Below are 67982 nucleotides of genomic sequence, written 5' to 3' on the forward strand. Positions count from 1 at the left end.
ATCTTTCCCTCTCACCAGGGAGTCGAGCCCGTGGTCACCGACGGACGTGACGGATGTGTTCGGTGCGATACTTTGCAACTACACGCGCTGTAATACTTCCCTGGTAGGTTCTTTGTCCTTTTATTTTTGCTGTTTTTCTTAAGAGATTTGTATGTTTCGCCTCGTGATTCCCTCCGTTTTTACCCTTTTAAAAGCTCCTATTTCCGCCTTCCCCGTTCTCTTCGTTAACATTTCGGCGTGGGCCGGCTTTCGGTGGAAACGAGCTCCTGCCGACGGCCTTTCCGGCTTCTCTGCTTCGGACGCGTCTCCCCCGGATGCCAGTAGGTTAGTGTCCCCTCCACCCCTCACTGTTCTGCTACAGTCTTTCCAGATGGATGGAGTTCGTCTGCTGTGCGTCCTCAGGAAGGGCTCGCGGCGCGGAGTTTCCCGAGTTCCTGTGTGTTTGGAGCTGCTGGCTGTGGCCCGGCGCTTGGGGGACACCGCGGTGGGACACGGGTGCTTTCTTGCCCCGCTGATCTCCATCCTGAAAGTAAGCGCGAGGTGTCCGGGTTAGAGGAGGCCCTGCCCGTGATTTCGTCACTGAAGGCCTCTGTGTCGGTCCCTACGGCCCATGTCCACACGAGCAACGTGGTGCAAAATTCCTGTGAAAAGGGGGTTTTGCGGTGCTGGAGGGCCCTGGGCTCCTCTAGGAGCTGCTGCCCCGCCCCGCCCCACCCGGCCAGGGGAGGTCGTTCTAGAACAAACGCAGTCCCTCTGGGAGGTTGGAGGGCTCTGGCTTCCGCCCTTCCGGATGTGAGGCAGGGGCTCTGGCATCTGAGTGCGTCAAAGGGAGACCGGGTGGGGGTCCCCGGGCCTGGGTGCTTCACCGTCTTGGACTCCAAGGCTTGTCTGCTCTCAGGTGCCCTAACGCGGGCGGCAGGCACGGCTGCTCCGAAAGCCACGGGGCCGGAGACACAGACGTGTTCTCCGCCGATGCACACGCGCTCCGTGCGGACTCCGTCCCCGACACCCCGGTGGGGCCACACGGCCGCTTCGCTCTGTGGTTATTTTCGAGACGTCGCCAGCTCGTTCCTTTCCTCGTGGGACCTGTGTGTGCTTCGTCTTGGAGACCCAGGAGAGTCCTTGGGGGGTGTCTCAGGCTGGATCATCTCAGGGCAACCAGAGGTCCACGGGGACGGGTGTTCCCAGCGCGGGCTCACGTCTCTCCTTTCTGGGTGACGCGTGGGCCTGCGTCCGGCTGTGCGTCGGCTCTCCGTCGCCCGGGGCTGCCGCTGGGCGCTTCCTCCGGGGCTCTCCACCTGTCTCTCTGGCTCTGTTCGCTTCCATCATGGTCTCTTTTTCATGCTCGTGGGGGTTTTCCTACGTTGTGTTAAGGCCATTATTCAGTTGTTTTTATATATAGAGAGAGAGAGAGCAGGAGAGTGGGGGGGCAGCAGAGAGAGGGGCTCTGGGACTGGCCGCTCAGCGCGGAGCCTGCCGCAGGGCTCGACCCCATGACCCGGAGATCGTGGCCTGACGAGAGTTGGACGCTCAGGGAGGGGGTCCCCCAGGGGCCCCTCCTTCAACCTGGACGTCTGCTCCTTCCTGGGCGTCCGGAGATCAGTCTGCACGGCAGACGGGGCTGTTCCTGCCCTTCCTCTGTGGGCGGATTTCAGATCACAGCCGCCTCAGGGAGGGCATGGAGCCCGGTTCGGGGCAGGAGCTCAAGGTCTTTGTGCCTCATGGCTGCTGTCGCCGAGGAAGGGGCTTGCTGTCCGTGTGCTGGTTCACGGTCTGGGCTTTGTGTTGACTTAGAAGAGGCGTCATTTCCTTCTGTTCCTTCCGTGGCTCTGGGGGACCTGGCGGGACCCGGGGTTCGGCGGCGGCTCTCCCATCGCCGCGACCCAGTCCCGTTCCTTCGGTGGATCTTTGCTCGGGCGGCGGGAGCGGGAGGAGCTGCTCCTCCAAACCCGGGGTTCCTCGTGTTCTGACTGGACCCGAAGCTTCCCTCTGCTCCGTCCTGCCCCTGCCGCCCGTCCCCGCAGCCTTCTAGCTCCTCGCGTCTCTGGAAGCGTCGCCTTTCACAGACCCCGGAGCCCTCCAGGAGCCCTGAAGCCCGGCATGCTGGGCCCTGCTCCGAGGCCGGTCGCTGCGGACGGGGGCACAGGGTGGGGGGCTGCGGTCCTGTCCCTGCACCCAGCCCGCGCCCTCGTCTTCCCCTTCCTGGGGATTCGTGATTCGTGGTTCGCGATTATTCCCGGGCTCTTCTCTGCGGAGAGCGAGTGAAGGCCCCGCTGGGACCCCTTCTTTCTTTTTCTGCTTCACTTGTCTGCCGTTCTGCAGTCGGGCGCTCCCCGTGCTCCGATCAAGCCGCCCGGGGAGGGGCTGCCACGCGGTTCTGCTTGTTCCCCCCGGGTTCCCGCGGCCGCACATGGTGACGCAGGCCCGGGCAGATTGCATTCTCTCTGGTGCCCGACGTCTGTGGGACGGTGAGGGCCTGCAGGGTCTTTCTCACACGCTGGAGGACCAGTCCGTTTCATTTTCTGGGATCGCTCGTCTTGCTTGTGAATTCTCCTCCACTGTGGGCCCTTCCCTCGCGGATCCCCGGGAAGTCTCTCCACGTCCGAGGAATCGGGACGTGCCGCCCCGTCCCCACGTTCGCAGGCTGTCTGCCGAGCATGCTGATGGAGGACACGTCGCGCACTTGAAGTGCAGGGAGGGTGGTGAGGCCTTACTGTGCTCTTGGGAATGGGGGCCTTCGGAGCGGAAGGCGGGACTCAGGGACACTGGGCTCTCTGCCCGGGGTGTGCGGGGCCTGCGGGGACACAGGGAGGCAGGAAGCCTGAGGGTGTGCAGTGGGGGCTCTCGGATAAAAGGAGGCTGATGACAAACGTCAATGTGAAGGCATAATCTGCCCGTTTGCAGAATGTGGGGCCATTTGCATAAATATTGTTTGAGAAAAGCAATTAGCGATTCATTTACATGCAGCCAAGTAGCAATTTGCACTTTTTTCCCCTGAAACGAGTTCTTTGCCTGTGTGCACAAATCTGATGCCTTGCAACTGGCCTGCTAATAGTGGGGCGTGATAATGTTGTATTTTTGGTTCTTCTCTCGGTTTCCTGAAATAATACAATTTTGCATTTTCAAAAGGAAGTTGCTCCATTAAAGGCAGCAGCCTGCGAACCTGCATCCCCTGCCCACCCTTCCCCACCCCCGGCCAGATGGCCCCGTTGGAGAAGCTTCCACATTCCCACTCCCCGTGGGGGCAGAGAGGGGAGTGAGCAGGTCGTCTGGCCCCGGGGTCTGGGCGAGAGTGCTCCCTGGGGGGCCGGGCTCTTGGGACCCAGTGACCCATCCCGTGGTGCAGGGCACGTGGGGCAGCCTCTGCACACCAGCCTGCCCCTGGCTCTCCCAGCGAGCAGCGCCTCCTGACCCCGCTCGGGCTTCCACACCTCCCCGGAGGCCTCCCCCTGGGCGCACCGTGCTCTTGACTTCTCGAATCGGTGCGCGCCGCCCAGGGAGCTCTCTTGCCTGTGCAGCGATGGGGACCCCCATCTCGGGTCAGGCGCAGCGCGGGTCGGTCTGCCTGAACCGGCATCCCCAGTGGTGAGGTCTTTGTTCAGAGAGACGGGGCACGTCCTGGCATCTGGAGGCTCCGGGGGCATGGGGAGCCCCCGTGCCCAGCCTGTAGCCGAGAACGCCAGCCAGGCCTGGCCTGCCCCCCTGCGCTTACCGAGGAAGGACTTGAAGAAGAGAAGTCTTAGCCAAAGTCTTGGCCTCCCCTTGTAAAAGAAGAAAATGTTGCCCTGGACTCTCTTAAAAACGGCGAGGAGGACTTCATGCAAGGCCATTGCAGTAGAGGGAAGAGGGGCTTGACTCGGCGACGGATGGTGCTGGGTGCCCACTTGTCGCCAGTGTGCAGGGGGAGCAGGTGACCGGAGTGTCACCAGCGGGAAGAAGCGCGGACTGTCCGTGGAGGGTGAGGGACCTTGAGAAATGGGCTTAGCCGGATTCTTTGCTCACACTGGACTCAGCTGGCCAAGGCTGAGGCTGACGGAGGTTTGGTCAAGGAGGGGTCCTTGTCATCGCCAAGGGTCGTGGCAAACAGTTACAGCAGGTGCCCTCCCTGGGGAAGCGCCCCTGCAAGCCTGGGGTCACAGCCAAGCGTCCCCCGGTTTCCAGGGAGTCCCACCGTGAGCAACGTGAGGCCCCGAGAAGAGAAGATCCACCGGAACCAGAGGTCCTGCAGGAAGGACCCGGTGGCACGGCGCTGGCCCCCTGACTGGAGAGAGACGCCCGGCATCTCAGAGAAACAAGGAGACGCCTTCCTGGAAAGAAAACAAACGGACACAAAGAGCAGATCAAACACGTCTCCCGAGACGGGCTTGCGGACGAGGGACGTGCCGTCGGGGAGGGCACGGGGAGGTGTGAGGACAGACCCCCAGCCTGCACCCCTGTGCTGGGATGATTGGGGGAGTCCCTAGGGGGAAGGCAGGGCGTGACGGGCCAGCAGGCTTTATGGGCCTTTCCAGAGCCGAAGGCAGACGCGGCCCCTCCAGGAGCCGATAGGATACACTTAAACAAGCAAACCCCGGCCTTGCCCCCTGACCCGCAGAGCACGCGTGTCATTCCCGATACAGAGAAAACCCCGAGGGCTTCTGAGGTTGGGTGGGTGGCAAGGGGACGCCCAGTCTGTGGAAAAGGAACAGGGGCCAGACTGACCGAGGCCTGCCTTCTCCGCGTCGGGGTGACCCACGAGGACCGCAGGGTTGTCTCGGTTCAGAGACCACCTCCTCGGACGGCCCGTAACCAGGGTGTGAGCGGGAAATGCGGACATTCAGCTACCGCAGGCCCCGGTGGGCAGCAGCGGCCCGGGGGTTGTTCTAGGCTCGGAAGAAAGTGACGTACGGGATTGTCGAGGTGAACGGACACTGGGACCCTGCCTAATGCTTGATGCTCTCGGCAAAACTCGAGCTTCGGACCGCGTTTGGTGGGTCGGTAGGCAGCCAAGAGCCGACTGGAGACGGGCTGTGAGTGTTTCAGAGCCGGGTAAGCCAGGGATGGAGCAAGATAAACCTTTTCTCTAAACTAAGGCAGACAGGGGGGAAGGGAACAGGTGCAAAATGAAGAGGAAGGTGTCATTTTACCAGGAGCGGTGCCGTGTGCCGGGGGGACTTCCAGACTGAACAGAAATACCAAGTTCTAACTAAAACGTTGCTTACGAAACACATGCTTAATGTACACTAGGACACTAAAGCTGAGAACACTGAAGAAAATCTGTTGAAAATGCCAACACAGGGATGCCGGGACGGCTCAGGCGTTAAGCCTCTGCCTGCAGCTCAGGTCATGATCCCGGGGTCCTGGGATCGAGCCCCGCATCAGGCTCCCTGCTCGGCGTGGAGCCTGCTTCTCCCTCTCCCGCTGCCCCTGCTTGTGCTCCTTCTCTCTCGCTGTCTCTGTCAAATAAACAAATAAAAATCTTTAAAAAAATGCCAAAACAAAGTCAGCAGTCCCTGTACTATTTACATCATATGGAATAAAGTTCAAGGCAAAGTATTAAGAAGGGACAGAAAGGGGCCATTTCGACTTGGCAAACGAACAGCTCCTAGAGAAGACCGGAGGGCCGTCCGCTGACGTCGGGGGTGGGGCAAGGGGTCCTGGCAGGACACGGCGCCGCACTCCAAGCGGAGAACGGACTGTGGAAGTGATCGCAGGAGGTGAACGGACAGACACGTCATTTACTAAAATTGGAAGTTGACAGATGACGATGTTCAGCTCAAGAAGCAAGAACAGGAACAGGCTCAGAGACGGGAAGTGTCGTCTCACGGCCGCTGTGGAGCCACAGGGACGGACCCAGAGGTCCGCGTCGGCGGTGCCCTTCCCGGCACGGTCGAGGAGGGGGAGGGCCCCCATGTTCCCAGGTGGGGCCCACATGCTTCCCGACAGTCATCTGGGCAGGGGATGCTCCGGGGAGACGCAGGCACCCGCTCCCTCAGCTGGAGCCCCTTACCACGCCCGTGACCTCCCACGTTCCGCACGACGCCGTGCGAGGACGCCTTCCCCCGGGGCTGCTGACGGGAGCCGCCGCACCGGGCGGGCGGACGCGGCTCTTGTCATCCTGCCGCCGGCCGCCTGTCCGGGTCTGTCTGCGCCTGACGCTGGAGCGTGCTTACGGGGTCCATCCGTGGTGGGCCCAGAAATAACGTGTTTCTGCGCTGGCGGCGCTGACGTCCGCAAATAGCTCAAACGGCGTCCTTCTGGTTCTGTGAGAACCCACCAGCACCAACGTGGGCCCACAACAAGCTTTCACTCGTTCCTCGTCTGCAGTCTCGTCCCCAGCCGTTGTTACAGGCTCCGCACACGTCCCTCCCCGTCCGCTGCTGCTGCCCCTTCCTGACGCTCGTTCGTCCGTCCTTCCTGCCGTCCACCCATCAGCCACCCGCGTCCGCCGTCCGCCCACCCATTCTCCAACCATCGATGGATCGATGGGTGCGTCTGTCCCCCCGAGTCATCTACCCACCGGCCGTCCGTCATCCACTGACCGGCCCACCCACCCTCTGATGCGTTTGTCAAATCGCCCCACGGACGCACCTGTCCATTCCCTCACCCACGTGTCTCCCCTCCCCCAGCCGCTTCCCCCAGCCGCGTCTCCAGGGCTCCCCTCCCCCAGCCGCGTCTCCGTCCATCCTCCATCCTCGCTCTCAGCGGCCCTCCCTTTCTTTGGCAAGGGTTGGTTCCTTTGTCCCTGGGCCCAGTCCTGTTGCTCTTGGTCACTTCACGGGTATTGTTCCCAGGAGGACCCTCCCCGCCGCCTTCCAAATCCTCCTGCCACAGAGCTCAAAGCCCAGTGTGTCTGTTTCCCAGGAACCTGACCTGGAGGCGGTCTCAGGAAGCAGTTGCTAACGCAGTGTCCTCCACCTTGGTGGCTGGTGGAGAGGTGACAGCCCTGGCCACATCAGGGACACCTCGCCTGGGGGGGCACCAGGGGAAGGAAACACACTGCTTGGTGGCCCACCTCGAGAGCGGGACAGGTGGGGGGAAGGTGTGGCCACGTGGGGTCAGACGCCGGCATGGGCGCAGGTGCTGCCAGAGAAAGACTTGCACGACTCCCTCCACTTTAGGTCCGGGTGTGACAGGCAGAGGGCCTCCTTGGAGCCTACGAGCGGATGGCAGACAGCAGGATGCAGACCCAGGCCTTGGTTTTGAGGGCAGCCGAGCTCTGGAGGAGACGGCGCTCTCGACCTTAGCAAGTTTACCCTCCAGCATTCGGTTCCATGGCGGCTCTGCCTCAGAGGGGAAGCACCTGCTCCCCCAGCAGCCACGGGGCGCTGTCCTCTTCCCAGGCTCCGTGCTGAGGTCAAGTCCCTGTCCCAAGGCAGCTGTTTCCATGACTGGTCAGCCTGTGGCTATGAAGGCCGGAGGCCCACGGGGCCGGTGGAGGCCATCCCCGAGACTGCACGCTGACCCGCTACCCCATCTGGCTCTCCTATTTTCCTTCAACTGCGGTTGCAACGCCCCTCCCAGGAGCCCTCCCCGTGGGGGCTGGGCTCACACTGCTTTCCAGGGAGCCAGACCTAGGGGCGGCTCAGAAATCGCGGTCACAGTTCTTCGTGACCCCCGGGCCCACAGAAGTGGCCCACTCTCCCCCACCCCACGCGAAGGCAGGTGCTCCCTTGGGGATCAGTGTGCTGGGGCTGCCCAAACAAACCCCCACACTGGGGAGGGGGGAATGACAGACGCTCCCTCGCCCCCTCTTCCGGACGCTGGACGCCTGAGGTCAGGGTGTGGGCAGCGCTGGCTCCTTCTGAGTCTGTGAGGGAGACTCGCAGACTCTCATAGGCCCTGGGGCTCTGGTGGGCCTCAGTGACCCCCACCCATCTTCCCAGAGCGTGCTCTGTGCATGCAGTCTGCCTGTTGTCCCTCCCTTGGATGAGGACGCCCGTGTGTTTGGTTCGGGCCCGCCCTCAGGACCTCTGCGAAGGCCATCCCTGTCTCCACATGAGGCCACAGCCGGAGGTGCCAGGGGCTATGACCACAACATACATACATACATACATATATATACACATATATATTTTTTTTTTTGGTTCAATCCTTAACATCTCGCTTGGATGTGATGCAGGGGTCCCTGCCTTGAGAGACAACACATCCTCTGGGAAGGGTCCCTGCTGGCAGTGGGACCGACATGTCACGTCACAGTCGGGCAACTGCTGACAGGAGTGAGTGTGCCCTGGGGGCCTGCAGCCGCCCCCCCCCCCCCGCATGACACAGGTGATGGGCTTGTGTTCCAGGGGACAGACATCTGCGTTACCCACTCCACACCCCAGAGCACCGAAGGAGGCGAGCAGTGGATGAGCCCGAGGGCACGTGATGTCACGGTCCCTTTTCCAGACCCGAGCCAGGTTACAGACTCAGAACCCGCTGGCTGTAGGGCAGGCCCGGCGGAAAGAGGAAAGCTGGCCCCACGGAGGAGCGTGTTGGGCTCGGACCCCTGCCCTTCCCTGACAGGATCTCGGCCCTTTGTCCAGGCACCTTCATGGGGGAAGGGAGATGCCCACACAGCTCAAGGATGGTTGGGCACAGGGTTTGAGTCGAAAGGAATACCCCGGGGGCACAGGGTCACCTTGGCCCCCTCGCTCAGGTAATAAACAGAGTTCCGGGCTCCCCGTGGTCACCTGTTGTCATTTACTGGCTTCTTGAGTGTATAAACTGTTGGAAACATATACACACGGCTGGAAGAATCTGTACTTTGTTTCCATGGGGGGGGCGGCCAGTCAAAGCCTCTGGAAGGGACCCCCACATCCGCATCCGCCAGGAGAGTAAACCAAAGCCAGTCTCCCATCCTGGAGGACGTGGCAGGGACGAGAGCCATTTGAAGACTTAGAGGGTGTAGAGGGTGGTCTCCACCATCGCCACCTGAGTCACCAGCCTGGCGCCTATGTGACCTGGATGCGTCCTACAGGGTGACCGGGAGTGTCCACAAACACTACCAAGTAGAAGCCTGAACCGCAGTGCCCTTCCGAGATCCGCTGTCTTTGCCGAGCCGAGGAACGTGTCCCTCCAGCACACGACACACAGCTGTCGGTCTGGCAAATGCCCTTGCCCACCCCCTCCGAAACGGTTTGCATTCCTGCGGGAGGAACAGCCGTGTTCACTCTCTTGTCCTCTGTCGTAATGTAGCTCAGAGGACCGAGCCATCTGGACACACTTCGTGCTGTCACACGGGCCCACTGTATCAGTGACATCATGCTAATCTGATTCGAAGGAACAAGAAGTGGCAAGTATGTGGGGGCCTCGTCAAGGTGCGTGAGCTCTGCAGGGCTCAGGAGCCCCCGCACTGGCATCTGCTTAGGGGCTCGGTGGTCTGGAGCGAGCTGGGACATCCTTTGTGAAGGAAAGAACAGATTGCTGCATTCTGCACCTCCCATCACCGCGAAGGAAGTCCAACCTGGGAGGCCTCTTGGGTTCTGAAGCTCACTTACCCCACACGGGAGCCTCCGCGTGACACACATGCTGAGTTTTGGAAGGCTGCCATCTCTGACTGGGTCCCAGAGCCGGGAAAGGCCTGGGAAAGCATTAGAGACGCTACGAGCGGTACGGACAGCCCTTGGGACGCGCACACGGGCCGATCTTATGCTGGTGGTGTCAGAGGCATTGAGGGGCGGCGGGCGGAGAAGCCGTGTGGAGCTCATGGGAAAGCCCGATGGGGCCACGCAGGTCGACATGGAGGCTCCGGAGCAAGGCCCTGCCGCCTACCGAGGAGAAGTGAAGCCACGTACGCGACAGCTCCTGCGGGCGTTAGTTGACTCCGCGGGCAGAACTGACCCACAGGAGCTGGATTCTCTCTGACCCCTGAGGTCAGAAGGTCCTGCCCCTGCAGCAGCCGTCCACCAGAGCAGGGGGGTGGTCTGTCTAGATCAGGCCAGTCACAGCCAGTCACAGGTAAGCGGCAGGAGCGGGACTCTGCGGGACTTCAGCTGAGAACACCCACAAAGGCAAGGTCTGTGGGGCAGCGTAGAGTTTTAGAGCCCCACCGCGGATTCTGGCCCTGAGGGGAGCGGTGACAGGAAATCTTCCCAGAGAGTAGAGCGTGAGAGAAGCTGTTCCCAAGCCGGGGGACTTCTGTCTTCTGTCTATCCCACGACCCTGGGATCATGACCTGAGCTGAAGGCAGAGGCTTTAACCCACTGAGCCCCCCAGGCGCCCCTGCTCATGTTTTTGATCACCCTTTACATGGGGCTGTACCCACGTGTCAGCATGTAAAAATTCCTTCCTACTTTCTTTGCCTCATTCTTCTAATGAGGGATTAGCATTAATGTGATGCTGACTTTTAAAAAAGGAATTTTAGAGTTTTAGTGTTTTTTTTAATAAATCAGAGTGATTTCAATAACAAAGAAATTCCCTGACTTATGGAGGTTAAATAGAACTCATCTTTAAAAATTCCAGGGTCTTGTGCCTTTTAAGATGGGAGACATTTAATAATCTTTCCGGCTTATCCTGTAGTTTTCCTGTTGGTCACTTCCTTCTTCACTGACATGGTCTCTATAGTTTTGGCCAAACCCTGAAGTTAACACCTCCAGACGTGTTCTAACTTGTCAGCCCCCTGGATCACGGATGGATGGGGTGCCCACTCTTGCCCAAGATGTGTGGAGGGGTGTGGATGCTGAAGCCTACGTGGGCTTCCTTTGGTTGGACTGGGGTCCTCAGTAGAAGGAGAAACTCCAAGTGAACTATCCGAGAAAAGGGCTGCTGTCCCAGACCTGTGTGGGTGGTCTTTAGTGTATGCTTTGAAGTGACTACGAGCTGTGATGTAAGTCACAGAGACTCAGCACGTGGCATCAAGCACAGGAAAGGACGTTGGAACTCAGGGTGGTAAGGAGAATCCTTACGATCAATGAGATATTGTCTTCCATGCAAGACTGACAGAACTGTAAAACGGACCTGTCTCAGTTTAGGAGACGGTGTCTGTGACACGCATATGGGAGTGAGTTTGTGCAACACGGTTAGACACCAGTCTGGCGCCTTCTGTCAACACTTCCCGTGTGTATAAACCTGGGATGTAGAAATCCCTCTTCTAAGAAGCACCACACAGGTGGGCAAGCAGACAGACATAAGATGTTCACTCCACGATACTTGAAACCGCAAATATTGAAGAATTAACCAAAGAGGAAGAGTTAAGCAAACGCGGCACCATGGTTATTACGAAGCTTATGCAATTATTAAGGAGAATAAAATAGATCTGAGTGCGCAGGCAGGGAGTAACCCCGTTGCGTGTTGCTGAATACGAGGATCAGCGTGCGGAGGGTACCTGTAGTAGGGAGCCTTTGTGTCCATTTGTGAGAGTGTTGAGGTGCTTAGCACAATGTCTAGAAACGTGGTTACCCCGATAGTGAGACAGGGTGGTGTGGGGAATGAGGAGGCCCCGTTATCTGTTCACTTAATGTGTATCTGTACTGCTTGACTTAAGAAAAAGCATATATTACTTTGGCAATAAAACGAAAAGGTCTTTCAGTGCTTGCAACAGAAATGCTGATGTAATTTGAAACCAGTGGGCAATTTCTTCTAGAAGGAGCAGGGCTAGAGCTTCCTCACGGGGAATTGGACTAAACGTGACTTAGTCTTTAAGGGAACCAGACAAGGCATTAATTCTATTAATTAATGCATCAGCAGATTCCGTCTCCGCGAAGGCTGTCTTAATGAGGTGCTCGGGGCATCCATTATTTATCTTACAAATACCGACTCAGGGCCCTGCTCGGTCAGGCCGGATAACGGATGTGCCCGCTGAGGGAGCGGCGCTGGACAGAAGCGCACGGAGCTCGCAGGCCGCTCCCTCCTCCCTGCGCGCACCCCTCCCCCCCATGACCCCCGGGTTCCCACGGACCCCGGAACCGACGCCCCCAGTCTCCGTCCTTCCCCCCTACCCGACGCGCCCCAGAGCCTCGGAAGAGTCCCCGCGGCCCGGCCCGCAACCTCCCTCCCGCCCAGCACTCTGGGCCTCCTGGACACGTCGCCCCTGGACCGCTCAGTCTCCTTTCCTTCCGGGGCACGGGGGGCTGGGGCGGAGGCCGCCCCCGTAAAGCCGCGCGGGTCGCCCCCGCGGCCGCGAACGGCAGAGTCGCTCTCCCGCGCCGACCTCGCCACACCGCCCTTCCCGGGGCCTTCCCATCCCGCGTCCCCCGGGGCGCGTCCCTGCCCCCCGCGGCCCGGCCCGGCCCCCGGGAGCTGTCCGCGGTGCTGACCGCAGGCGCCGCCCGCGCTCGGCCGCTGCGCACGCGTCCCGGGCGGGGCGCGCAGGACCCGCCCGCGCCGCCACTGCGCAGCCTCCCGCGCGGCCCCGGCCCGGCCCGCGCCCCGCGCCCCGCGCCTCCTCCGCCGCCCCGCGGCCTCCGCCGGCCTCTTCCCGGCGCGCCCCGGCCGGCCATGGCGCTCAACCACTTCCTCTTCGCGCAGTGCGTCTGCTACTTCCTGGCCTTCGTCTTCAGCTTCGTGGTGGTGGTGCCGCTGTCCGAGAACGGCCACGACTTCCGCGGCCGCTGCCTGCTCTTCGCCGAGGGCATGTGGCTGAGCGCCAACCTGACGGTGCAGGCGCGCGAGCGCTTCACGGTGCAGGAGTGGGGCCCGCCGGCCGCCTGCCGCTTCAGCCTGCTCGCCAGCCTCCTCTCGCTGCTGCTCGCCGCCGCGCACGCCTGGCGCACGCTCTTCTTCCTCTGCAAGGGACACGAGGGGTAAGTGGGGGCCCGGCGGCCGCCCTGCCCCGTCAGACGCAGCCAGCGGGCCGGACGCCGCGCCCCTTCCGAGCCCAGAGCGGAGGGGGCGCTCGGAGGCCCCAGAAAATCAGCCCTGGGCGCTCACGGCCTCCGTGCAAACTGCCCTTTGTCTGCGCGGAACCCGGGGACCATGAGAGGCCAGTACGTGCAACACCCCCCCCCCCCCCCCGCCCCGCTTTGGGCATTAACCAGGCGGCCCAGGAGGCAAATGTTGCATTGTCATCTCTGAGGGGCCCTGGGCCCTCCCTGGCTTGCGGGCGCAGCGCAGGCCTCCGGGCTGTGGACAGCTCCGCGGAGCTCCTCCGGGCGCAGGGGAGGGACCAGGGCGGGCAGCCGGCTGACAAGCAAACTCCTCATCCCCACGTCCTTCCTCGGGCTAAGAAGGATGATGATGCGATGAAGGCCAGAGGGCACATCTCTAGGCCAACAGGCCTGCCTAGGGACGCAAGACAGGGAGCAGCTGACCACGAGGCCTTCCCGCCTCCTGGTCTCCGTGTTCCTCTTCACCTCTCCCCACCCTGGCACCATGCTGTGAGGGAGGGATGCGGCCGACCCCGGGTCCTCAGCCCATAGCCTCCCTTGTGCCTCCACCGCTGGGGCCTCCCGGGAACCCAGCCACACCCAGCCCTGCCCCTCATGGGCCTCACATCCACAGGGGAAACCCGGGCTCCCAAACCCCGCCCCACCCTGGCCCCATCGAGCCCTGGTTGACAGTTCTTAGGGGGTTTTCTTCTGGGGACACGAGAGACAAGCTACAGCTCTGAGGGTCTCAGTGAGTCAGAGGGTCAGGTGGGCACTGTTGAGGGCTCTCCGCTTGGCTTGGGCACGGACAGAGGGGCTGGAGAGGATTCACAGGAGTGGTGGGTGAAGAGGCCTGGAACAGCCCAGCGTGGGGACAGAAGCACCCAGAGGGGCAAAGCCCAGCAACCCACGCGTGTGAGTTTCAGGGCAGCTCTCACTACACACCACCAACAATTTGTTCTGCTGCAGCCCTGGAGGCCAGAGGCCGGGGGTCAAGGTGCTGGCAGGGTGGGTTCCCTCAGGAGGGAGAATCCTTTCTAGGCTCGCTTCTGGTGGCTGCCTGCAACCCTGAACCTTCCCTGGCTTGGGCTTTGTGTGTCCGATCACAGCCTCTGTCTTCACGGGGCCTCTCCTCTCTCCGTTTCTTCCCGTCTTCTTATAAAGACACTCACCGTTGGACTTAAGGCCCAGCCTCAATCCAGGACGACCTCATCCCGAGATCGTTAGCTGAATGACGCCTGCAGAGACCCCACCCCCAGTTAAGGTCACACACACCGGTACTGGGGTACGAGACACATGTTGTTAGGGTCACAGTTCAGCACACTACACGGAGGTTCTGGATTGAGGGTCTACAGGAAGCCACGTGTCAGTCTGGGGGGGGCCTCCAGGTGCTGTGGGGCTGGGGCTCAGCCTAGGGTGAGCCTGGGCCGGTCAGGGGGCCACCCTGCCCTGCCACGGGCCTCCTTCTTCCACAGCGGTGGCTGGTGGCCCCAGGAGGCGTTTGAGATGCCATCTGCCTGCACGTTGTCACGCTGGGTGTTACCCTAGTCAGTGTCTCTGTGCAGATCAGGGTGGGGAAGCCCCTTCGACATGAGACAGGGTCTGCGGAAGAGGACGGACAGCAGTCGGAGAGAGTAGCTGGGCTCCTTTCCACCTGGGAAGCCGAGAGCAGTGGGCACAGCCATGCGGGGGCTGTGCTTGGGCCTCAGCTCATGCCCACCACCCCCCCGCCCTTGTCCCTGTAAGACCAGTGGCCTCAAGAGACCCCATTTTACAACTGTGAGATAAGACCACTGTTACCTTGCTCTCCAGCTTTGAGGCCCGATTTGTGGGAAATGACCAGGACTCCCTTTCTCGAAGGCTCTGGGCCCTTAGCTCTCCCCTCCCTGTTCACAGTCTCTGGGGGTCCCTCTGGGCTCCAGAATCTTGCACCACTGAGCCGCAGAGGCTGGGCCCTACCTTCCAGGTCCCCACCAGCTAGACCCTGAGCACCTGGAGGCCAGCTGTCTCACAGGGACAAGGGGCATGTGGCAGCCAGCCAGCCATGCTCTCTGTCGAGGTGCCGACAGAGCCAGAGCCCCCCTGGACATCCGGGGATGGCCCTCCATCTGGGGGGGCCCTGGGCTGGATGAGCCCAAGGCAGGCGTGCACCTCATTTCTGTCTGCGTGCTTAGGGCTGAGCTTGCGAGTCACAAATTAGTGTTTGTTGAATGAAGACAGAAACATGCCTGCCTGTGAGTCGGCTGCCCCACAGCCCACCCTCCCTGGTCCCCCCATCCCTCCCCAGCATGGAGGTCTGCAGGCCCACAGTCTGGCTGAGGGGTCAGCCCTGCAGGCTGCCTGTGTCGGCAAGTCCTGGGCCCCTGGGAAGGTTGGGCCTCCTGAGGCCACAGGCAAGGTGGGAACCCAGAGAAGCCAATCCCAGCTCAGCTGCTGGGCAGGCCTCCTAAAGCAGGCAGACAAGTGCTGGGTCAGTGGGACTCGGGGCGGAGAGGAGGCTCGGAAAGGCCATTAGAGCGAGCTCGTGGGATGGCAGGGCCCATCAGGGACCTCAGCGCCGCTATCCTGCTCGTAGGCCTAGAGGGCCTGCCCGCTAATTCTCCAGAGTCCGGCTGCAGAGACCATCCAGGAGCCCCACCGAGAGCAAGGGTAGAACCCTACACTTTGGTCTGTGGGGCGGGCTCACAGCTGGGACCCCGGAGCCTGGGTGACCTCGTAGGGTGTGTCCCTGGGCAAATGGGGACCCAGACAGCTTGTGTCCAGGAGCGGACAGGGTGAAAGGAACGGGTGCGTGACTCAGTGGCACCCGTGGCTTCCCGGGGTGCTTCCGGCTGGGGGCGCAGGGGTGACCTGAGGGTGGGATGCAGGCCTGGCGGTCTGGGGCAGCTTTGTCCGAGTGTGCTGAGCCCTCGAAGTGTGCAGGTGGCAGCAGTCTGTGATTGACGGCTGGGGAGCACTCCGGGTCAAAACCACCCATCTGCTGGCCCACACATGTCCCCCAGCCCGCAGACGCTCCCAGGGTTCCCGGGATCCGGTCACCATGGAGACGGCACATCCAGGCCGGCACCCTGAGAGGCAGTGAGGAAGAAGAAGTTAACCCAGGCTGTGCCGGCCCTCCTGGTTGTTTGGCTGCTGTCCTGTGGGTCCTTGGGGACTGGAGCGGGGTTACGTTGTGAAATCTGCGGGGCTGGGCCCAGGTAGGCTCTGGACACACCCAGTTCTTCAAAGCTCTGGGAAGCCCAGGCAGGCTCCATGGAAACAGACCAGAAATGGACACAGCAGGAGGCTCTTGGGGGGATGACCGCAGCCGCCCCTTCCCTGTCTCATGGGATGGGGATGCCGTGTTCCTGTCGTCGGAGAACTCCAAGTCATACCTGTGCAATAGGCATATGGCTGAAATCTGCAGACAGTCGGGGTTTCTGGCTCTGGGAGGCTGTGGTGGAAACCCCGCTGAGGGGGTGGTGGGGCAGGTCTCCGATGGGAGTGGGGTTGTGTGTCTCAGGCTGTGCTGGGGGCTCCCCAAGGGGTGTTCTGGCCACACAGGGAACAGCAAGCTGCTGGTATGCATCTCTAGGATTCGGCACAGAACGTGGGGCCTGCTTCCCCCTCCTATGACAGGGAGCAGGATTTGAGGTCAGGTGGTGACCTGGCCAGCATGTCCTCTGCACCCTGGCCATTCTTCCTCTAGCTAGGAGGGCCTCCTGGGGGCAGAGGCTTCTCATCCAGGATGCTGGGCACCTGCTGGGCAGGACACCTGGTGGGATGGCAGAAGGCTGTTGGCAGGTGGAGGGCACCTAGGAGACTGCCATCTGGGGGTCTGGCCTTCTGTACTGAGGACAGGCAGCTTCTTTGCTCCCCCTGGGACCACCGTGTTCTCCTCAGCTGGAGTGGCGGGCCATCCAAAGTCAGGGTGTATGTTCTGAAGAACCTCTGCTTTCCTTAGAGCATTAGCTCTGGGAGTGGATTCCCTGAGCCCTGCCTGGGCCCACACTAACCGCAGGGGGCATGGCTGGCCCCCAGCCACCATCTGCAGGGATCTGGCTGCTGACCATGCCCCCACGCATCCATCCCCTGTGGCTACGGCCCGGCCCCACGCACGCAGCTCCGGGCAGCAGGTCCGGGTTCCGGTGACGGCTGGAGCCCGTCCGGGGAGGGAGCACGTGCTCTGGAGCACACCCTGCGGTTGTCACTCTATCTCTTGCCCACAGAAGCTCCCTCAGTTTCCACAGTGACTGGGTGGGGGCTCTGGCTGCCTGATTTACAGAGGGAGAAATTGAGACCCAGAGAGTAACTTGCTGAAGGTCACACAGTTGACCTGAGGTGGGCCGGATTTGACAATGCCTGGTGACAAGCCTGGAGGTGGGGTGGGCCACCATGTACCCCTCTTTATGACCTTAGGCCCCGATGCCGTATTCAGAGCACCCAGGGCCCACCGGATTGTGTCATTCAGGGTTGGCCGTCGGGGTCCCCGCCAGAAACGTGTGGTTCACCCAAGCGTGGCTAGCCTGAGGGGAGCGGTTGGCAGAGACGAGGATGTGGGCCAGGCGTGGACGCTGCAGTGGCCCAGTCACCCACTCTGGCCATGGGGACCACGGAGCGGAGGGTTGGTGGCCGCCTGGAGGGGGCACTGACCTTTGGTAGAGGGACAGCCCACCAGGGACGTCCCCTAGCAGCCCGCGGAGATGAGCTTCCACCAGCCCCGGTCCCCTGCCAGGTCTGCGCTGGCTCAGCTCGGCCAGGAGCCCGGGAGAGGGGTCACTGCTGTGGTCCCCTTGCATGGCCCCTCAGGCAGAGGATGGAAGAGCCCCTAGGGAGGCCGTGTCGGTGTGGCCCTGCCTCCCGTGATCCCCCACACCTCCTCCCTGGTCGCAGCTGGGCCTTTCAGGCTTCCGTCACACTGCAGCTCCCGGCAGCCAGTGTGGGCGACCATGTGGGCACAGGGCCTCAGGGCTGCTGAGCAGGGGAGTGGCCTGGAGAGGTGCTGGTCCTAATGGGCTTGGATCTCCAAACCCAAATGGGTTTGGATCTTGGTTCTGCGTCTTGTGGAAGGCCGTGCTGGCAAGCGCTGCCACTCCAGGCCGTTGGGAGGCTGGCATGGGACTTTGTGCTGGGGACAGCGAGGGGGACAGCGCGGGAGAGGCAAGTGTCCCCTGGTGGCCCTGCATGGCCCCCTTGCCCCAGCCGGGCCCAGCCCCCAGCTGTTTCCTGGCACTGGCACACAATGACCTTCCTCTCCTGTCCTTTGCTGAAGCTCCTTCCTCTACGCCTTCCTGAACCTCCTGGTCAGTGCGTTTGTGGTCTTCCTCGTCTTCATCGCCAGCACCATCGTGAGTGTGGGCTTCAGCATGTGGTGTGACGCCATCACGGAAAAGGGCACTGTGCCCCACAGGTGGGCCTGAGCCCTGCCCCTCCCTGCTGCCCCCAGTGACGTCCTGAGGCATGAATCCTATTCTGAGCACGAGGTTTTGCTCAACCTGTCCAGGGCTCCCACCTGTGCACACCTGGCCAGCACCTTCCCTGGACCTGCCCCCTTGATGTGGGTGCCCTCTTCACATGAGAGTAAGGCTCCTGCACCCCCGGGCATGGGTCCGGGCTGGGACACAGAGGCCCAGTGTGCTCAGGGTCCTGGAGACCAGACAGGACCACACGGCGAGGCCCCGTAGATCCCACCCTGTGCCGCCTTCGGAGGTGGGCTGCGGAGAACCGAGCTGGCCTTCTCCTGGGGGTTTGGAAGAGACAGCCTTAGGGATGGGGAGGAGCGCGAGCAGAAGCTTTTGGTTGGAAGGGGTCAGGGATGAGGTCTTTGGGGTCGGGATAGCTGCCTCACTGTTTAGGGGTGCTGCGTGCCGCTCCCTGTGCCCGGTGTCCAACGTCACCTGCCACCCCGTGTCTGGCTGTTTCAGCTGCGAGCAGCTCCAGGACATCGATCTGGAGCTGAGCGTGGACAACTCGGCCTTCTATGACCAGTTCGCCATCGCGCAGGTAGGCGGGGCTGTCCTGGTGGGAGGGGCTGTTGGGTAGGCGGGGCTGTCCTGGTGGGAGGGGCTGTTGGGTAGGCGGGGCTGTCCTGGTGGGAGGGGCTGTTGGGTAGGCGGGGCTGTCCTGGTGGGAGGGGCTGTTGGGTAGGCGGGGCTGTCCTGGTGGGAGGGGCTGTTGGGTAGGCGGGGCTGTCCTGGTGGGAGGGGCTGTTGGGTAGGCGGCAGTCTACCCGGTGGGAGGGGCTGCCAGGCAGGCCAGAGGCATGCATTGTTGGGGAGGGGGTCCGTTCACTGCGTGCACCGCCTGCCTCCCAACGCCCTCCTCCAGGGGAGGTTGAGGATGGCGCCAGGCCGAGCTGAGTGAGTGATATTCCTGGATTTCCGGGGCTGAGGGGGGGCTCTTGCAGCTGGAGGTGGAGAGGGGTGAGGCCTGGGGGATCCTGGGAGGAGGAGACAGGTGAGCTAAGTGCAGAAGTGAGGTCCAGGGGCCGAGGGAGTGGAAAGGAAACTAGGCATCCCATCCTGGGTCTGCAGTGCCAGGGCCGGGACCTTGGGTTCTGGTCCTGGTGCCAAGTGGGCACGCTCAGACAAATGCTGGGAGCTCATGGCTATTCCCTGGCCAGGGGAAGCCGATGTGGTGTCCGAGGAAGGGTGTGGGGGGATCTAGCCTGTGAATTTGGAGGAGCCCACCCCTGATTGCTGTGGGGGGACAGCCCTGTCCCGGCCCTGCCCTTGCGTGAGCTTCGTTCCCTGCCCTGCAGGTGCATTTCAGGGGAGCCCTTTAGCGAGGATGCTGGCATGTCAGGATTTGCTAGTGGTCAGTAGGGGCTTTTTCTCAAAACTTGCATCTGTGTTCAGGCAGGTGCTGTCGGCAAGGGGTGCCCAGGTGGGGCTGGCTCCTTCCAGCTCTGAGCAGGGCTTGCTGGCACTCAGGTCCACTTCTGGACCCCAGGCCCGTGTCTCAGGGCTCACGCTGGCCAGGGGCTGCTCTGAGGACCCTTCCCAAGGAGAGGCGCCCTCCAGGGGCTGGGCGTCCAGTGTGTCTGGAGGGTCTCTGCTGACGTGTGCAGAGACCGCCAAAGACACCCGCACGACATCTCAGTGGCAAATGCTTCAGCCCTAATTTGCGCTAATTAGATTAGAAAGGCGAGAGCCGGGTCTGGTGACAAGTAACGCCCAGTGAGAGTCTGGTTGCTGTGGCTCAGGCCTGGTTCTGATGAAATGGTTTCTTTTTCTGCTGTTTGGGAACCGCAGCTAAAGGTCGATTTGTTCCAGCAGCTGGAGAAGGCGGTGTTACGGAGGGGCTCTCCGCGGAGCGGGGCGGGCCTGGCTGCCGGGGGGCCTGGGTGGCCAGAGACCCCGGATGCGTTGTACCACCTGAGTTCGGGGGGGGTGTTGGTGGGTGAGTGAGGAGGCGCTGCGACCCCGTGGGCCCCACCTTGCTCTGGGGCAGGTGGAGGGTGGGTCTGGCTGGCCTCCTGACCCTGCCTCTGCCCTCCCGCTGTGCAGTTCGGCCTCTGGGCCTCGTGGCTGGCCTGGCTGGCCATCGCCACCCTGGCGTTCCTGAAAGTCTACCACAACTACCGCCAGGAGGACCTGCTGGACAGCCTGGTGCACGAGAAGGAGCTGCTCCTGGCCAGGCCGACACCCCGCGCCTCCTTTCAGGAGGAGAAGAGCGCCGTCATCTAGGGGTGGGCAGGGGAGCCGGCCCCCGACGCCCCCCACCCCTGCCCGGGGCTCATGGCCCGACCCAGGGGATCGGCTGGGGACCCTGTCCAGCCCCACCTACCCCTCGCCTTGCATGTCTCCCCTCGGCACTGCGTGACGGGAGTGGCCGCGCTCACCCAGCCCCCCATCCCACCGCGAGGGTGGTTGTGGGTGGGGGGGGGCGGGCGCCAGCCCTCAGACAGGGACACACAGGCCCCGGGGTGTCGTCCGGGCCCCACGTGCGTGCAGCACACCTGTCTCGGGGCACTGGCCTGGCGAGCCTGGGCGGGGCGTGTCCACCCTCTCGGGCGCCTCTGGCCCTCCTGCAGGTCGCGCCTCAGCGGCACGGCGTCTCCACCTGCTTGCCCAGGTGTCATTCCGTGCCAACCCTGTGGCAGTGGCCGGTGTCCCCAGAGTGACCCCAACCCATGCTGACCACCCATCCCTCCTTCTTGCTCCTGAGCCGTGTGTGGGACCTGGGAGCAGGGGGGCCAACGGCAGGAAGGAGCTCCCCGGCCGTGTGTTCCCGCCTCCGGCCCTGCGCTTGGCCCACCCCACTGCAGGGCTGAGTTCCCTGTGCTCCTGCTCCGCGGCCCCCGGCGGCCAGGCCAGTCTCAGGAGCGAAAGCACAGGGGCAGCGGTGTTGCTCGCCGTCCGGTGGTGGCTCTGTGCATGTCCTGGCAAGCCGCCGTGGTGTCAGAGCGGGAAGCCTGCGCCTGGTGCCCCAGGACTGGCTGGGGGAGCCCCGTGGCCTTGCCAGGGGAGGCCCTGGACCCCCATGTTCGTCTCACAGTGTGGGGAGGTGGGGACATGGGCTGGGGGGCGCCCCACCTCCTGGGGACGGGGGGATGGGGCAGCAGCCACTGTGGGCGTCTGCAGGTGCCTGTGAGTGCCGGTATGTTCACGTGCGTGTAAGTCTGCGTGGGGCGGGGTGTGAGCTGGGGCGTGTGTTGGCCGCACACGTGCGTGTGTTGTGTGTGAGCGCACGCACTAGCCTGGGGGTGCGAGTGTGTGTATGTGCGAGTGTGTGAGCGCGAGTGGGATGTGTGCCTGCACACGTGTGATTGTGAGTGTGTGTGTGTGTGTGTGTGTGCACCAGAAGGCATGTGCAGAGATCGGGGTGGGTGAGGACCCAGCAGCTCCTCTGTACCTTCTCCCACTGGGACCCCCCGCCCCGTGCCCTGGACGCCCCGTGGACGGTCTGCCTTCCCATCCGATGGCGTCCAAAGCACCGAGGCCCCTAGAGGACACGACTGTCCACACAGAGGCAGGAAGAGGAGTTGGGGGCCCTGGGACCCCAGGGCTCCGTGACCTCCCGAACTGGGGGCTGCTGGGCTAGGGGTCTCCTCCTCCCAGGGCTCCCGGCTTCTGCACCTGCACGCGGCCCTCTGAGTCCTGTCCAGGACTGGGGCAACCCTTTCCCAGGGCTGGCCCTCCTGCTGCTCACCACACTCCCCGTGTCTGTGCCTTGTGCCGCCGGAGGCTGGTTTGGTCTCCAGAGGCCGTGGGTCTGGGTCTGTGTGGAGGTGTCTAGTGGGGCGGGCAGCCAGGCTCTGGGAAGGAGGAGCAGCGCCGGGCCGTGGGCTCCCGCAACCTGAGGGCCCACTGCAGGTTCGGGTCTCAGGCCGGCAGGGACGTGCGCCCACACTCACCTGTGTCACCCACACAGCTGGACGGTCGTCACGGACCTGCTCGGGCCGGTGGAACCCGGCACCTCCCGATGTCCGTGTGTGGGGTCTTAGGGACAGCTGGGCCCTGGGAGCGGGTGGTGGGACCACGCTGTGTGCCCTGCAGGGGACAGGGGTTGGGGGGCCCTGGGGCAGGCAGGACGGGCAGGGCCCAGGCTTCCTGAGACGGGACCCCAGGATCGCGTCTGCGGCGGTGCCTTGCTTGTCCCAGCTGCTGTCGGACGACTCGTCTTTGTTTTAATTCTGCTTCTGACGAAATTGAAAGTCATGGTTCTTCCAGCTCAGTGTATGTATTGCTCGAAGTCAGAATAAACACCAGAGTTCCTGAGCCTCGCCGGTCCCCGCCCTGCCCCCTCCGCGCTTCCTGGCTTCGGGACTCGCCTGCCGCTACCACTTAGAAACCTGCGGGCGCGTCCCTGTAGCTTCAGGAACTGACGGGGTCAGCGCCGTCCCTCCTGCGGCCGGACCCTCACGCGTGCGCACATCCCGGGGGCTCTCCTCGCCGCGACGCCCCAGGGGCAAGGGCGGCTGTCTCAGGGTCGTCTTCTCCGGAGCCCCAGCTCATGCTGTGCGGACCCTCTGGAGACCGGCCCTTGGCTGAGAGCCCCGGCGGCAGGGTTTCCCCAAAATGCGACCGGGACTAGACCGGGCTGAGCCCGAGGCCTGTGCCTGCCCCATGGGTTCAGGCACGTGACCCAACCTCTCCGAGCCTCAGTTTCCCTGCCTGGAATATGGGGCAGTAACCTGCCTGTCTCTTCAGGGGTGGGGGTGAGAGAGGGTGGGGGCTGGGGGGGGGCTGGGCAGTGCCGGCGTTGGCGGCAATCACCCTGGTTCCCCTAGAACCAGCTGGAGGGTCTGCGAGGGCTGGGGTTTGGGCCCCCCCACTGCGGCCCTCTGGAGGCTACGGCTCCTGGAGACAGGCCCACTGGGCTCCCTGCTCTGGGCTCCCCAAACCCCGACCCTGGAAAACACCACCCCTGCCCTTGAGGCCTGGAAGGGAAGGCTCCCTGGTGCCCCCACCTCTGCTTTAGCCAAGGAAATCGTCCCCATGCCCCTCCTTTGGGTAAAAACCCCCAGACTGATAAAAGGGGTGACAGTGTGTTTTAATAGAAAATCCGTGTGTCCCTGCTTAGCCGGTGGGGCTGGACACTGAGGTCCTAACTCCGGGAAGGGGCAGCACCGCACTGGCTGTCCGGTGGACCCCTGTCTGAAGGTGGCTGGGGGAGACGGCGTCTTCCTAGCAGTCCCTCTGGGTGTCTGGCCACAGGCCTCCCTGCTTTGTTCAGGCACACCCCCCCCCCCCCCGCCGAGTCTGGAGGGACCCTTGGAGTCTGTCGCACTGTCTCCCCACGGCCTCACAATGCCCGCAGTGGCGTGCTGTGTGCACAGTCACGGGACGCCGAGCTTCAGTGGCGGCACAGCCTGGGGGCCCCGCACAGGGGGCCGTGCTCTGACGGTGGCGGGTCCGGGCGGAGCTCGCTCGCTCTCAGCCACCACCAGGCAGACCGCTGAGGAGGGGGAGAGCACGTATGTCTCCCTGGAACACGAGGGGTTCCTGAGGTCTCGGGGCCCCCGAGGAGCGGTCAGGCCGGCTCAGAGGTTGGCGCCCCAACGGCACCAACAAGAGGAGACCCCAGGCCCCCGCCCCGTGTGCAGCGTCAAGAGGGAAGACACATCCAGCAGCCAAACCCACCTGTCTCCACGGGGTCTTGAGGTCCAGGCCCCGCAAGCCCCAAGCAGCCAAGGCCAGTGTCCTCTCTGAGGGACCCCACGGATACAGGGCCGGTGTCCCTATCGACGGGTTCTGCGTGGCCACATCCGGGCCTGGCCCAAGGGTGCGGAGAGCTCCCACCGGGGGGAGGGAGGGCCTGGGGAGCTCTCGGAGGCCAAAGCATGTGTGGATTCTCTTTACAATAAAACTGCGCAGTGGAGCCCAACGTGGAGCCCAACATGGGCATCAAGAGGGACTGCCTGTCGGGGCTCCTGCCCCCCCCCCCCCCACTCGGCCAGTTGCAGGCCTGGAGGGGAGCCCGCCCCTGTCAGAGCTGCAGCAGGCCGCGCCAGCAGGAGAGGGCTGTGTGCCTCAGGTACAGGAGCCGGGCCCGCAGGTCGTCAAGGGCCAGCGCCACGGGCTTGGCTCGGCCCCAGCACAGACCCAGCACCAGCATCAGCAGGATGCACACGGACAGCCGAAGGAGCAGGGAGCCGCCTCGGGGCTGCAGCCGGCTGGGCGCTGGGGTGGGGGTGGAGGGGGACCCGATGAGCCCCTGCCCGCAGGCCTGGCCCCACCGTGAGGACCCTGCGGGGCTCCCGGCTCCCTGCAGGCCTGGTGGGCAGGCTGCAGACAGAGCACACTTCACCCCAAGTGGGCTCCCTTGGCGCGGGGATCCCTGGGGTGTCTCGCATGGATCCCACGGGAAGTGGGACACCCCCATCCTCGCCTGGGGCCTCTGCCAGTGTCGGGCGGGTTCCGAAGAGCCTCCCGTCGGCTCTGCCCCGGCACCCTCTCTGGGGGAAAAGGGTACGGGGGAGTGACCACAGAGGGGCACAGTGTGTCAGGGTCCTGGCTAAGAGAGTGACCTTGCCAGGGTGGGGCGGGGGGCCCTGCTGGAGGCCCTGGGGGTGTGCGAGGGTTTAGACTCACCCCTGGCAGTGGTGGTGGCCGTGGTGGTCTCCCTGCCGGCGATGTCTGGGAAGGAGAACCGAGGGTGGGCTCGGGCAGGGAGGGCCCCCCCGGGGGGTGCATGCTGCCTCCGCCTGCCCAGTGTCCTCAGGACCCCGCATCTCACGGCCACCCCGCAAAGCTCCCGGAGATGGGCCGAATCAGGTACACCCACCCCGTTTCACAGGTGGAAGGTCCATGCACCCCCGTCCAGCTCCCCCCCACGTCACCCAGGGGTCCCCCCGGCCTCCCGGCTTCAGGCTCAGGCTGCCAGAACTCGGGGAGCCCGAGAGGCTAGATGCTGCTCTCAGAGCCTGTGGGAGTGTGGAGTGCGGTGACCCCGTGGTGGCTCGGGGGGGCCTGCAGGGGTCCTGGGGCGGGACTGGAGGGGCTGGCACTGGGAGAGGGCCGGGCAGGACTCTCCCTCCTGTCCATCCCCCACAGTGCACTGGGGAGGCCCAGGCCAACCCCTGGACCACCTGGGCCCCGATTCCCCGCCCGCTGCATCTCTGTCTGCAGGGCTGCTGGGAAGCTCCCGGGGGAGTGCGGAGCTGAGCTTGTGGGGGCGAGTGCTGGACCCAGGAGGGACGGGCGCAGAGAGCAGGTGTGAGGAGTCCCATGAGTGACGCAGGGCCCTTGGGAGGCAAGCTGAGACCTGGATGGGATGTTTAGGGTGGGCATCCGGGGAGACATCAGCACGTGCCGCCTGTGAGTTTTACCCACCACTCGGCAGGTCTCAAGAAGCACTTGCTTGGGGGCAGTGTCAGGCCGGATCTAGGCTGCCCCCGCGATTCCGGGCCTTCTAGTGTGTCCTCCCCTGGCTCCTGCTCAGCAGAATAAGGCAAAGTGGAAGGGATTCTGCAGCCGAGGGGCAAACCCCAATCAGCTGACTTTGAGTCCATCTAAAGGGAGAGCATCTTGGGTGGGCCTGGCCTCATCAGGGAAACGTGTAAACAAGAGGGAGTGTCCGTCCGCTCCTGGTCTCGGAGGCACAGCGCTGTGGGTTCTGTAGCTGCAAGGAAGCGAAATCCGCAAACAGCTCTGTGAGCTTGGACCAGGGCCCCGGGCCTCCGCTGGGAGGTGGTCCCGGCCCACACCTGGATGGCCACCTTGAGACCAGCTACACCAAGCCTAGACCCCTGACCCATGGGGTCACTGTGATAATAAACGTGGGCCGCTCGAAGCTTCTGAGTCTGCGGTGACTTGTTCTGCGGTGGAGCCAGCTGATACAGGGGCCGGTCCCACGGGCAGGCCTGCAGCAGGGCCAAAGGGGCCGGGGGAGGAGAGGGCCGGTGGCGGGGAGGGGCTCTGGGGCTGGGGGAATCCAGGAGGTGGGCAGTGAAGGACGCAGGCATGGGGGCTGCTGCGGGGCAGCGGGAGGCGCCCAGCGCTGGCGGGGGGAGCGGGCGGGGCACTGTCCACTGCCCTCGCTGTACGGGCCCTCCACAGGCGGCTCAGATTTGTTTTTTCCTGCCGGTTCCTGTTTTCGCAACGGTTAGTCTGTGTCTAGCCTGAGCCGTGGGCCTGGGTTTTACTGGGGTTCTGTCTGTGGAGACAGGACAGGGGGCAGTGGTCCCTCCCGATGGCCCCCGTGAGGTCCTGGGCCGTCTGGCTCCCCGCCCCCCGCGCCATGCCTGCTCGCCACGCTCTGTCCTTACAGTGGACGGCCGCCTCCGGGGGCTCCCGGAACCGCACCCGCCTCGAGGTCCTCTGTGGCTCGGCCCCGTGGCCGCGGCGCTGTGGCCGGCTCCGCCTCAGGATGGAGGGGGGGCACTGCCTGTCGCCCTCCTGGGAACAGGGGTGGGAGGCAGAGGGAAGCAGGCAGAAGTGAGCCCCTGGGGGCTGGAGACAAGGTGCCCTGGCCAGGATCCCTGCTGTCACTGCCAGGTTTGTATAGACGCCCCGGGGGGTGGGGGGGCCCGCTGGGGGGTGCGTGCAGACCCCGTGGACGGGTCCCACCTGCTGCTCCTGCCTGGTGGCTGGTACCAACCCCGACAGGGCGCTTAGTGATGCCAGGGACCATGACCGTAACTGTGATTGTCCACCAAGGGCCGTCTTCCTGCCCGAGCTGCTACACGAAACCTCGCTGAGTCCTGAAACGCTGGGTCTCCTCTGTGCCCGGGCACCACAGGGGAGGCCGGGCCCTGAGTTGGGTCTGTCTGAGCTCTGTGCCTGGCTTGTGTCACACCGCGGGCCTCTCACTCACCCGTGGCCACCGGGAGGGGTCTGGGCGTGAGACCCGGGCTGGAGAGGGATAGAGCCTGGACCCAGGTGCCCCCAGGTGCCTGCGCGGGGCTGCCCTCCCACCCACGCTGAGTTTGGAATGTAGAGTTGCTAGACTGCTCTGAGCCTCAGTGTTCCCACCTATAAAATGGGGACAACAGACTGTTCTGAGCTGAGTACACCCGTTTTGAATGGCTCCTGGCTGGGAGGTCCCAGCCACACAGAGCTTGCTGCTGGCCTTCTGGGGGACATGGGCCTTCCTAGTCCTGGGGTTGGGCCCAGCTCATGGCTGTCCCCTCCCCTCGGCTGGAGCTCCTGTGCCCGTGGTCTGCCGCCAGCCTGGCCATGAGCACAGAGGCTAGGTGGGGACTCAGGTCTGAAGTTGGTCCCATTTTGCCCTGGCCTGGGCCTGTCGCAGCGGCACCCTCACGGACCGTCCTGGTCCTCCTCTGTCTCCCCTCCCCCACTCGCAGGCCCTCCTCCCCGAGCTGCAAGGTGACCTCACTGGGGAAGCCTCTGGACTTGTTGCTGCCTTTCTCCAGAGCCTGCCATGGCTCCTGCTTCCTCTGCCTCGCCGGCACTCTCTCCCGGCCCATTCTGCCTGCCTGGGCCGTGGCCTTGCTCCTCTGGGTATGACAAGTGTCCCCCACTAGGGGCCTCTAACCTCCTCTGCCAAACGGAATCTTTAAAGAGCCACCAGCCCCCCCCCCCCCAGTGATTTCCTCTCCTGGGAGTCCTGGGGCCAGGACAGCTCAGGCAAGGACAGGGACTGTGCCTCCTGCCTCTGCTCCCCCTTCCTCAGCCCCAGCGGGAGCCCTGAGGGCTGACCCTGGTGCACTTGGCCTTGGGGTCCTGGCATCAGGGCTTGTCCAGGACCCAGCCTTACCCTCGCTGCCCTGGGCATTGGCCAGCCTGGAGCAGCCTCTTCATTCTTCCTGGTGTGATGTCGCGTCTCTGGCCGGGAGCTGGGGCTCAAGGCTTGCCCTGCAGGCTTCATTTACTGGAACATGGCCCTGAGAGAAGCAGAGACACTATCACTGTCTGAGCGGCACTGGTAGGAGTAGACGGAGGGCCCAGCAGCAGGTGTGGCTCTCCTGCCAGTGCTCCCAGCACCCTCGCCCCCATCCGCTCTGGGGGCCGCGCTGGGCTCCACGCGGCTGCCGGCCGTGACTTAGAGCCAGCCGCCGGCACGGGGCGCTCCAAACGTGTGCACTGACCACGGCACGTGCCGCGTGTGGAGGCGTGTCGGGGAGACCCTGGGGTGGAGGGAAGGGGTCCAGGGCCAGGCGTTGTTGGCTGCGAGGGGCTGGGAAGGCTGCCCCAGAGGGTCTCCTGCTCCGGGAGGGGCTGGAGCTGGTGGGGCCCCCGCAGAGTCTGGTCTCTGTCTCTCCGTCCGTCCGTCCCTCCCCAGCCCAGGTCTAACTTCCTTACTAGCTGTAAGGAGGCGCCTCCCCAAGTCCACCGTGAGCATCGTCCTTCCCAGCTGTGGCCCCTCGGGGGGATTCTCTTTCCCCTGACGGTTCCTGACTACTGAGACCTGCCCTGCCCCTGCTGTGGGCACAGACCACGCCCGGGGCCCGTGCAGGTGAGGCCGGGCCCTGAGCCCGAGTCCTTCGAGGGCCCCGAGGTTCGGCCCCCCCTTCGGCGTACATGTGGGGAAATTGAGGCCACGTGGACACGAGGGAGTCTCTGTCCCCGGAGAAGGAGAGGAGTTGGGGCTGGCACAGGGCCCCTGCTCCCCTTTATCCCCGGCCCAGGCTTCTCTCTGGCTCCCTGGTCTGGGTCCCTGGAGGACAGCCCTGCCCCCTCTGCACACGGCGAACGGCGGGTTTTGTGAGGCGCGTCCCTGTCTTCTGCCGTCCAAGGACCCCACTACGTGTCCAGGGCTGAGAGCGAGGTTGAAGCAGAGGGTCCCACACGGTCCCCACATAGGCCGTCAGGGTGCCCCAAAGGCGGGCAGCCTCAAGGGGGTCGCGGGCCGCGCGCGGCCTTCCCCGGGGAGACGGCGGGGCATTGCGTGCCTCCCCCGGCAGCGTTGGTGCCGCAGCTATGCAGAGCCCGGTGACGGCGGCGGCGGCCCGTACTGGGCAGCTTCGGTTACTCTAAAGCGAGCTGTTTTCTCCTCCTCAGCGTCAGGTTATTATTGCAAATGGAATCCGGGAAGGAGCCTGGAGCCCAGGGAGGGGGACAGGGCCGAGAGCGCGGCCTCCCAGGAACGTGTGCGGGTCCGTCAGGTGAGGAGACAGGCCTGGAGAGGCGCGCGGAGGGCCCCTGCTCAGAGCCCTGCAGCGCCCGGCCCCCTCCTGGGACCGGGATGGCGTCGCGCGTGCGCGTGTGTGAGTGTGTGAGCCGTGTGCGTGCGCGGGCGTGTGGCTGTGAGCGGGGCTCCGCGGCTTGTGTGAGCATGTCTGTGTGTGCGTGAGTGCTTGTGTCTGCGTGTGTGCGCGTCTGTCCGTGTGTCCGCGTGCGTACACACAGGTGCCATCTGTACATATGAGCGTGAGTGGGCACGTGCAGCACCTCCGCGTGTGTAAGGCGAGGGCTTGTGATCACACAAGCATGTGAGTGCGTGCGTGTGCATGAGTGTGTCTGAGTGTGAACAGGCTGTGTGCATGCGTGTGTGTGGCGTGTGAGTGTGTCCGTGGGTTTCTCTGAATCCGGTGCAGGCAGCCGGGTGGGTCCCACGCATTCATCACAGGCCCCGTGTGACCTGCGTGACCTCGGGAGGCCCCTAACTCTCTGCCTCAGTCTACTCAGCCAAAAATAGGGATCACAAGCGCGACGTCGTCCGTGGGCTTGGGGAGGGCAGGCACCCTGTGAGTCGGGCTTGGGGTGGGCCTGGGACAGTCACTCGGGGACAGTGGCTTTGCTCAGGCGCAGAGCCGGGGCCTCTTGCCAGTGTGCGATGGAAGCCCCGGGCCTTCTCCAGCCCAGTGCCTTTGCCTGGGTCGCCGTCCGCCGTGGGCGGGTCTCGCCCACTCCCCGCTGCCCACCGACTGTGCCCCCCGACCCCCGCCTAGCCCTGTCTCTGCCGTCAGTCTGGCTCGGGCTCCAGCTTCCCCTTGAATGTCATTTCCTCCGAGACGGGTGAAGGCCTGTGCCGACCCCCAGGACTGACTTCAGTCCTGGGCTCTGTCTTGCTGGGGCTCCGTGACCTTTCTCAACAGCGTGACTGGCTCCGAACAGGAGGCGGGACGACTGCTCTCGGCTCCGCCTCCCGGCTCCCCCACCGCCCCCTGGCCGGGCCCCCTCCTCAGGCTGGACTGCCGAGGGCAGGGCCATTCATGGGAGCGGGGAGGCCTCGGAGCCCGTGGCAGCGGACAGTGTGTAACCGGAGTGCCCTCCCCGCTCAGGCCGCTCGTGACTGATGGGTGATAAAGGGCGGAAAATAGCTCAGGCCTGGGGCCGGGAGTGTCACCACGGCCCTCCCACCACAGGGGACACACCCCGAGGGCGAAGCTTCTCGGTCAACAGCCTCTCCTCTGCTTGAGGGCACATTCTCGCCCCCTGGGGGCAGGGACCGCCTGTCCCCACTTGCCCCGTTGTCTCTAGGTGGGGGGCTGCCTGGCTGGGCCTGCCGGTCAGAGCGTGGCCGAGGGTGCCTGAGGCTCAGGGCCTGCCCCAGGCCGGGGCCAGGGGAGCCGTAGGGGGAGCATAGGCTCTCCTGGAGCCTAAGGTCTGGCCAAGGCCATGCGTCCACAAGAGCCCTGACCGTCTACGGGGTTTGGCCCACCAAGGCTTATCCTCTGTAGCCCAGCTCGGCAGCCAAGGCCCACTGTTCCCGGAGCCCCAGCTCTGCACACGGCTCCCACCGGCTCCCACCCGGCTCACCGTGTCCAGCTGCACGAAGCCCCAGGGCTGGGCCACCTGTCCCGCCATCGCTCTGTGCTGCTGCCTGGGAGGCTTCTCACTCGCTCCCGGGCCAGGCTGACTGCGTCTCTGCGCCCTGCTCACCCCATGCCGCCGGCCACCCACTGCCTGCTGGTCCGTCTCTGTGCTCTCCAGGGGTCCCTCGGACACCCCACGTAGTGCAGGCCTGTGCGGGGAGGGGCATCCCCCGCTGTGACCACGGGGCGGGCAGCCAGTTCGGTGCCCACACCGGCTCCTGTTGCCCCTGCACGGTGCCTGTTTGCCCGCAGGAGCCTGGCTCGGGGGCTGGAAGAGCTTCCTGGAGGTCCCGGAGCCCTGGGGAGACCGAGGGTCTCCTCCTGAGCCGGCAGGTCTGGAGCTAGAACGAGGGGAGCTGCAGCCTGTGCCCGCCCCGTGCACTGTCCGGAGACTCCTCCCAGGGGCCGCAGGGCGGGTGCAGGCAGGAGAACCACGCCGGGACCTCATCCCGCAGAGGCCGGAGTTGTGAGCCCCACATTCGTGCGCAGCCTCCCCCAAGCCCCCCACGCACACACACACTCTCACATGGCTGACCCCCCATTCGCACACACACACCCACACACGCATGGGCCCCGTCCTGGCCCACCCGGGCCCCTGCAGGGCCTACCCCCGGGGTGACCTCACCCACCTGCCCGGCCCCCAGTCCGCTGGCGACGGCGCCCTTGAGCAGAGTGGGAACCGGAGCTGTTGCGGCTCCCGGGCCAGCTGAGAAGTTTCCATTACAGCCGTGGGGCAGTGGCCTCTGGACAGTCTGGCCCTGGAGGAAGCCGTCCGCACGGGGCCTGGTGGCCTTGCGTGGTGTTGCCCTGCCTCCCCCCACCTGAGCAGCTTGCCTGAACGAGAGCCGAGGGCTGCTGAGGCCCCAGGACGCACACTTCACTTTCTTCCAGCTGGGGAAGGGGACAGGGGGCCGTGGGCAGTCCCTCACTGGAGAATGGGGGCAGACTGAGGGGCCGTGGGCAGGGGTCCCCAGGAAGGGCCGGCTGCCGCCAGCCCACTCATAGCCCAGGAGGCTGGCTGCTCCCCAGATAACACACATTTCTGACCTCAGCAAGAGGAGAACCCCAGGGCGTGTGTCCGGCTGACGGCTTGCTCCCTGGGCTTGCCCTGATGCGCCTGCCCGGGCGGGGGTGTGGGGCCAGGCGCCGTCCTGGCAGGCTCCACAGATGGTCCTCCACGTCTCTGGACATGGGGCAACAGTGGGTCAGGAGGACGCTGGGTGTCTGCTGGGTGCAGGGCATGCTCTGGAATGGGAGATCTTGACCTCGAGAGCCCCAGGCAGAATGGGGCAGGTAGACCCCGGCCATAGGGAGACCTGGGGTGTCACTCGCCCCGAGTTCCGAGCCCCAGTGTAGACTGGAGGTCTACGCCACCATCCAGCACACCATGAAGACGGAGGTGATGTGCTGATCTTCCCGGACGGGACTGCACACAGTAGGCGCCCAGCAATGGGTGTGTTCTGAGTCGGAGGAGTGACCCACGAGCGCGGGGGGCCAGAACGGAGATTAATGCCGATCAGGTCAGCTCACAAAAGGGCCAGTTCCCTGGGGTAACTGAGTGCTGTGGTCTGGGCTAAGTGCCCGGAGTGACTCCATTTCCTGCTCTACCAGGATGTGGCCGCATAGATCTGCCCTCAGCAGGACCCCAGGGCCTCTGAGGAGGGCTCGCCGGTGTCCGTGCCCAGCCCTGCTGTCCCGACAAGAATCCTGGCTGCTGGCCACTTCTGAAGGGACCGTGTTTGGCTCATGGCCGGGGAGAGCCGCAGAGACGGGTGCCCCGGCTTTGTGGTGGGAACTGCCCAAGCAGTTGGGAACCCCACAGCAGCCGGGCCTCGGGCAGGAGCACGGATAAGGGGCTGCAGGGCCCTCCCTTGGGTCTGGCTGGGCCACTGGGGAAGGGCTCAGAGTGCTGGGAACCACCACTCCCACTTTACAGGCAAGGCATGAGGTTCAGAGGGGCCTGGGTCTTCTGGGGTCACTGACCACCCTGGTTTGCTTGGGAATGTGCTCGTTTTAGCACTGAAAGCCCAAGTCCCGGGTGAACGGGATGGACAGCCGCCCTCAGTCTTAGTCCTAGGGCCACGCAGAGTTCTCCGCCCAGACACTGTCCACCTGTCCTCCTGTCCGTCTGTCCCTCTGTCTGCCTGTCCGTCTGTCCGTCTGTCTACCTGCCTGTCTGCCTGTCTCCCTGTCCCCCTGTCTGCCTGTCCCCGTCTCCTGTCTCCTGCTTCCTGTCTTCCTCCTGGGCCAGGTTCTCTGCCGGCGTCTCTGGCTGCGAGTCTCCACTCCGGCAGCTTCATTCCCAAATGGGAAGTGAGCTTCCGCCTACGCCCTGAGCTGGGTCCTTACCTGGCTCCCTCCGGGTCCGAGAAGCCAGGCTCTGCGGCGTCCTCCTGTGAGAGTGGTTCAGGGTGCTGCTGGCCCGCTCTTGGGCCCCCCGGAGAGGCAGCCCAGGGCCCGTGCAACCTCCTGTTGCCCGGGTCTGGAGCTGCCGCCGGCCGGTCCGTGGGGCGAGTCTGCGGCCGGCCGGCGTCCCCGCCCCAGGCCCCTCGGCAGGGCGGCAGAACTTGGCCAACTGGCAAACGCTGAGCTATAATTACCTCTCCCCTTTGGCAGAAATAGCAGTGACCCCGCGTATCGGCTGCTGGCCCTGGTGTGGGAGAGGACCTGCCGGTTTCCCAGGCCCCGAACACAGACAAGATAAGGGGTCAGTGCCCCGTCCCTGCCCTCCCGGCTTCCGGTTCCAGAGCTTTGCAGCCCTTGGAAAGCTCATGGGTCAGAATCAGAGGCAGAGCCGGGGTGGGGAAGGCCGGAGGGGAGGGGGGCTGTCGGAGGGGAGGGGGCACAGAGTCCGGCCCCTGCTTGACCCCGCCCCCGAGAGGAGCCCACCTGCTTCCCAGCCCTGCACCCTCCCTGTCCTGCTCTGGACACGAGGTCACGAGGCGGCATGTGGGGGTGCGCCTGCGTGTCTCTGTGCCGGGGCCGCGGACAGTCCGCGTCGGGTCAGACGGCAGACGTGAGGCTCTCTGCGCTTGGCTCTGCCTCCCGGGGCGGAAGTCGCCGAGGACGGGGTGGAAGGTGGTCGGCGCCGTGTGTTCCCGAAAAGCCCTTCCCATCTTCATGTGTAAGGGGACACGGTGTGGTGTCCCTGTTCTAGGGACACTGCCAAGGAGGGCTGGGGACATCAGGGGTCCTGCCGGCAGTTTGGCTTCCTGAGGTCCTGGGACCAGACGATCCCCACCCCCCTGCTGTGCCTGGCTGGGTGATGGTCTGCTGCCCCCGGGGCCCATGGGGCCTGACTTCATTGCTGCTCGCCCTGTGGGGGTTTATCGGCACACCCCAAGGCCGGGCCACGCGAGACCGGCCCCCAGCTCTGCTCCCAGCCTGCTAATACTTCCCGGCCTCGTCTGATCAGACGCGCACACGCCTTCATTGATTGGGTTTCATACCCGCTGGCGTCTGCAGGACGAGATAAGGCTGGCCCCGGGAGGCCTCAGAGGGTCTTTGGTCCCTGTGTCCCCGGGGAGGTGCTGTGGAGGGCCAGGGGCGCGGGTGTGCTCCCAGGTCCGTTGCTGTCCAGCAAGGGGACCCCAGGCAGCATGTGACTGTCCCGTCAGCTGGAAGGGACCCCTCGCACCCCACCAGTCCTCTGTCTGCGGGTCTCCACTGGACCTTTGCCCTGTGCCAGGCCCTGGGCACACAGCTGTGCCCTCGCTTGCCTGTGGGTTCTCGGGAAGGCAGGAGACATCCCAGTCTCTACGTTGTCCCAAGAGCTGTGAAGCCCAGAAGGCAAAAGTGTTCTCTGGAGAAGCGGACAGACACACACATGCGGGGATGGGAGTCGCTCGGAGGGACGGGTCACCCCGTGCAGGCTGCGAGGCCACGGCCGGCGGGCGGCGAGCCGCAGACCCAGCAGAGCCCGCCGTGGGCTCCACTCGGATCTCCCAGGCGGAGCAGACCCGCGTCCCAGCGGGACGACACGGGGAGCGGATTCTCTCTCTGCCCGAGGTCCTGTGTGCACCCCAACTATCGGACGAGGCCCACCCACACCGGGCCGGCGTCTGCTCCACGCGGTTCACAGACCCCAGCACCCGTCTCATCCGGAAACACTGGAATCATGTTCTACCGAACCCCCGGGCGCCCGCGGCCCAGCCACGTGGACGGGGAAAGCGAGCGGCTGCAGGGCTGATCGCCACCGTGAGGTCGGAGAGGGCCCGGGGGCTCTGTAATGGGGCCGTCTCCGCGAGTCAGCCTGGCCTGGGAGCGTCACGGTGACCTCCAGGTTGTCGAGTGCATGGCCACGGTTCCTCTGTACCTGTGGCCTAGCACTGGCCCTGACCGCCCAGGCACCCGGGGACCGGAGTCCTGCTGTAGGAAGGAACCCTGTGGTGTGTCGGGGAGGGCAGGCAAGGGCCCGATGTGGCCTCTCCCTCACCGTGGCCTGGCTCCAGGGCCGGTCACACGTGGGCAGGCCACTCCGCCAGGCTTGAGGGGGGACTGGCCGGGAGGGACTTGCCCCTCCCCCGTGCGGTCCCGTGTGTCCTTGGTCACAGGGCTGTGTTCCTCGCGGAGCGGAGATAAGTTTCTGTTGTTTCTTAATGCTCGAATTTCCCCGTCTGTGGTACGTTACTGTGGCAGCAGTAACAAACGACCCTGCTGCCTCCGGGGTGACACCAGACCGTGGGGCTGGAGGAGTGACACTGGGGGCCAAGGACAGGGCCCAGAGCCTCCAGTGCGAGCACCGGGCCTGTGGGGTCCTGGGCCCCAAGCCTCCAGTGCGAGCACGGGGCCTGGGTCCTGGGGCCCTGGCGGAGCGTGGGGAGAAGCAAGAGGGCTCCCAGCACCACTGAGGGCCAGAGGGATGAGGAGAGGGGAGTCCCTCCCGGACTTGGCCAGAGCCCTTGCTGGACTGGAGAGTGGCGCCTGTGGGTGTGGGGGCTTGGGAGGGAAGAAAGAGGGGGAGGGGGAGGGAGAGAAGGGCTTTACATTGGAGGGGTTGATGCATGCTCTGGGTGAGACCCGTGTGGGAGCTGAGGCTGGGGTCCACAGGCCACCCCTCACGGGACCCGGTGGGGCGGGGACGGTGGGATTTTCTACTGGGCAGAGCTGTCCAGGAGGAGCAGCTGAATGGGAGGTGGTGAGTCTGCCATGACTGGAGGCAAGCAAAGGAGGAGCCCGCCTTTGGGGTCTTGCCGAGGCTCTGTGTGGCTCCAGGATAATGCCAGGGGCGGGGGAAGCAGGGGGGCGGGAAGCGGGCAATGTGGAGCCTGTCCTGTCCCGTCTGTGTGTCCACCAGGCTGGTCTCGATCCGCCGCTGCTGGGACGGATGCTTCTCTGCAGATTCAGGCGGAGGGTCCTGCCTGAGGTCACAGGGCCTGGCCAGTGCCCGTCACTCTGGAGCCCACAACTTGTCATTCTCAGACAGAAGCACGTGCCCTCAGGCCGCTTGCTCGCCCAGCCCCCCGCCACCCCGCCAGAGCCCTCATTCAGAAGCGGGGCTGCCTGGGTGGCGTCCCCTACCCCGAGCCTGGCGGGGCCCTGGGTCACCGCGTTCCGTTGGCCCACGCCAGTCAGAACCGCAGGACGCGGGGCCCCGTCATCTGTCTCCGACAGCTGCGGTAATGGGAACCACTGGGCCCCATTGTGCGCTAACAAAAGCAGCCCCTTTTCCCATCTCCTAAATTATTCATGACCTCCAAGAGGCTGTAAACGTCCTCAGCTCTCTACAGAAGCCGTAATTACAATGATAAATTTTATTTATAAAGCCGGTCCCTCCCGCGAGCCAGCTGCCTGGGGGGCCGTACATAAGCCATAACCAAGCTAGGGGCCACGGAGCGCTGCCCGCCACAGCTGGCCTTCCGGCAGGTCTCAGGGCTGGCTGCGGGGGGAGGCGGGGCGCGGAGTGGGGCAGCTCCACGGCTCGCCCAACCCGCCCGGGACGTCTGTCTGAGCTTGGACGGGATAAGCACGTGCGCGGTCGCCGGTCCGGGCTCTGGGGGGCGGAGCCATCCGATGGGGACCTGGCTCCCGCCGCGGAGCTGCCCCTGGTCTCTCGTCCTGGAGTTCAGGGCCCCGAGGACCCACGACGGGGGCGCGACTCTGGCTGGCCTCAGGGCTGAGGACTCGTGCGCATGCCATTGGCCCCACGTTGTCACTCGTGACCGCACATCCCCGTCACACATGAAGTCTGCAGACGTGATGTGTGTCCGCTGAGCGTTCTCGCCAACCCCTTGCATTACTGAGCCCCGCGGGCAGGCACTGGTGTTGGCCCCATGTGCTGACCAGTTCTAGGGCTTTGTGGGGGTGGGGGAGCCCCGCACGGGGCCCTGCGGTGGCGGCTCAAGAAGTGAGGGTCGTGCTGGGCCATGGGCAGCCTCGCTCGCACCCTGCACCGCGCAGCTGCTGGGACACAGGGCCCGGGATGTTAGAAAGAGCTGGCACTGGAGCCAGAGGGCCAGGGTGCCCCCGCTGCCCTGCTCCTGACCATGACCTAGAGCCGGCCACTGTCCGTTCCAGAGCAGCTGACCCCTGGGGGGGCTGCTGCAGCAGCACGTGGGGCCGGCGGGTGGGCGAGTGGTGCCGTCTGCTTCGGTGCTGGCCTGGCAGCAGCTGAGCAGCCTGGGACCTGGTGCCCACTGCCCGCATGGCCCGGGTGCGTGTGTCCCTGAATGTCCCGGGGGTCTGGGGTCCTCCTGACCCACTGGCCATGTGCAGGCAGGAGGCCCCCGAGCTGGCTGGTTTGAAAATCTGTCTGTTGGATAAAGAGCCTGGGCTGGCTGGCCCTGGTATCGGGGAACCCAGCCATTGCCGTGGTCGGAGTGAGGGCTGATGGGGGCCGGGACCCGGGCCTCTGGGCTCCAGCCCACGTTCCGGATGGCTTCCCAGTTTGGAAGACCCGGCACGTGGGTCCCTCCTGGTGCCAGAGCCCCAGCCCCCGGCGCACACCTGGGCCACACACCAGCGTGGGCAGAGCCCCTCACCGCTTCCCGGGCTTGGGCAGTCAAAGGAACTTTGAAGCCGCCCGTCTGGCCAGGAGAGTCATCCCACACCCCTGTGTGGTTACGAAAATCCCAGCGTTCCCTGAAGTCCGAGAAGATACAGGGTTGGTGACCTCCGCCCTGTCCCCACTCAACTCACTGTGTGAGTTCAAAACCCAGACAGACCTGGAGACCTCCCGTGAGGTCACCGCCGCGTAGGGCTCCGCTGTGCCGCCAGCACCGCACCGTGTGGCTGAGCCGGTGCTGCCAGGGGACCCACGGCAGAAACTGAGTGGGGTCCCCGGCAGGCTCCACACACCTGCCGGGCAGGGGAGCGCCACCGTTGGCCAAGCTGCTGTGGTGGCCATGGTCCCCAGGAGCCCCCTCCCTGGGGGTCCCAGGCCCACCATGGAGGGCCAGGAACGGTCACCTGGTGGCCCGTGTAAGCCGGAGAGCATCTATAGGTCGCAGATCCCTTCGCCTCTTACCCCAACACCACTCCCTCCCTCAACTCGCTCTCATGGCCTCAGGGTGGGTAAGTCCTGCCTGGTCCCCAGGAGCTGCCCACGGTGTCCGCGCAGCAGGAAGACTAACAGCGGACGGGCTGTCGTCCTCTGACAGACATGCGGAACGTTCCGGGCAGAGCTGTAAACACGGCCCTGTGTCCGCTCTGCACGGGGAGAGGCGGCCAGAGGCTCCTGGACAGTGGAAATGGCCGTGATAGGTGGTCAGGGGCCTGGGAGGGGCCTGGGAGGCGCTGGCGGGAGCCCGAGGGCAAGGGGGACAGGTCCACAGGGCAGGCAACTGGCGTGGGGATTCGGAGAGACTCACGCAGACGGGCTGGGTGGGGGGTGGATGCGGGTCACAGGAGACAAGGACGGGGCTCCCCTTGGGGGCCGTGCCTGCCTCTCTGCCTCACCCCGCCCGTGCTCCCCGCCAGAGTCTGCGGGGGGGCCAGCGGGGGCCCAGGCCCAGGCTGAGCCCTCGAGGAGGGTTCCCCGTCCCCGGCAGCCAGACAGGGAGCCGGCGGGGCCCTGGCCCGGGGATCGGGGAGCCTGATGCTGGCGTCCTGCGCGTCTTGGGGCTCCTCTCTCCATTTCTTATTAGTAGCAAAATTGACTGGATGCGCCCCGGGCCCTGCTGTTTGCATGTCAATGACGACGTCCATGTGCTTCTGGGCTTTTCTGCATGGACGTGACAAAACTAGCCACAAAGTTTCAGTGAAAAGGTAATTTAACAAGTAGCCTTTCAAAAATCGCCGTCTGGGGGCGCCTGGGTGGCTCAGTGGGTTAAGCCGCTGCCTTCGGCTCAGGTCATGATCTCAGGGTCCTGGGATCAAGTCCCACATGGGGCTCTCTGCTCAGCAGGGAGCCTGCTTCCTCCTCTCTCTCTGCCTGCCTCTCTGACTACTTGTGATTTCTCTCTGTCAAATAAATAAATAAAATCTTTAAAAAAAAAAAAATCGCCGTCTGGATCCAGGCCCTGGTGGGCCCTGGGGACAACAGCGCCGGGCTCATGGGGGGTGTGGCATGGGCACAGGGAGCAGTGCGTCGGGGGCGCACACGGCCGGCCCCGGGACGGATGGTCAGGCCTCTCTGCTGCTGGCTGCCGGGGCCACTCTGCTCTCCCAGGGGCTCCAAGAGAGCACTGTGGGGACACAGGGGATGTGAGGGTGCAGCCAGGAGGAGGGACCGCGTCAGGGTTGGACCGAAGGGCAGGGCTCAGTTGACGCTGGGAGAAAGGCCCCGACTTGCATCCAGGTGTTTACAGTGTGGATGGAGGCGTGAGGTCGTTGTGGGACCAGCGGAACGTGGGTTATAATCGTGTGGTCTCAGTGAGAAGGGGGTGAGCGTGGGCCTGCATGGGCGAGTCTCCCTGTCACTCCTGCGGCACCGTCTGGAAGCCCCGAGTCAGGAAACCCTGGCAGGAAGCCCCTGCACTGCGTGGCCGCTGGTGGTGTGGTCGCTGGTGGCGTGGTCGCTGGTGGCGTGGTCGCTGGTGGCGTGTCGCTGGTGGCGTGTCGCTGGTGGCGTGTCGCTGGTGGCGTGTCGCTGGTGGTGTGGTCGCTGGTGGCGTGTCGCTGGTGGCGTGGTCGCTGGTGGCGTGTCGCTGGTGGCGTGTCGCTGGTGGTGTGGTCGCTGGTGGCGTGTCGCTGGTGGCGTGGTCGCTGGTGGCGTGGTCGCTGGTGGCGTGTCGCTGGTGGCGTGTCGCTGGTGGCGTGTCGCTGGTGGCGTGTCGCTGGTGGCATAGCCAGCGGGCACCCCCAGCTCCTCCCGGCTGCTCGTGGGTTCTCCTAGGAGCTGAGCCCCCGCGACCACGTGTTCTATCACTCTGAAGCGAGGACTGCTGCGTCCCCCCCTCTGAAGGCAGCCACAGGCTGGGCATCTTGGTGACCATGGCCCACGTGGGCTTCACCTCAAGGAGACCCAAGCCGCACAAACTGACCTGGGCCAGGGGCGGTGGAGTCACGCTGCGGAACAGCCGCGCGGCCCCCAGGTCCATGGGAACAGCCACGGGGGCCGAAAACGGTCATTGAGGCTGAAGTGCCCAAGGCCGCCTCCGGGCTACTGCCGGCCATGGTGTTGGCCGACTCTGCGGGGCACCGGGGACTTTCCAGATTGGGGGGTCCTGCAAGTGACCCCATGGCCACGCTCCCTGGTGTCCCCGAGGTTACGTCCCCCGTTCCCGCTTTCCTGTCCCTGTCGCTCTGTTGCTCCTTCCGCCTGGCCCCTGCCTGCGCCACCCCGCCACCCCGCCCTCCCACGCCGAGGTCACCTCACCAGGTCTGGGGACATGTGCACGGCCTGCGGGAGTGTGAGTGGCTGTGAGGTGGGCGTATGTGCACAGCTGGTGGAGCAGAAGGGCCATGCTAGAGCCCAGTCAGGGTACACGGCTCTGCTGCTCACTTTACACGGGACCCCTGGGCGGTGGCCATGTGCTGTTGTTCAGGTTGTGAAGTGAGACACCAGCTTAGGTTTACTGGAGGAGGGCAGAGGCACCTCAGGGGTGCGCGACAGTCCTGCTTGTCCTCCAGGGTACACGGGACACAAGAGAGACGCGGGCCGTGGAAGGTACTCGAGGGGCTTGTGCTCAGCTGGGCTCACACGGTCCTTCCGCACACCCTGCCCTCGCCCTGGCTTTCCTCCAAACACACAGGTCTGAGGGCACCCAGCATAAGCTCAGGGACGAGGCAGGCCTGTGTTTCTGGGGACAGATGTTCAAGGTGGTTTCTAGGCCTCTTCCCGGAAGACTCGACTTGGGCTCCGTGGCCCCCAGACGTCCCCCAGCCCCGCTCTTTGCTGAGCCCAGCCCCAGGACAGAGCCCTGGTTACCTCGGTGTTCCTGTGCCCTGCCTGACCGCTCACGTGGGCCCTCCCGCCCCCACCCCGAACCCCGTGGGTCTGGAAAAGGGTGACCAGAAGCTCCCCGGTCAGCCGGGCTGTGCCCCGGTCCCTCGGCACCCGCCCGGCGGTCGTTCCCGTGATTGCCAGCTCCCACACGCATGGACCCACGTATGCACACATGCACACGCACGTGGCCGGAAGAAAGGCCTCTGGGAGGGCAGTGCCCTCGCCGCCTGCTGGGAAGGGCGTCAGGAGCTGCTTGGGCTGGGGGCAGGGAGCCCGTCTGTGTCCCGAGCTCGGCTTCCAGGCCCCGCAGCCCTCCCGCTCCGGGTCGGGGGGACGGAGGCCACCTGCCACGTGTGCCGCCTGCAGACACACACACGCCCCGCCGAGAGCCGGCCCCGGCGCGGATGGGGGCGGACGAAGGGCTAAACTTCCTGCTACCTGCGCCCATGGGATCTCCTGTAAGACCAGCCCCTGTGAGAGCCGGCTGCAGGGGCTCCGAGCCCCGCCCTCGGGCAGGGCCCAACCTGCCGGCCAAGAAGGGGGGTTTCCTGCTCCCCGTAAGGCAAGCAGCGCCGAGATAGAACGCTTTCAGAGCCCTGGCATCAGGTGGACTGAGTCAGCGGCAACAGTCGGGTCCTCCTTTCTCGGGCTTCCTTACAGCATCCACGCGGCCTTCTCCAAGGGACACTGCTACGGGCCGCACCGTGCCCGGGTGCCAGCGGGGCCCGCGAGGCTGGTGTGGGGGGAGGGTCCCAGCACCCACAGGCACCTTCCTGTAGGAGGTGCTGGGGGGGGTCACACGACCTGCCCTTTGCGCGGGCCTTTCCGCCGTCCACGCTCTACAGTGGGGTCCAGGCAGGACCCCCGTAGCCCAGTGGGGACTGGAGACACCAGTCAGGGGACCCTCCCCCCTGAAGTGGGCCCCGGGGAGGCAGGGGCTGTGGTTTGATCTGGGGTCACAGGGCCGCGTCTCCGAAGTTGGGCAGAGGCCCAGGTTGGGGGGTGGCGGCGAGGGGCGGCAGGTTGGGCAAGCCTTCCACAGAGGCCTGCGGGGCCCTGCGGGGGGAGAGGCTGCAGCTGAGACGTGGGGGGCGGGGCTGGCAGAGGCTCCCACTGCAGGGACCTCTCGGGGACGAGGGGCCACCTCAGAGCCGCCCGCCCCCACCCTCAGGGGACCCCAGACTGAAGACGCGGAGGTGCTCTGTGGCCGGGGGTACCTGGGGGAATTGCCTGGGATTCGTGTGGAAACGGGGCTCTGATTCCCGAGGTCTGGGCAGGCCCGATCCTGCGTGTCTAGAGCGTCTGGGGGACACTCTAGACTGGGCGCTGGGGTGTCAGGGCACCCCGGGTCCCGTCCACAGCAGGGGGTGGTGAAGCGCATCGGGCCCTGACCCTGGCTGACCTTCCTCCTGTAGACAGTCTGATAAAGACCCTGGGGTCACGCTGAGGCTGGGATCCCCCCGTGCACTTAGGGGTGGGTGTCTGCGTGAGGGGCTGTGGGCTGCTGCAGGGCTGGGACCGGGGGGACCCCGCAGCCCTCAGCACGGTGATCTGGGGGCATGCCGGCTGGGCGATGGTGGGCTTCCTGCAGCCGCGCGAGAGCTCCCTCGCAGCCCCAGGCCCGGTCAACGGACGGAGTCTTCTGATCTCGACAGAGGCCGGGGGAGGCTGGGGGTCCGGGAGCCCGAGGGACAGAGTTCTCGGTGAGCTCTCTGCACGCTTCGCCCCACAGTCTGCCTCCCGAGGGGCTTTCCGGGGCCTGTGCTCGGATCCGACAATGTGGTGAGCCCGGCAGAGCAGGGACCCCAGCGGCAGAGCCGGTCCCGGGCTGCCCCTCCCTGGGCTGCTCCCGGCTGCTCCCACCAGCTTCCCCTCCAGGCCTTTCCCTCAGAGCAGGGACCCCAGCGGCAGAGCCACGGGCCCCAGCGCCTGCCCACCTGTGCCTCTGTGGGTGTCCTCCAGCCTAGCGCAGGGCCATGGCCCCCCTGAGTACCAGCCACCAGCCCTGCTCCCGGGCAGGTCTGGGGCTTGGGGGCCGCGAAGGGGTCTTAGAAGCAAATGCTCCTGTGTGGGGCCGTCTGCCCGCAGCTGGGGAGGCAGAGCAGGCAGCCTGGAGGCCCCGGGACACAACAAATGGCCTCTGCGCCTCCCTGGGGAGAGTCACTGGCCTCAAGCCCCGAGCCCCATGTTTTGAGGGACCCTCCCACTGCAGACACAGACTTTCCAGCGGGTGCAGGAGGAGCAGAGACAGCTCCCCTCCCCAGTATAAGGGTCACTTGGGATCAGCCGCGGTTGGCCTCTGGCCCTCTCTGACTTGGGAAGCAGCCCGAGCCTCGGGACGCCGGGCTGTACCCGGGAAACCAGCCTCCAGCCTGTCCCTGAAGAGCCCGTGGCCTCTCGGGCAAGGTCCCAGAGCCGGCCCCGTGGAGAGATTTCCTTTCTGCCCCGGTCTGGGGGCCCACACTGCGTTCATGCACCGGTGATCAGAGGGTTAGAAGTGGGATTATCCCCTGGGGCCCCGGGGGCAGTGCCCACCCACGGGCCGGTCCTGTACCGTGCAGCCTCGCGCAGACTCCCACATGCACGGCCTGATGGCCCGAGCCCTCCTCGGGGGGCGTTCATGGCTTGAGGGGCAAGAAGGCTGTATGGGAGGCTCCCCTGGGGGACCCGCAGAGGCCCCCGCACGGCCGTCCTGCCCACACTCAGGGGCATGCTTCCCGAGTAGCATGTAGCTTCTCTCTGGTGTCTCTTGCTCTCGGGGTACCGCGCACCTGCCTCTGCTGCCCCAGGCCCTCCTCCCCACTTGGGTCCGGAACGGGCATGTCCCATGGCCCCATCCCACTCGGGTCGGTGGACCTGCAGGCCTGCATGGACCCAGGGGGGCAGAAGTGCTTGGAGTGGAGGACTGCGGAGGGCGGAAGCCGCAGGGCTGTGGGACGCTGGTCCCTTGGTCCCCAGCCTGTCCCTTTAGGCTGTGCGCAGCTACCATGAGGGTGGACCGCTGCCAGCTGCGTGCCCCAGGGAGGGGCCTTCCGTCACGGCCGGGCCCCCAGCACCTGGCGAGACAGGGGCCTGCCGGCAGAGGAGTGAGGGAGCAGAGAGGCGGGAGCCTGGGCCCAGCCCCACCATCACGGCCATGTGCACCTTGGGCGGCTGGAGCTCTGTGCTGTGAGTCAGCACAGATGGGGAAACCAAGGCTTCCGGCGGGGTGAGCGGACAGGACCCCGCAGGGCGCTGGGTAAAGCTGGGGACTCTTGGCTCACTTGGAGGTGGCCCTGGCCTTGGAGGTCATGGCCGTGGCCTGGGTGTATGACGGCCACGTGGGCTCTTGGGGCAGGGGCTGCTGGGGGATGGGGACCTGCCACCCCGTCTTGCCAACGGGTCTGCCTGCCTTGGCCGCTGCGCTGGGCCGGCTGGTGCAGACGCATTGTCGCAGGAGCCTGGGGACAGCCCGGTCGGCAGAGACGGCTCCCCTGCCTGTCAGGGAGGCCTGCCCCGCTGCCTGAGAGGCTTGTGTGGAAAATACCGCGTTAATAAATAACTTTTGAGTCACAAAACACTGTCTTTATCACTTTGACGGGCGGTGGAGGCGCTGGGGCTGAGGGCACAGCCCGGGGCGGGAAGCGCTCGTAAACGCTCGACCCCACGCTCCGTGCTGGGCGCAGGCGCTGCGCTTTAAGACCCGTGTTGATTAGAATTGTTTATAAGTTTTTTATACGAGGGATAACAGCTCTTCCGAGACGATAACAAGGCACAGGAAGGATTTTAAAGACCTGCAGGACTGGGAGTTTGATTAGCAATCGGGACGGGCCCTCTCCGCCTGGGCCAGCTCTAATTTCTCCCATTTATGAGCTTTTCATTGCCTCTGCCCTCGGGGGACGGGGCTCCTGACCAGCTCGACTCCTGTCCCAGACCAAGGGTGCTGCTGCTCCAGCAAACTGCGCAGACGGGCGCCTCCCCAGCCGGGACCAGGGCCAGGAGACCTCGGGGACACTGGCCTGTGTTCAGCGAGTCCGGCCCGGTAAGGCCCAGGCTGCCTGTCCAGTGCGGCCCAGATGCAGCCGAGGCCAGAGGCCCAGGCCAGCGGTGGCCACGGGCGACGGAAGACAGGCCGCCAGGTGGCGCCGGAGGACCGGCCAGGAGACACGGGGCGTCTTGGTGGCCCGGTGGCGGGGAGGGATGCGGCGGGGCTGGTGGCGGACGGGGCTCCTGGCTAGCGGGCAGGCCCGTGGTAGCCGGTAGCCGCGGGGAGCCGAGGAGGACCCCCCAGAGTGCCGTTGCGGGCGGCCAGAGAGGACACCCTGCGCTCACAGGCTCCGACCGCGGCCCGGGGTTTCGGGAGGCGCTGCGGAAGCGCAGCCTTGTTGAGGCAGCATGCCCTCCCCAGGAGCACCCCTGCTCTCTGGCTGGCCCCCCTGTCCAGCTCCACCTGGCCGGGCCTGGAGGGAATCAGGTGTAGGCAGGGCCCCCCGCCAGGAGACCCGTGGGAAGGGGAGTGCGTCCCAGGCTGTAGGGGCCTGGCCATCGGTCCTGGTGCCCAGAGAGGGCTGCACACTGTGTGTTTCCCATGACGACTGACCTCAGGGCCACACCTCCCCCATATTCCTTTGCTGGGCCAGGAGCCAGATGCATTCTGGGAAAAGGCCGGGCGCCCTCCCAGCGGTCACCCTGGGGATCAGGGTGGGTGCTGCGTCAGGGGTCAAAGGCCACCCTCCTGAGCATGTCTGGCAGCAGGCAGGAAGCACGGGGAGCTGATGACCATGTGCTCCTGCTGGTTTGGGGGTGCCCTGCTGGGAGTCTTACCAAGGAGCAGGCAGGGTACAGAGGTCTGCTGCGGCTGCTCTGGGAATATGCTCCGGGCTGGGGGGCGTCAGGAGGAGCCCCGACGCCTTCCCACTCTGGGCAGCCTGGACCTGGCAGGGGACCTTCTCTCTCTGGGCGGTGGGGAGGGGTCCTCCTTGGAGGAGTGAGTGGGGCCCACAGACTCAGTGTCCACCAGAATCCTCCTATGTGGTTGGTGGCTGGTGGCTGGTGGCCCCTCCCCTGGCCCGTCACCCCTTCCCAGGGCACCTCTGGGACCCCAGAGCCGCCCGTGGTTGGCTAGGACATACTTGACTTTCATTGGCCAAGGTCCAGGGAGCTCAGAAGGACCCACAGTCCAGACCGGGCTCCAGGGTGGTGGGTGGTTTTTGCCTTCCTCGTGGTCTGCAAACCCTTCGGGCTGAAAAGGGGATGGTATGCCTGGGGTCCCAGGACAGTAGCTGGGCCAGGTTCCGGGGCCTGCAGGTCGGGGAAGAGCAGCACAGGCAGGTCCCTCAGCATTTCTGTCACAGCTGTGCCCATGAGCACGTCAGACCATGTCTCTGAGCCTGTGCCACAGACTTTCGACTCTGCCCCACACTGAGCCCCAATCCCAGCCCACACTGAGCCCTGGTCCTCGACCACACTGAGCCCACATCCCAGCACTTACTGAGCCCTGGTGCCAGCCCACAGTGACTCTGGTCCCAGCCCACACTGAGCCCTGGTCCCACTACACACTGAGGCCCTCATCTGACCCCAGCGTCCGTGGAGCCCCGACCTCAGACCACAGAGTGTAGACTCGGACCTCCGGCAGGACTCTGAGCGGCTGCTGAATGAATGGGAGCGTGGGAGCGGGAGGGCAGATGTGGAGGCCGCACTCCTGCTTCGGCGTGGGGCGTGGTCTTGGAAAATATCCCACGGAGGCGTGGGATTCTCTTCCTTCCCCTCCTAGCTATGCTTGTGGGGCCGGTGCCCTGTGACTTGTGTGGGCGGAAGAGATGTCCTTGGGGAGCCCTAGACACAGCCCTTTGTGGCCCACTGCTCTGCTCAGTGCCTGATGCCCCATCAGTCCGGCCTCCTAAAGCAGAGGCTTCCTGCAGTCGGCCAGAGAAGCCCGAGGGAGGGAAGCTCCGGCCGGTGCGGCAGAGCCAGGCGTGGAGCTCTTTGTGGGAAGGCCGTAAGCTGGCTGCGCCTCCGAGGCGGGTGGGGCCTCGCCAAGGGACGGGCCCAGGGAGCCTCCCCGTGCCCTCGCGGCCCCAGCGCTGTCCATACAAGGCGCCCCACCTTCCTCTGAGAACTCCTGGGGGGCCGGGCTGCTGCTCTGTTCTCAGTCCTGTCTTAATTCGCTTTCTGTCCACTCCAGCCACGAGCCTGTGCGCGAGCGTGGGGAGCTCTGAAAAATTACCTGCCACCAGCGCTTATTTAAATCTCGGCGTGATTCATGAGTGTGGACAGTTTTAAGGCCACTGCCGAGCAGGTAGTTAGCAGACTGCTGAACTGACAGTTTCCAAAGTGAGCGCAAAGGCACGCGCCCGGCCTGGGGGAGCCCGTGGCCAGCTCCCCGGCACCCCCACGTGGGGCCCAAGGCCTCCCTCTGAAGGGAGTGACTGTGTCTTTTCCTTGCTGAGAAAGTCAAGTGTGTCCTAGCCAACCACGGGCGGCTCTGGAAGGGGTGATGGGCCGGGGGAGGGGCCTCGGTGGGCTTGCAGGTGCCGTCGGAGCGGGGACGGAGCACAGGCGCAGAGGCTGCGGCTGGCTGGGAGCCGGAAGCGGGATCCGGGCTGTCACCTTCCCCTTGGGGTGAACCGAGAGAAAGCACACAGGTGACCCGGGGAAGCTGGCAGGGAAATTTTCTTGATCTGCATCTGGGTGCTGCCCAGGACGTGGGTGGGACCAGACGGCCGAGACAGGGGTGGAGGGTCGGCAGCTCAGTCTCAAGCCCACCCCCAGAGCTGTGCACCACTGTGCGCCCCAATCCTGAGGATGGAGGCATGCCCAGGCGGAGGGGAGTAGCACCCCATTCCCCCACAGTCCCAGGCGGGGACGCGAGGGGCCTGCCGCCCAACAGTCCTGCTTCCTGGTGGGGCTGGACATTGGGACACGAATACGGAGTCTCCTGAGTCTTCACACGAGGCTCCTGGTGAGGACACGGCTGACTCCACGCGCCGGCCATACCACCACCGTAAGAGAAGTGTGGGGGCTGGGCCGCCGACCAGGAAGGGCAGACGGGCACGGGCCTGACTGCAGTGAGGACAGGCCGTGCTGCTGTGGGCCCCAGGGCACGGGCAGAGATGCTGGTGAGACCCTCACAGCCCTGAGCTCCTGCACCTGCCTTGCTTGCTTGGCCCGGCCCCGAGGGCTGTTCTGGTCCAGGCTGGCTGCCTGTTCTCTGGGAGACCCTGAACAAGGCCCCGTCCCTCTCTGGGCCTCTGGTGCTCTGCACAGAGAAGGACATGAGCCAACGAGCACCACTGGTCAGTGGCTTCCCGTCTGGGCTCCGTGGAGGCTTCCGGCATTTCCGTGTAGCCATATTTAGGAGCACACATGCGTGTGTGCCTGTGGACCTGGGTGTGTATCCACGGTCGTGTGCATACACTCAAGCACACAGTCTGTGTGCGTGCACACATGTGTGGACATGTGCACAGCAGCCCTCCTCCGTGGGCATGGGGCCCAGCAGTGCATCTCCCCAAGTTGAGTGGGGAGGTGTGGGAGCTTGTGGACCCGTCCACTCTGTCTGGTTAGTGTGGACTTAATTGGGCTGAACACCGGTGAAGGACCTCTGGGGGTTGATCTCTCTGTCAGAGTCATGGGGGCCCAGCGGGGCGGGGGTGGGGCGCAGGGGCAGGTGGAACAGGTGCCTGAGGGCCCAGGACTGGGACGTCCCGTCCTCAGATGGGCGGCCCAAGTGCCCCACAGGGAAAGTGGCTTCCCAGAGCCCAGGTCTCTGCTGTCCCATCCATTAAGGGCAGGCTGGTTTGGTGGCGGCTGAGGGTCTGAGGCTCGGGGAGTCCAAGCTCCTCACGTGGGGGCTTGGGCCTGGGGACACCACCCAGCAGCAGGAGGGGCTTCCTCCAAGAGCCGTGGGGCTGCCCCAGCTCTGGCTACGCCGTCCCTTCCCTTCGAATCACCGGCCTCGCAGCCAGTGGCCCACACCAGCCTGGCGCCCTCTGGGCCTGAGTGTCCCCTGCTGAGGACAGTGCCCGGATCAGGGGCTGAGAGACTTAAGACCCCTGCGGGAGGCCCGGAGGGGCTGGTGCCCGGTGAGAGCGAGGGAAGGAAGGAGTTTGGGACAATGGGTGGCCACGAGGGAGAGGCGGCCGCCTGGGGGAACGGATGGGCTCTGCGGACCGTGGGCGCTTGTTGTTGCTGGCGATGCTGAGTCCCTCCGGCAGTGATCCCCTGGAGTCCTCCTTTAGTCTGTCCAGGGACGCCTGTCTTCCTGTGCGAGGGCTGTGGTGCCCAGTGTGAGCTGGGGGACAGGCCAGGACCCCGGGACCCGCAGCCCTCGCTAGCGAAGCCCTCACTCGCTGGCCGGGCCCTCCTTCCGCTCTATCCCCTGAGCACTCAGGAGGAGGAACACACCCCTGGAGGTGGGTGGCCTTGTCTCCTTCTTGGGGGACGCAGACACCGGTTATGGGGGAGACGTGGAGGGTCCGGCTAGGACGGGGACCACCTGGAGCCGGGCCGAGGCACGGGGTGTGCTGGCTCATGGGCCTTGGGCTGTTGCACGGCTGGGCCCAGCGGGAGGTCTGTGGGGCAGGTGTGCTTGGGTGGGCCTGGCGGGGGGTGGGTGGGTGGGGGAGGCGGGGCAGGCCTCAGGCCTCCGGGGTGGAGGCGACGGGCCATGGTGGGGGGGCGTCTGTGGGTCCTGAGGTCCGAAGCCCGGCGGTCCCCCGGTGCGGCTGCGGACGCACAGACATGAGGCCGCGGAGGCGGTGGGAGCGCAAACCCAGCTAGCAGTGTTTCAGGAGGCCTCCCAGGAGCGCATGCATAATTCACCGGCCTGCAGGAAGGAGCCGCATAATCTGTCTCCTTAAAGGGGGTTTTGTAATCTGTTAAGCTGTTTTGAAATCTGCAGTCTAGCTGCACGACCGCTCCGATTTCTAAATTAATTTGTGTGATTTAGAAAGTGGGCCTCCCTGTTCTGGGGGCTTCCCTGGGCGCCACCTCCGATGTGTGTTACGTGTCCGGGCACTGATGCCTGGACGGCGCGTCCGTGCCTGGGGCCCGCTGCTGCCCTCCACCTGTGTGCTCGGGGGGAGGTTCCGTGGGCGGGTTTCACCCCCCCCACCGCCCCCCGCACCCAAGGCGAGTTCATTGACATGGTCAGAGCACGCAGGCTCCGTTTCATCCTTGTCGTCGGAGGCTGGTCCTCTGACAGGCTCAGCCTGCTCTGGTCAGCGGCGGGAGCCCACCTGGACGGCCCCGGAGTGCTCCTCGGCTGCGGGCATGTCCTCGCCTGGCTCTGAGGCTGGCGGCCACCTGGCTTCAGGACCAGACAGCGAGGGTCCTCCGGGTGAGGCGGGATAACTATGGGAGGGGTCCTGCTCCTTCCCAGCCCTGAATCCGCGGACCACAGCGAACCCCAGCCAAGCCCGTCTTCAGAGGCCGTCCTGCGTCCTATCAGGCTTCGGGAGCGAGCGCAGGGACCAGGACTTGGCTGGTGTGTCCTGTGAGCCCCGCCCGTCGCTCGCCTTGGGGGCCTGAAGGGAGGCTTTTGGTGGGTCGCAGTGTCCTGCGGGAGGCCAGGTGATGGGAAGAGGTGGCTCTTGAGGCAACCTTGTGGCCGGAGAGGCAGTCCGTAGCCAGACGGCCTCTTTCTGGAAGGGCTCCTTCCCTGGGGCCGCAGGCTGGACCAGGCGGGTTGGTGCCCCGAGTGCCCCGAGTGCCCCCACCCGTTCCCACCCCAGGTCTCTGAAGCTCCGTCCTCTCACGGCCCCGCACCAGGCCGGCTCCCACCTTCGGGAGGCTGAGGCTCCCGGCTGCTGCGGCTCCCGCTGGCCCCTGCCAACCCACCGCGCCTTTCCCAAGTTCTGAGCTTTGAAGCCTCCAGGTGGTTCCCGGGGAGAGGTAGCTTCTGCTCGGGAGCTCGGGGAAAGCTGTCCCCGGGCCTGAGCTGGGGCAGGAGCCCCTGGCTGCCGCAGGCCCGGGGGCGTGGCCCGCAGAGTTGGGTTCACCTGAAGGCCCAGCTGAGGTTTCAGGGAGGACAGTGGCTGCCCAGTGTTCACTCCCCCGGCCAAGAGCAGAGGTGACTAGGGGTCCCAGCTTCGATGGCGCCTCCCACGGGCTCCGAGGGCCATCCGTCCTCCCTGAGCAGATGGGGACGCGGAGGTTCACAGAGACTCATCCATGCCTGCAAGGCTCCATCCCTGGTTCCTCTGAGCTTGGGCTGCAGAGTCCCGCCTGGTGACTCCCTCTCGTGCTCAGCAAGCCCATGGCCCTGTCCCCAGGCCCGGAGGGGGCTCTTTGGGGCGGCGGCCACCCTCCAGCCTCCTCTCTGTTCCAGCCGTGAGGGCCGGCAGCAGCTCGCTCTCCACGGCTGGGTGAGTCCTGAAATTCTCTTTCCATTAAAAATAAATGCCCCATTTTATCTGCCTGAAATGGCTCTGCTCTCTGATTGTCTTCTCCGCGCCGCTGTATATGGAGAACTATAAAATCATAATACAACTATTAATCCCCTGTATCTGCTTGTACCTAATTTTTATTAAAAATATCCTGTGCTCCAGCTGCCTTGTAAATTACAACGAGCTCGGAAGGCCCCGCTGGAGAGCCAGGAGGAGTCACATTGGAGCTGGGGCAGGTCGGCTCCTCGCGGCTGGGCCGGGGCCGGCAGGGCACCCGCGCAATCTGGTGAGGCCAGGAGGGGACGGGGATCTGCTTCTGCCGCCCGGCCGTCCGTGCCGGCATGAGGTCCCCGGCCCAGCGCGGACCAGGTGGGCCCGGCGCAGGGGCTCAGTGTCCTCGGGAGTCCTGGCCCTCTGCTTGCCGGCCCACGGCGGCTTCCCTCTCGCAGCCGTCTCGGCAGACCTCTCCCCTTTGAGGAGAGAGCTGGGCAGCGGGAAGCCCGTGCATGCGGGCTGGCGGGTCAAGGCCAGGCAGGAAGCACGGAAACCCCGATGCGGTCTGCCCAGCGGGTGGAGGGCAGACCCTGTGAGAAGGGCAGGTGGGAGACGACTCCTCGGGCGTGGGCCGTGCGTGGGCCGGACACTCAGCGCTGGGTGGGCCCGAAGGGCATCCGTGCCCCCTGGGCGGGTTTCTCGGCTGGCGAGGTGGGCCGGTGTCTCAGCGTCGCTCCCCATGCTGGAGTGGGCCGTGGCCCCCCACGCTCACAGTTCTGGCCGAGGAGTCCCTGGGCTCTTCTTCCTGTGGAAAATCCTGTCGGGCCCGTTGGGCAGGGACAGGACGCCCCACCCTGGCCACGGCAGGGCAGGAATGAAGTCCCGGGGCCGAGGGGCCTCTGCCGGTCCTGGCCTGGAGTCCAGGGCTTGGCCTGCAGGGGTGGAGTGGTGGGGGCGCAGTGTGGCCACCGGGGCTGGGCTGGGAGGTCGGCCTGAATGTCCAGTTCGATGTCCTGGCCCTGGATCAAGGCTGCCAGCTCCCCCCATAGAGGGCCTTCGGGAGGGAGGAAGACAGGGGCTGCTGGACGGCCGGAGGCCCGGCCGGGACCGCGGGGAGAGCCGGCAGGAGGGCTGCAGGGAAGCAGGACAGACGCGGCCCCTCCTCCGGGCTCTCGCCTCACCAAGGGGCCGGCGGTGTGGAGGACAGGGGACGGCGGTGTGGAGGACAGGGGACCGTGGGCCCACCCACCTCCAAACTCCTGGACCCCGCCCGGTGAGCTCTGGCTCCCCCCCCCCGCCCTCGGGCCCACGAGAGGCCGTGGGCTGGCTTCTCGCAGCCTGCTGGCGGGTCAGCTCCTCTGCGGCCAGGCCTTCCGCCCCGCGGCGCAGGGCCCACGCACGGGGAGGTGGGAGACGCTGTGGGGCGAGGGAGGGAGGAGGCGGGGCGTTGTTGTCCAGCACCAGGACGGCCGACCTGTGCCCCCAGCTGTGAGCTCTTGGAATCCAGGCAGAGGACCCTCCACACTCAGCCCTCCCAGCAGCCCTGTCCCCGCCCCGGGCGGTTTGGAGCCAAGCCCCAGTACAGCTCCCCCGTGCGTCCGTCTGTGTCTCTAAATGACGCAGACACTCGCGAGAACAAAGTCCAGTGGTCCCTGCTGTCCTCGGGCCACAGGGGTGTCTCCTTTGCAGCTGTTGGGTCCCCATCACCCTGCGCCGTGCGGGAGGAACCGCTCCTGTCTCGCTGCGTCCACGCTCAGGCCCCAGGGGGTGGCCATGTGCCCCCCGCCCAGGGCCACTCAGGCTGCAGCCCTGTGCCCCCAAGGCTGCGGCGGCTGAGGGCTCGGCGGGGCGCCCACTTCCAGGTCCCCTCACCAGCTTTCGGGTGGTCCCAGGTCCCCCTGGCTGCTGGCCGGAGACCTCGGTTCCTGGTCACATGGGCCTCCCCACAGGGCAGCCTTGTGCAGTGAGAGCTGGTGCCCAGGGGCTGAGGAGGGGGCAAGAGACACAGACAGAGACAGAGAGACAGAGACTGAGAGACATGCAGAGAGACAGAGGAAGACACATGGAGAGACAGAAAGAGAGAGACGCGCAGAGAGAGACACAGCTGGGTGAGTCTGTCTTGCCCGTGCAGGGGCTCACACACCGGGCAGCCTACGTGCCCGTCCTGAGTAGGGCTTGTCTCTGTGGATCTCGGTGGGTTTCGGAAGGTGAACAGAACGTGTCCAGTGAGATGCTGTGGGACTTCCTGGCCCTGGAGGGGAGGCCCTCTGCGGCAGCACCCTGGAGCCCGGCTCCCAAGCCCTAGGGAAGCCCAGGCCACACAGAGGCCGCCTGGTGTCCCAGCCATGTGGCTTAGGAAGTCTTGTGACGTCTCCAGCTTTGGGCAACATCGAGACAGCCACCAGAGTGACCCCTTACCCGCAGCCCGGCTTCTGCCCATACCTGCTGCCATCAGACCCCTCCAAGTCCAGATGCCCCGAGCCGTTAGCCCTCGGGCCCAGGTGCCGGCCGCAGACCCGGCCGGTCCAGCCGCACGGCCACCTGCCAGCTCTGGCTCAGCCGCCGTCCCTGTGGGACGAGGCCAGTATCCATCTCACTGCCCGACTCTGCAGTTAGCGGCTCAGACGCGGCCCGAGCTGAGTGAGGAGGGGTCTGGGGGCTGCGAGGGGTGAGGGGCTTCGATCCTGCTTCCATCCTGGGTGAGCCAGGAGACGGCTGCCCCTCGGCCCTGCAGGAGCCCCTCGGCCCCGCGGGAGCCCCTCGCCTGCCCCAGCCGTTCTCGGGGTCCCGTGGTGCTGGTGCCCAGGCTGGGGCCGAGGGCAGGGGGAGCAGATGCATATGGTTTCCCTCTAAACGGAGCTTCACAGAGAGTCCTACTGGGCACGGCCCCTGTGAAGCGCGGGGCCCCGTGCCCCATGCTGGGCCCAGCCGGGCTGGGAAGCGGAGGTGCCTGCTTCTCCAAGACACACAGGGACGCAAAGCCTGCTTCCCCGCGGGAACAGAGCTCTGAACGGCCTTTCACATTTATAGACAGTTTAATCACCAAGCGGATTTCTCCCTCCAGTTCTGCCCTCCAACCCCTTGGAGACTCTAGCTGGCGGCCCGCAGGGCCCTGCTGCCCGTGTGGGGCCTGCTGACTGGGACAGTGGGGGCAGTAGGGACATCTGTGATGGGCCTGGGGCTTCTGGCATGCACTGCACTGTCTCGTGTCTGCAGGCTGACTGTCGGGGCCTGGCCTGGTGACCCTTACCAGGACAGGTCGAAGGGACATTGGGGTGGCTTCCTCTGGTCTGGACCTGTAGGACCTCAGAGGACCCGCTGGCCCCGGCCTCCTGGACTGTTGTTGGGGCTCACTCCAACAGAAGCTTCCGCTTGTGGCTTCAAGGACCCAGTCTGGGGCAGACTCCTGGATGTGGGCAGGAGAGATGGGGGCCCATCGGGGGCACTGCGCTGCAGGGAAGCAAGGGCACCATCCGCCTGCCCCTCCCAGCTCTGACTGACGTGTCTGCAGACTTGTCTGGAAGGTTCTGCTCGGTGCTGGGAGAAGCGTCCCCACGGCTGTTCAGCTCCCACTGTCCCAAGACCCTGGGGCACTTGAGGGACCCCCGACATCAATCACAAATGATGGTTTCTCCAGGGAGGGTGGTGGATCTCACTGTGGTCCCGAGCGGGAAGCCAGAAGCCCGGACCCTCCCCACTGCCGCCCTCCGTACCCCACCGTGGCCTCAGGACCCAGCCTCACCCGGCAGCTGGTGACAGGCTGAGAACCCCAGGGCCTCCACATCTGCCAGAGGACAGGTGACAGGGCCTGGTGCTGTGTCCCGGTGAACGGGAGGGGAGGGGCCTGGGAGAGGGGGCCCTGGGATCTCCGGGGAAGGACAGGTTCCAGGCTGCGGCACACAGGCCTGGCCCTGCAAAGTTGGGGCTGCGGGGAGGCAGCTGGCCTGTCCCGCTCCCCCACACTTCCTGGCCAGTCTCCCAACAAGGGCCGGTCTGGGGATCCCATTAACATGTGGTGTGACCCCGGCCACAGGGACGTGCCCAACTTCCTGGAGCTGACGATACAGTCAGCAGGGACCGCCCAGACGCCCGGAGGAGCCCTGAACCAGCTGTGTGGAACCCAAGGTGGTGCCCAAGGGCGGCACGAGGGAAGCCGCTTTCGGGGGTGGGGGTGTGTATGGGACAGGCCTGTGGTGTGGGCCCGTGGGTCACAGGGCGTGCCATCAAATGACCGTATTGGGAAAATGAACAGAAATTCATTCTTCAATGAAATTCAGCATTCAGCATTCAGAAATTCAGCATTCTTCCTTCCTTCTGGAAATCAGGGTAGATTTGCAATTAAAGCCTAAATCTCTGTTCAATGCAATAGAAAAAAAATTTTTTTTTGGATTCACTTTTCTCCACTATTTTCTTGGACACATGGGCCTCTGCTTGTACGGGTCAGAAGAGGCTGACAAGCCGTCCCCAAGCCCTGATGACTTCCCCAGCTGACCTCCTGCAGAGGGTTCCGGGCCAGCCGCCCTCCTGGCAGGGGTGTGGGTGACATCCACGTGCCACGTGTTCTCACCTTCGTCGAAACAGGGACAGCGACTGACACTCGAACGAAGTCCGGAAGGAAGGGACACATCCCTTCTGGACGGCCTCACAGGTGGGCGATGTCAGAGGGCCCCACCCGAGGTCCTGGGGCGGGTGGTTTCGTCTCGTGCGTCCAGGAGACGTGGGTCCAGATATTGGGGAGCCCACGGTTACAAAAGAGGCCACTTAAAATTTCTCTCCTGACTTTATTTGGTTTGTAAATTAGTCATGCTTATTCTTGGATGCACTGCTTGGGGATTAAATAAAGCCCACTCACAGCAGTTCTTGACTGAATAGGCTTCAGTTCCTTGTGTGACAAGCGCCGTGGACCAGAGCAGGGAGCCTCCAAACTCTGCTCATGGGGCCCCGGCGCTTCCTGTCTTTCTGGCCAGCCAGCGCCAGTGAAGCTTTTGTCCTTCTGCTCGTGGACTCATGGTCACAAGACGACTGCTACACCTCCAGCATCACATCTGTCTCCAGCAGGAGGAGGGCACAGGACAGAGGTCACAGCGGGCGAAAGAGGGGGGACACCTGGGTCTTCCCCGTCCCCGTACTTTCGGGGAAGCCCAGCCCAGCCCGGCTCCTTCCCTGGCGGTGGCCTGGAGGTGCTGTGGGGCTCTCCCTCTCCCCCCTCCCAGGGGAACCTCGGAGGAGGCTGGCGGTGGCGGCCCTGACTGGGGGAGGCCCGTGGAGGGAGCGGTGTCCGTCCCGTGGGCCGGAAGGACGTCCTGCGTGATCACCGTTATTTTTAAGGCGACCACATTCTTCCTCTTTTAATTCACTCCTTTTACCACAGAAGAGCCCCCACCCCCGGGAAGGCCGTCGCCGCGCCGCTCCTGGCCCACCGCCCGCTCTGTAATTAACGCGGAGCCGGAGATGCCGGGGAGGCCGGCTGATTAGTTTTTTTATTAAAATAATGGCGCCTTCCAGGCAATCAGGGAGAATTGCATGAAACTCAGCAGTTTTGCTGCTTATTTATGGCAATACCGAGCGGTGGACAGTCTCATTACCGTCTGTAAATACCCAGGGTCGTGTCCTTGATGGTGAAATGTTGCCTTCCTGGCCGGGGGGGCGTGGCTCGTGGCTCTCCGGGGCTATAAACCCCTGGAAGTAATTACCATGCGCTTTAAATGGGCTTTCGACAATCTTACAGTCTGTTGGGGGCTGCTTGGGCCTCTTGGGGCCCATAGGCCTAAGGGATGCGCAGGGCGTGGCCGGGGGGGTGGGTGCTGGGTCCGCACTGGTAACAAGCGGTGGGTGTTGCCGTCTGTGCACCGGGCCCTGCTGGGCGGACCGGCCCCCGCCCCCCATGGCCCCCCTGCAGCAGGCAGCTGGCGGCGGTGCGCCTGCTTGGTGATGGAGCAGAGTGGGCACAGAGCCCCCACAGTGGGCAGCTCGGGCCACCCGGGCATCCGGTGTCAAGGGACCACAGCCCCTTCGGCCTGAGCCAGACGCTGTTCCTCCCGGGGAGGGTGGTCCATGCGGCACAGGGTCCTTCCGCCGGGGCTCCAGGTGGCGGCCCCCGCAGAGCTCCTGTCTGCCCACCTGCAGCGGTCCCGCTCCTCAGAGACCATCCGGGTCTGCTTTGGCTCCGGCCCACGTGGAGCTGCGGGCCCTGCACGGTGAGCTCTTTCCTCCGCGCTCCCAGAGTTCCTGCTCCTGCTGCTTCTTCCTTAGCAGCTGGGGAAGGAGGAGGGGCGTCCTGGCAAGTCCCAGGCCACCAGACCGTCCGACACAGCTCCGCTGGGAGGTCACACCTCCTCGTGGGCTTGCCTCCCACTCTCAGGCGGGCCAGGACCCATGTCCTGCAGCGTGAGGAACCCACGTGGCCTGGGTTCCCGGGGAGCCACCCAGAGTTCTGTGGGCCCCACGGGGGTACGGGCCCGAGATGAGAGTGGAGAAGCTTCTGCCCAAATCTGCCTGCACCCAGGGCCACAGGTGCACGGTCGCCTGGCCCCGCGGGCCGATCCAGCCAGGGTGACGCTGTGGCCCGCATCCGTCTCCAACCCCCAGCCACGCTCGCGCAGGAGGGCGTTCCTAGCTCTCAGGGGATGGCGGCCCTCGGTCTGGATTCCTCCAGGAACATGGAGAAACAAGTTCGGCGGCCGGCCGAGCGCTGGGTCCCCGCGGGCTCCGCCTCAGTCCAGGGTCAGGCCAACTGTTCCATTCGGTGCTTTTCCACGATGCCCTCAGACGCGGAGAGCGCCCCGGGCGGGCTGGGGGGGGCACCCTTGATGTGCCCGAGTGGGGACAGGTCAGACCTCCTTTTATCCCCAGGTCTCCTGAGCTCCCTCTCCGATGGGGGACCGCAGGGGCATTCAGAGTACGTTCCAGATCCCTGGGACCCGTCGTTCGTGGATGGCTGCCCCAGCTCCCCTCGGGGTCCGTGCGCCCCAAAGCGGACCCTGGAACTGGCAGGAGTCACTTCACAGGGGCAGTGGCCCCCGCCCCTGTGTCTGCGGAGCTAAGGCAGTCCCAGTGAGGACCCGGGGCTCCGTCTCTAAACTAGGAGCTGGGGTGGGAGCGCGCTTCTCGGAAGCCCCGGTTCTGGCAGCGGCCGCCCAGCAACTGGAGTCGCAGTGTTTTGGACGGCCCCCGCCAGGGTCTGCTCGGCGTCCCCCACCCGGGTAGTCCGTGCCAGCTTCCCCGTGGCCACCCTGGGTGGTGGCTCAGATGCGCGAACGCCACACGCGCCAGGCGGGGTCGTTCCTCCGCGAGCACCCATGACGTGTGCGTGGCCGGTCCCCGCCTTCCGCGGCGACTTGTAACCTCACCCGCTCCTGGAACCCGTGTCTCAGTTACTCAGTTTCTTGGCTGCAGGAGTCAGAATCCAACCGCAGATCACAGAAGCGGTAAGGGACTTAGTGGGGGGACAGCGTGTACCTCACAGAATCCGAGGGAGTTTGCAGAACCAGGCCTAGTAAAGCAGGAGGAACCTAGAAGTTTGGCGGATTTTTTGGGTAAACCACATGTCTGATGTCTGAGGTGAGAAGTGGCAGGGCTGTGGGCCCCACCACGGGGAAGCCGTGACCACCAGGGCAGGACCCGCTCTGACCACCGCGACACGATGCCCACACGACCTCACGACCTCTCTGACCGCCTTCTCCCGTCCACTTGCCGCAGCTCACCAAGTGGGGGCTTGTGCAGAGCGTGGCCTTGTGGCCTGGGGGCCATCCAAGAACCCTCCCCCACCCGCCGCGCGAGCACAGCCCCAAGCAAATGGCCATCTCGAATCTGCCTCCCTACAGTCTCCCCGGGGCCAGGGTCTGCCCTGGGGGCCTGTTAGAGAAGACCCCCGCGGGGCTGACCAGAACCCTCCTCTTGGGGTTCCACTGGACCAATCGGGCCCTAGCTCAGCAATCACGGACCCCGGACATGGCCCCAGGGCCTGCCTTTCTCCCCGCACCCTGCCTTGACCTTGCTGCATGGCTCCTGGAGGCACGGGGCCCTTTCTCCAGAACCTGGGTGTCCGGACGGCCCGATTTCACTGTCTCTGTGGCCTGTTGGTGAAGGCGGCCCATTGTCCCGCACCGGAGCCCCCGGAGCAGGTGTTCAGGCAATAAAGTCATAGCAGGGATTCCTCCTAAACAGGCAGGAATGCGGGGCCGTGGTCGGGACATGCCAAGCCCCCGCAAAGAGGGACGGCCCCTGTGGCAGATGCCCCCTGCTGACGGAGTCTGCATTGAACCTTCCATGGCTCCCAGGCCCCACGAGTCCCACCCAGAGCGCAGCCTGGCAGTGCCAAGCCCCGGTGCTTCTGAAACCATCTCGCACCACGTCCTGCTGGGTGGTCCACTCCAGCCAGGCTGGACGCCCCCGGCCGTCCCTGCTCCCCTTCACACAGGCTTCTCCCCAGACGAGTGCTTCTCCTGGTCGGCTCCGCAGTCCAGTGAGGGCGCCCAGTCTCTACGACGTACCGTGCTCCCAGGACACCCAGGTGGCATTGGCTTGCTGCCTGTTTCCTGGAAGGACACTGTTCTTGCTGGGTGCCGGGGACAGAGAGGGCACAGATGGCCGTCACAGAGTCCCCTGCTTCTCCATCGGTCTCCCCCTCCTGCAGCTGAGGGCGCCCACTCTCACGGCCTGGCGGGGGTGGGGGGCTGCGCATCCCCGAGGGAGACATGATGGTCCCCGACCCATGTCCCGATCAGACATGCTGGTTTCCAGCAGCACGTGCGGGGGTGGGGCTGGGTCTCAAGGGTCATCCCGGCATCCAGGATACCAACGGCTCTGACGTCTCCCTGCCAGCGTTCCCTCCCCCGACCCCCAGGCATCGTGGTCCCTGGGTGCCCCCGCATGTGGCCGTCTGCCTCTGCCGCGTCCCCAGGCGCGGGGGAGCCTCAGCACCTGCTTCACGCTGACATTCCCGGATCCTGACGCCCAGCACACGGGGCCCCAGCCCCTGGCTCACACTCCCTCCTCCTCAGCAGAAACAGGCCCTCCGGTTGCCAGGGAGCCGTGGACAGTGTGGATGGGGCTTTGGGGATTCCAGAACCCTGATCACCGTGTCCTGGCTACTTGGTCACTGACGCCCAGGGGGCAGGAAACTCCTCTCCGCAGAGCACTGGGGGCTGAGCAGCAGGGAGGCCCAAGGTCCAGGCGGGCAGCCAGCCGCCCTGGGCAGGAGGGTGGCCTGGGGAGGCCTGGGGAGGGAGCCGGCTGGAGGGATTTTGCCAGGGAACCCGGCCCGGAACCAGGCCCCGGCGGTCATCGCGGCCGTTTTGTCCAGGTTGGCCCAGGGCGGTGGGTCAGGGCGCTGCTGCTGAAGGAGGCCGCCTCCCCGCCCCCCTCACAGGCTGGATCTCCCGGAGCCGCCTCTGGGGGCGAGCCCAGCAGCATCCAGGGTGCTGGGGGGCGAGGCAGGGAAGGCTTGTGTGGGGTCGGCTGGCTGCTGGGGCCTGGCCCCCAGGGGCTCCGTGCTGCCCTCCTGGAGGGCCGGGTGGTGGCCTGTCTCACCCGCCCTGTCTCGCCAGCTTCTCAGCTGTCCGGCTGCTCCAGGGAGGTCCCTCTGCGTCTGGCAGGGTGGTGAGCCTTGCCGGGGGAGCCCGGGGCTGCTGGGGCCGCACACGGGCCGACGAGGGCCTCCGCCTTCCGTCTCGTGTGTCCCAGTGTCCTGGACTGGGTGGGCCGCACCCCTGCGTCCGGAGGACAGAGGGGAGGTCCAGGGCCCGGGCCCGCACCTGGAGGCTCGGGCCGGCCGGGGCGCTGACTCTGACGGGGAACTGTCAGGCGGCGGGGGTGGGGGGGTCTCCGCTCTGGGTCTTTGTTCCCGGCGCCTCCTTTACGCCTCAGCCACATTTGTGCTCTACCCGGAGCCTCGCGGCACGAGCCTGCGTCCCCAGCCCTGCTCTCGCGAGCCTGTCGCAGAGTGTCAGGGCCACCAGAGGGGAGATCACAAGCCGCTCAGCCTGCCGCGAAGCCTTGTCCCCAACTGTTCTCTCTGCTCCCGGCGTCGGCGACAGCCCCCGGGGCGGGCTCCTGCTCCAGCTGGGTATCTCAGCCCCCGGGTCGTGCTCTGGCATCGAGGTGCGCGCCAGCCCCGCCGGCAACAGCTTCCCGATGATGAGTCAGAATAAATTAGCATGCTAACGAGGAGAACGTGCCCAGGAACCATCTGGAACAAGGCAAGTTGTCATCGGAAGAGCCAAGTTGGTTCCAAAGCTGCGCTTTCTGCTTCAGACTCCTCCCTCTCTCCCTCCCACCACCTGAGCGCCAGGGTTAGAGGCCCCTGGCCATGGTGGTGTTCCTACTGTCCAAGACGGGGCACGGACACGGGGGGCCCCTGACACTGCCCCGTCCCGATGTCAAGGGGACAGTCGCTCAGCAGGGCTGTGGGCAGAGGGTGGGGGAGCTGCCTCCTCCTCGGCCGGCTGAGAGAGAGGGGTGGCCCACCCCGGGACAGGGGAGGAGAGGGACCTCAGCCCCCAGACCCACGTGCTCACGAACACACACACACTCACACACAACACATGTGCGCACACGCCTTCACACACGCACACTTGCACACTTGCATGTTCACACGGGCACACTCATACCTGTGCACATGCGCACACACCCACACGTGCAGCACCCACACGTGCACACGCACACATGCTCAGACGCTCGCACACTCACGTGTGCATGTGCTCACGTGCTCACATGGGTCTCGCACACTCTCTGACACACACACCCCCACCTTTGGCACAAGCTGGGTGTGCGGCGCTCAGACGAGGAGTCGTCGACTCAGAGCCCGATGACGCAGCTGCGGGGGGCTGGCTGCTGCAGGAACGCTCCAGAAGCCGCATTTTCCCACGTCCAGCTCCCCACCACGGCGTCAGCGCGTGAGACAAACCCGTTTTGGGTCCTGGCTGCACGCTCCCTTCGTGATCTCATCGTGTCTCTGTTTCTTGCAGCACCAGTGTTCCGTTGAGTGGGGCTGACAGCAGGGGCACGTGCCTCCAGAGCACTGACGGGGCCCGACCCCACGATACAGGGGAGCTCGCGGCGGCCAGGACCTCTGGTGAGCAGGAAGAGAGGTCATTATGTCACCTCCTGCGCCGAGCTGTCCTTGTGAGCAGCAGCGCGATGAGCTGCTCAGGAGGGGCCTGGAGAGAGAGACCGGGAGGGGGTCACAGAAGGACGTGCGGCCGGAAGAGGCCTGGTGGGAAGGAGGGAGCTCTGCCTGCCCCGGGGAGGGGCTGGGTGGATCCTGCGCTAAGAAATGAAAGGCATCCTGCTTTCTGAGCCCCGAACTCCCTCCACCTCCCCAGACCCTCGTGGACCCAGCTACCACGCATGGGCTCTGGGAGGAGGATTTGTAAAAACAAGGTGGACAGTTGTAGTTCTGTGTGAGTCCGCCTGGACGTGGGGAAGGGGAACAGTGTTGGGCCTTGGGCCAGAGGGAGCAGGAGGCTGTAACCCCCAGGGATTTGCCGAACAGTGAGAGAGGTACCCAGCTGACTTCTTTTATTTTTTAGGATTTTCTTTATTTATTTTGGAGAGAGAGAGAAAGAGAGAGAGCACAAGTGAGCACAAGCAGGGGCAGGGGCAGAAGCAGAGTGACGGACAGATGGTCACATGGACTCCACACGGAGCCCGATGCAGGGCTTGATCCCAGAACCCTGAGAACATGACCCGAGCCCAAACCAGGAGTTGGATGCTGAACTGACTGAGCTCCCAGGGAGCCCCACCCACCTGACTTCTAATGGGGCATGGAGTTTGTGCAGGGACTTAGGCTAACAAGTCACGGAGGTGGGGCTCGGTTGAGGCCTGGCTGCCCCGTCATCGACATCCTTGTTATGTTCTCTGCAATTGCAGTGTGGGTATTGGTCCTTGACTGCTCTAATACAGGCGTTTATGTCGGCAAAAGATAACTGAGGTGAAGAACGTGCTAATCCTCTCTCAGCAAATCTGTGGAAGGCCTGGCTGTTGGGTTCGAGTTCCTGCAGGTGTGCGGCTACAGGCCCTGGGAAGAGTTAAACCAAACATGATTTATATGATTTGGGCCTTGGGGTTAACATTTTCAGGACTTCGTGTTTCCATTTTAGTTATTAATTTACGTTATTTCTCACAGCTTTCGCTTTATAGATTTCGATGGCAAGTTGTTTGCTGCTTAAAGATTAATCACGGTTATGCTCTCACTGGGTCTTGAATTGCTCCTCAGACCAAATGACAGTTTGTCTTTTTCAGCCTTACGTGATACTCATTTTACTGACCCTTTTTCTTATTTCTGCAACATGTCTTTGCTATCCGTTCCTTTCTAACATTCCAGGATTTTACTTTAGGTGTACCTTGGGCAAAGAGTGCATATTTGGATTGTTTTATTGAGGGTATTGTCAAAACAGACGTGTTTGTTGACACATCTGTTATTTATGCTCTGTTTTCCTTGTTCTTTCTCTGTCTTTGGCTTTGTGAGCTGTTTACAGTTTTATTTTCTCTAGTGTTTTGGAAGACCTCCTTCTTATTTGTATTCTCTTAGTGATAAACTCTAAGTTTAAGATGTGTTTTTTAAACAGCTTTATTGAGATATGATTGACACACAATTAGCTGCACATATTTAAAGTGTGCAGTCTGATAAGTTTTGACATATATATGTTTATGAAACCATCATTACAATCAAGAAGATGAACAAGTCAGTCCCCGAGTCATCTTGGTGTCCTTTTGTAATGCTACTCTCTTTCCTGCTTCTTTCCCCCCACCTCCCTCCCCAGGAAAGCACCGATCTGCTTTCTGTCACTGAAGATTAGTTTATATGTTCCCAATTTTACACAAATGAAATCATAAAATATATCTTTTTTGTGTCTGGTTTCTTTCACTCATAAGAATTATTTTGAGGTCCCTCTCTGTTGTAACATCTATCAACAGTTCACTTTTTTTTTTTTAAAGATTTTATTTATTTGAGAGAGAGAGCGAGAGTGCACAAGAGTGGGGGAGGATCAGAGGGAGAAGCAGACTCCTTGCTGCGCAGGGAACCTGATGGGGGACTCGATCCAGGGACTCCAGGATCATGACCTGAGCTGAAGGCAGTTGCCTAACAAACTGAGTCACTCGGGTGCCCAGTTCACTCCTTTTTATTGCTGACTAGTGTTTCATTGTGTGGATAAAGGAACAAGTTATCTTTTCATCTGTTGGTAGACATTTTAGTTATTTCTAGCTTGGGGCTATAACAGGTATGCTGACATAAACATAAATGCACATGCACTTGTATGGATATGAAGCTTCTTTTCACTTGGGTAAGTACTTAAGAGCGGAATCAGTGGGCATTATATGGTAGGTATGTTTAACTGTTTAAAAAACTATAAGCTGTTTTCTAATATGTTTGTATTATTTCACACTCTCCCCAGTGGTGTGCAGGGAATCTAATTCATTCACATGTCCTTCGCACTAGCTAAGTGCAGCCATTTTAGTCATTCTAATAAGTGTGCAGGGGTATCTCATTGTGGCTTTATATACATTTGCATAATGAAAAGTGATGTTGAGAATTTTTACATAAATCCCCTTTATGTATTGGGTTGGGTAAAAAAAAAAAATAAGACAGCAAGATGAAAGGCTAAAACCTAATCTATCAACATTCACACTAAATGAAAATGGTCTATACACCTAAATTAAAAGACAATGATTTTCAGATTGGATAAAAAAGCAAGACTCAAGTATATAGTGCCTATAAGAAACAAAAGCTAAATACAAAGACAAAATTAGAATGTATGGGGAAAAGATGTACCATGCTAACACTAGTGGAGAGAAAACCATGTGGCTATATTCATATTAAAGTAGATTTCTGAACATTGATTATTGCCAAGTACAAAGAAGGGCCTTTCATAATGACAAAAGTACAGCAATCAGACAACAAAAGGAAATTAAAGGCATCCAAATCGGCAAAGAAGAAGTCAAATTATCACTCTTCGCAGATGATATGATACTATATGTGGAAAACCCAAAAGACTCCACTCCAAAACTGCTAGAACTTATACAGGAATTCAGTAAAGTGTCAGGATATAAAATCAATGCACAGAAATCAGTTGCATTTCTCTACACCAACAGCAAGACAGAAGAAAGGGAAATTAAGGAGTCAATCCCATTTACAATTGCACCCAAAACCATAAGATACCTAGGAATAAACCTAACCAAAGAGACACAGAATCTATACTCAGAAAACTATAAAGTACTCATGAAAGAAATTGAGGAAGACACAAAGAAATGGAAAAATGTTCCATGCTCCTGGATTGGAAGAATAAATATTGTGAAAATGTCTATGTTACCTAAAGCAATCTACACATTTAATGCAATTCCTATCAAAGTACCATCCATCTTTTTCAAAGAAATGGAACAAATAATTCTAAAATTTATATGGAACCAGAAAAGACCTCGAATAGCTAAAGGGATATTGAAAAAGAAAGCCAATGTTGGTGGCATCACAATCCCGGACTTCAAGCTCTATTACAAAGCTGTCATCATCAAGACAGCATGGTACTGGCACAAAAACAGACCCATAGATCAATGGAACAGAATAGAGAGCCCAGAAATAGACCCTCAAATCTATGGTCAACTCATCTTCGACAAAGCAGGAAAGAATGTCCAATGGAAAAAAGACAGCCTCTTCAATAAATGGTGCTGGGAAAATTGGACAGCCACATGCAGAAAAATGAAATTGGACCATTTCCTTACACCACACACAAAAATAGACTCAAAATGGATGAAGGACCTCAATGTGCGAAAGGAATCCATCAAAATCCTTGAGGAGAACACAGGCAGCAACCTCTTCGACCTCAGCCGCAGCAACATCTTCCTAGGAACAACGCAAAAGGCAAGGGAAGCAAGGGAAAAAATGAACTATTGGGATTTCATCAAGATCAAAAGCTTTTGCACAGCAAATGAAACAGTTAACAAAATCAAAAAAAAACTGACAGAATGGGAGAAGATATTTGCAAACGACATATCAGATAAAGGACTAGTGTCCAGAATCTATAAAGAACTTAGCAAACTCAACACCCAAAGAACAAATAATCCAATCAAGAAATGGGCAGAGGACATGAACAGACATTTCTGCAAAGAAGACAAAAGTATAAATCAATGAGGAAGATGTAACAGTCCTAAATGTTTGTGAACCTAATAACAAAGCTTTAAAAATACATAATACAAATATTGGTAGAACTGTAAGGAGAAATAACAAATTTATAATTATATTCCTCTTTTGATAATTGATAGAAAAAATAGAAAAGCCATCAAAGAGACACTGGTAAACTATCATCCAAGTTGACCTGATTGACATAAGACACTCTGCACAATGAGTAGGATGTACAGTTTTGTCAAGTGCACACAGAATATTTACTAAGACCACATTTTGGGCAAAAGAAAGTACAACATGATGCTGGGATTAAGACAGGAATGCAGAGATGGCTTAAGATTAGAAAAACAATCACTGTACTTTATCATATTAAGAAAAAACCCTGAATATGGTAAACTAAATAGATTCAGAATAATCATGTGACAAAACCCAAATCCTTTATTAACAAAAGCTCTCAGTAAACCAGGAAGGTAGGGAATTTTCTCAGTCTGACAAAGGGCATTTACAAAACCATACAGTTATCATCACACTAAATGTGAACGATTGAATGCTCTATTCCTAAAATAGAATGAAACTAAGATTGTTCCTCTCATTGCGTTTACTCAACTTGTGCTGGAAGTTCTAGTCAGTGCAATAAAACAAGGAATAGGAATAAAAGGCTTTCACATTGGAAAGAGAAATAAAGCTTTATTTGCAGGCATGATCGCCTATGTACAAAGTCCCATAGAATGTGCCATATTCATGAACTGAGTTATTTGATACATGTTGATGTCAGTTCTTCATATGTTGATTTCTGGAATTCCAAACAAAATCTCAAGAGAGTTTTAATTCTAAAAAACTATATGAAAATAGAGAGGGTTAGGAGTGGGCATTCCATTCCTAGGAAAGAATTTTGAGGGCTTTTATTACACGTTGTTTTACAAAATTATAAACTTTTCTTTTTCAAAGACTCCATAAAGTGAAAAGACAAGTCAGAAGCTGGGGAAAGATGTAAGCAACCCAGAAATGGCAAAGGATTAGTATTAATAATACATAAAGAACTCAATATGAAAATAAGCCAAGAGGAAAATGGACAAAAGATTAGTTACTGGAGGAAGCAGCATGAGTGGTCAATAGACATAAAAAATTAATCTAGAAAATACAAGTTAAGTTCACAGGAAGAAACTATATTATGACTATTAGATTGGAAAAAAAAAATCAGAAGTTAAACAAAGCCAAGCATTGTGAGGGGAAGGAGAGGTGTATTGATACATAAACTGCTTGGGAG

The 67982-nt window shown here is 63.0% G+C and overlaps 2 protein-coding genes and 1 long non-coding RNA gene across 5 annotated transcripts; 1 reads left to right on the top strand and 2 right to left on the bottom strand.

Annotated features, from left to right (window-relative positions):
* The first annotated feature begins 12317 nt into the window (after window positions 1-12317).
* TMEM179 (transmembrane protein 179) lies at window positions 12318-22468 on the top strand. The gene is made up of 4 exons (XM_082737394.1): window positions 12318-12704; window positions 18019-18156; window positions 18671-18749; window positions 20255-22468. The coding sequence occupies exons 1-4, from the start codon at window positions 12400-12402 to the stop codon at window positions 20432-20434; spliced, it is 702 nt and encodes a 233-aa protein (XP_082593520.1). The 5' UTR covers window positions 12318-12399; the 3' UTR covers window positions 20435-22468.
* A 123-nt stretch (window positions 22469-22591) lies between these two features.
* On the bottom strand, window positions 22592-33493 carry LOC309868022 (nutritionally-regulated adipose and cardiac enriched protein homolog). Of its 3 annotated transcripts, none has more exons than XM_082737395.1 (5): window positions 33262-33493; window positions 27912-28038; window positions 26461-26590; window positions 24785-24829; window positions 22592-24373 (listed from the first exon to the last, which is right to left on the bottom strand). In XM_082737395.1, the coding sequence occupies exons 2-5, from the start codon at window positions 28020-28022 to the stop codon at window positions 24180-24182; spliced, it is 480 nt and encodes a 159-aa protein (XP_082593521.1). In that variant the 5' UTR covers window positions 28023-28038; window positions 33262-33493; the 3' UTR covers window positions 22592-24179. The 3 variants fall into 3 exon arrangements, with proteins under 3 accessions (XP_082593521.1, XP_082593523.1, XP_082593522.1); XM_082737397.1 differs by lacking the exon at window positions 33262-33493 and adding an exon at window positions 31960-32243; XM_082737396.1 differs by lacking the exon at window positions 33262-33493 and adding an exon at window positions 31542-31766.
* A 25215-nt stretch (window positions 33494-58708) lies between these two features.
* Window positions 58709-60616, bottom strand: LOC309866472. The gene is made up of 3 exons (XR_014312704.1): window positions 60520-60616; window positions 60090-60134; window positions 58709-59089 (listed from the first exon to the last, which is right to left on the bottom strand). It is a non-coding gene; the product is annotated as an uncharacterized lncRNA (long non-coding RNA).
* Window positions 60617-67982: the final 7366 nt, after the last annotated feature.

This window comes from Mustela nivalis (assembly GCF_964662115.1).
Source record: "Mustela nivalis genome assembly, chromosome: 6".
NCBI lineage: Eukaryota > Metazoa > Chordata > Mammalia > Carnivora > Mustelidae > Mustela > Mustela nivalis.

Coding starts and splice junctions, on each gene's coding strand:
- TMEM179 (XM_082737394.1), top strand. CDS start 12,400: ATGGCGCTCAACCACTTCCTCTTCGCGCAGTGCGTCTGCTACTTCCTG. Junction 18,157..18,670: donor AAGGGCACTGTGCCCCACAG/GTGGGCCTGAGC, acceptor TGGCTGTTTCAG/CTGCGAGCAGCTCCAGGACA. Junction 18,750..20,254: donor ACCAGTTCGCCATCGCGCAG/GTAGGCGGGGCT, acceptor CCCGCTGTGCAG/TTCGGCCTCTGGGCCTCGTG.
- LOC309868022 (XM_082737395.1), bottom strand. CDS start 28,022: ATGAAGCCTGCAGGGCAAGCCTTGAGCCCCAGCTCCCGGCCAGAGACG. Junction 24,830..26,460: donor CCCGGAGGCGGCCGTCCACT/GTAAGGACAGAG, acceptor TCTCCTTCCCAG/ACATCGCCGGCAGGGAGACC. Junction 24,374..24,784: donor GGCCACCACCACTGCCAGGG/GTGAGTCTAAAC, acceptor CCCCCACCCCAG/CGCCCAGCCGGCTGCAGCCC.